Source organism: Oncorhynchus masou, chromosome 17, assembly GCF_036934945.1.
Source record: "Oncorhynchus masou masou isolate Uvic2021 chromosome 17, UVic_Omas_1.1, whole genome shotgun sequence".
In the NCBI taxonomy this organism is placed as follows: domain Eukaryota; kingdom Metazoa; phylum Chordata; class Actinopteri; order Salmoniformes; family Salmonidae; genus Oncorhynchus; species Oncorhynchus masou.
In genome coordinates, this window is record NC_088228.1 from 28359215 (window position 1) to 28431303 (window position 72089).

The following is a 72089-nucleotide window of genomic DNA, read 5'->3' on the forward strand; positions in this document are numbered from 1 at the left end:
GGCGTGATTCCAACGTCATCCTCCATATTGAAAAGGGAGGGCCTAGGAGTCCGAATTAAACAAATTTAGAGGAACGAAGCAACGGGTGAAATATATATATATATATCTTTTATATCAAAAGCCTTGCTTCAGAGACAGGTGACTTTCTAAAGCTCAGCTCCATCTCTCTCTCTCTTCATCCGTCTCTCTCCCTGAGATTGGAAGAGACCTCAGTAAATCACCTAGTGATGGGAGGTTCTCATCAGAGGAATTTGGCTAGTTATACAGGAATACATTAGGATGGATGTGGAGTCAGGTGCCTGCTGCACCCCCAGCTTAGTGGGCATCATCAGCCACAGCCTTATTTGCTATACGTTTGGCTCAGGATCCATACGAGAACGCTTCACCAATACCTTCTTACGCTCTTCATACAATCAGTGGCAGTCAGAAAGGCCCTAATATCCTTCGCTCTAACCGTGTTGTTCAAATAATCTCAATTCCTATTTCAATCATTCAGTCCCCAGGAGTCAGTCAGTTGTGAATGGAGTGCCTAGTGCACTAAAACACCATCTGCCAATAGATCTTGTTAAACTGTTAAATAATATTTGCTCTCTCTCTCTCACTCTTTCCTTCCCCCCTTTTCTGTCCTATTGTTTATCTTTCTCCTCCAGCTGAGTGTTGCTGTCTGTATCGGTTTCTTCACAGCGTGGAGCCCTTATGCTGTGGTGTCGATGTGGGCAGCGTTTGGACACATGGAGAACATCCCACCATTGGCGTTCGCCATACTTGCAATGTTTTCCAAGTCCTCCACCATATACAACCCCATCATCTACCTGCTGCTCAGGCCCAACTTCCGCAGGGTGATGTACCGGGCCCTGCTGAGCTTTCGCAGGGCCTGTCTGAAGGGCTGCCTGTGCTCCTGCTCCCAAGGCGCTGGGGGGAAGTGCCACTCCGGCTCTGTGGTCCAGGTTAGCCTCCGGTCACTCCGCAGACCACCAGGACACGACCAGTCCTGTTCCACCAACTCATCTGCCAACCAAGCCCTCGCCGGGTACAGAGGTTGTAGCAGCACCTGCGAGAAGTGCAGCGATGCCTTCGAGTGCTTCAGACACTACCCCAGAGATTGCCATGGTGGCACCAACCCCCCCAGCTCCTCAGTCAACACTAACGCACCTCAGGATCAGCTCTCAACAGAGCCCCAGCTGCAGCCACTGACACAGAAACCAACATGGAAGCAGAGGCAGAAGCATAAAAAACAGGAGGCCTGTCACAAGAAGTCCCTGCGAGCCACCATGAGCAGCAAAAGGACCTCGGAGATCGACAACCTTCAGATCAACTTGGAGATGGTGCCGGGACACGCAAAATTTGCCTGGCCCTAGAATGTGATATATGCGTCCTCTGGTTTTATACTTTTTACATCTCTGATATATATATATATTTCAGTTGATATTTAAAATGACTATTTATTTATCTGTCAAGATAGACAGTGACTTTGTTGAAATGCGCTTAGTAAAAACCTAGGTTGTCCTTCAGGGATTCATGTGGGCTGGAGGAGAACACAGTGGAACAAAATGGAACCCCATCATCCTCGGAAGGATCGGGACAGAAACCAAGGTACAATACTGTTTGCGGCAATAAACAGTTTGACACCTGGACGATGGAAAGCGAAACCCACTGACATCAGTTCCGCTTCCTCTACAATCCCATTTCCATCCGGTGTTTACAGTTGTCTAATACAGGAACATATACAGTAGGTGCTGGATTGTTTTATGTTGGTTCAGTACAGCATGGTTTAACTCAACATGAAACTGTTGACTTTATGTACAAAGGAGACCGATGGGAGAGACAGCGATAGAATCAACCAAAGTCATAATCAAAACAGGTGACGATACTGATATTCACTCAACAATAAGCACTCCAGTATACTGTGTATATAAGTGCAACAGGGAGAGGAGAAAGGGCGAGCAAGGCAAATAACCAAGTATAAATTGAGCGACTGTAGATAGTCAAAATTCAGAGAGTGAGAGAGAAGAAAAGGTTAAAAAAAACAAACGAGACAAAACAGATGTGTTGTGTGTGAAAACTGTGTAAACTATGCATGGCAGTCATCGGCATGGAATGTCCTCCGTTGCAAGGTTCAAAAAATGATTTGACCAAATCTACACAGTGGTGATTCCTTCCAATCATGTTACTAGCCATTAAATCTCCCCCCTGTTTTCCACAGCTGAACTAACAGTACTGTAGCACTTTGCCATGCACCTTCTCTCTCTGGGTAGCTGTATTGAAATCTGTTGATTTATTCATTAATTTAAATGCCAACTGCCTATATGAGAAACTAATGAGCAAAGATTTTTTTGTAGTCTTGGTTTAAGTAAATATTGGTACTTAATTAGATTTAATTATGGGGAGTCAATTGGGACAAAGTTAATTTAAATATCCACAAATCTGTTATAATGTAATTATTGTGTGGAAAACAGATTTATTCATTAATCATACATGCAGATACATTTTCTCCTGTTTGCGAAGCGGATTAACAGGCTCCAGCCTTGATAAGAATGTTAGTATCACGATGTGGGAAGGTTTACAAAAAACATGAATCAATGCCTTTCAAAAATGTCGAGCTTATCTCTTCTTCGTCCCTGATCCTTTTTAAAACATGCAATTAAAAAAACAGAGTTTCGCAGCAGCCAATCGGCCGTGTGGTAGACAGATAGAGATGGACCTCTGGGGTTGGATCTGGGGTTGGATGGGTCCACACTCCGAGGAGAAGCTTCCTAAATACAGTAGCTGATGTTATTCTAATCAAATGCATATAGGCTCTACCCAGTTTCCTGTTGTTGCCTGCTGCCTGGCCAAATGAAATCTGGGCACAAGCCAAATGAAATTGAATTGGTCATGTACACACACGCAGATGTTATTGTGGGTGTAGAAAAATGCTTATATTCCTAGCTCCAACAGTGCAGTAATACCTAAAAATAAGTCCCAAAAATAAATATAGAAATATTAGAACGACCAATGTCAGAGAATGGAATATATTGCTCATATATATATATATATATATATATATATATATATATATACAGTGCCTTGCGAAAGTATTCGGCCCCTTGAACTTTGCGACCTTTTGCCACATTTCAGGCTTCAAACATAAAGATATAAAACTGTATTTTTTTGTGAAGAATCAACAACAAGTGGGACACAATCATGAAGTGGAACGACATGTATTGGATATTTCAAACATTTTTAACAAATCAAAAACTGAAAAAATTGGGCGTGCAAAATTATTCAGCCCCTTTACTTTCAGTGCAGCAAACTCTCTCCAGAAGTTCAGTGAGGATCTCTGAATGATCCAATGTTGACCTAAATGACTAATGATGATAAATACAATCCACCTGTGTGTAATCAAGTCTCTGTATAAATACACCTGCACTGTGATAGTCTCAGAGGTCCGTTAAAAGCGCAGAGAGCATCATGAAGAACAAGGAACACACCAGGCAGGTCCAAGATACTGTTGTGAAGAAGTTTAAAGCCGGATTTGGATACAAAAAGATTTCCCAAGCTTTAAACATCCCAAGGAGCACTGTGCAAGCGATAATATTGAAATGGAAGGAGCATCAGACCACTGCAAATCTACCAAGACCTGGCCGTCGCTCGAAACTTTCAGCTCATACAAGGAGAAGACTGATCAGAGATGCAGCCAAGAGGCTCATGATCACTCTGGATGAACTGCAGAGATCTACAGCTGAGGTGGGAGACTCTGTCCATAGGACAACAATCAGTCGTATATTGCACAAATCTGGCCTTTATGGAAGAGTGGCAAGAAGAAATAATTTTCTTAAAGATATCCATAAAAAGTGTCGTTTAAAGTTTGCCACAAGCCACCTGGGAGACACACCAAACATGTGGAAGAAGGTGCTCTGGTCAGATGAAACCAAAATTGAACTTTTTGGCAACAATGCAAAACGTTATGTTTGGCGTAAAAGCAACACAGCTCATCACCCTGAACACTCCATACCCACTGTCAAACATGGTGGTTGCAGCATCATAGTTTGGGCCTGTTTTTCTTCAGCAGGGACAGGGAAGATGGTTAAAATTGATGGGAAGATGGATGGAGCCAAATACAGGACCATTCTGGAAGAAAACCTGATGGAGTCTGCAAAAGACCTGAGACTGGGACGGAGATTTGTCTTCCAACAAGACGATGATCCAAAACATAAAGCAAAATCTACAATGGAATGGTTAAAAAATAAACATATCCAGGTGTTAGAATGGCCAAGTCAAAGTCCAGACCTGAATCCAATTGAGAATCTGTGGAAAGAACTGAAAACTGCTGTTCACAAATGCTCTCCATCCAACCTCACTGAGCTCGAGCTGTTTTGCAAGGAGGAATGGGAAAAAGTTTCAGTCTCTCGATGTGTAAAACTGATACATACCCCAAGCGACTTACAGCTGTAATCGCAGCAGGTGGCGCTACAAAGTATTAACTTAAGGGGGCTGAATAATTTTGCACGCCCAATTTTTCAGTTTTTGATTTGTTAAAGTTTGAAATATCCAATAAATGTCGTTCCACTTCATGATTGTGTCCCACTTGTTGTTGATTCTTCACAAAAAAATACAGTTTTATATCTTCATGTTTGAAGCCTGAAATGTGGCAAAAGGTCGCAAAGTTCAAGGGGGCCGAATACTTTCGCAAGGCACTGTATATATATATATTTATATATATATTTATATATATATATATATATATATTTATATTTATATTTATATATATATATATATACACACAGTTGAGGTCGGAGGTTTACATACAGCTTTGCCAAATACATTTAAACTCAGTTTTTCACAATTCCTGACATGTAATCCTAGTAAACATTCCCTGTTTTAGCTCAGTTAGAATCAACACTTTATTTTAAGAATGTGAAATGTCAGAATAATAGAGAGAATGATTTCTTTCAGCTTTTATATCTTTCATCACATTCCCAGTGGGTTAGAAGTTTACACACACTCAATTAGTATTTGGAAGCATTGCCTTTAAATTGTTTAACTTGGGTCTGACGTTTCTGGTAGCCTTCCACAAGCTTCCCACAATAAGTTGGGTAAATGTTGACCCATTCCTCCTGACAGAGCTGGTTTAACTGAGTCAGGTTTGTAGGATCCTTGCTCGCACACGCTTTTTCAGTTCTGCCCACAAATGTTCTATAGGATTGAGGTCAGGGATTTGTGATGGCCACTCCAATACCTTGACTAGATAGTAGTGGGGTGAACAGGCTGTGGCTCGGGTGGCTGAGGTCCTCGATCTTCTTGGCCTTCCGGTAACACCGGGTGCAGTTGCCGTACCAGGCAGTGATACAGCCCGATTGGATGCTCACAATGGTGCATCTGTAGAAGTTTGTGAGAGTCTTAGGGGCCAAGCCACATTTCTTCCTCGGCCTGAGGTTGAAGAGGCGCTGTTGTGCTTTCTTCACCACAATGTCTGTGTGGATGGACAACTTGTCAGTGATGTACACACAAAGGAACTTGAAGCTTTTCATCCTCGTCACTGTGGCCCAGTCGATGGGAGTGTGCTCCCTCTCTCTCCGGAAGTCCAAGATCAGCTCCTTTGTTTTGTTGAGGGAGAGGTTATATTCCTGGCACCACTCCACCAGGGCCCTCACCTCCACACTTTTGCTGTCTCGTTGTTCTTGGTAATCAGGCCTACTACTGTTGTGTCATTTGCAAACTTTTATTTATTTACTTTTACCCCCTTTTCCATTGTATCCAATTGGTAGTTACAGTCTTGTCTCATCGCTGCAACTCCTGTACAAAACACGACCCAACCAAGCTGCACTGCTTCTTGACACAATGCCCACTTAACCTGGAAGCCAGCCACACCAATGTGTCGGAGGAAACACCATACACTTGGCGACCGTGTCAGGAATTGTTGCCTACCTTCACCACCTGGGGGCGGCCTGTCAGGAAGTCCAGGACCCAGTTGCATCGGCGGGGTTCAGACCCAGGGTCCCGGGTTTAGTGATGAGCAAGGAGGGCACTATGGTGTTGAAGGCTGAGCTGTAGTCAATGAACAGCATTCTTATATAGGTATTCTTCTTGTCCAGATGGGATAAGGCAGTGTGCAGTGTGATGGTGATTACGTCATCTGTGGATGTTGGGGCGGTATGCAAATTGTTGTAGGTCCAGGGTGTCAGGTAAGGTGGAGGTGATATGATCCTTAGCCTCTTAAAGCACTTCATGATGACAAGTGAGTACCCAAGTCCTGTTGATGCTGTCTGGGTACACGAGTACATCATCTGGGGCCGGGCCAGGAGTTTGTCCTGGGTCAGGAAAAACCATAGAATTGGAATTAAGAAAACTAATAATTAATTTAATAGGATCTCCTCTATGGGAACAACACTATTGGCCCCATGTAATGTTTCTTGGTGCTTCAACGGAGAATGGTATTATCCACATTCAGAAGATTTGTATGGACTAGAATCAATCCGATTGCCCCTTTTCGGCTATGCACCTAGCATGACTTAGTGAGTCATTGACTACAAACAATTAGATCGCTTCTCAACAATTATGACAAAAATTCACTTCTCTTGAAACAGACTTTATTTAAAAACACAGTGAAGTGACAACACCAGCTCTTTTTGAGATGCCTCTCTCACCCACATATGAGCATACACACACACACACATTTAAGAGTGCACACACACATGCACGCACACACACTACTAACTGCTACTGCCAAGCATCAAAATAACATACAAGCACGCACCAAAGCACATTCATTGACGTACAATCAGGGTCATGTCCAAGAGCAGACATTTTGGCGGAAAATAGACCTGCAGTGCATGACTGCTGTTTTGTATCACAAAACACTACAATAGTTCATTTAAACTAGCCTAGAGACAAGAGGTTTCAATATCAGCGGACCTTTAATCTGTCAAATAGGTAATTGCCTCAAACAAATTCATATGCATTCATGTTTCATTTTCCGTACACTGGGGTAACTAATTGTCATGCATGGAGGAGGAAATTCCTGCCTGGCAGCTGTATGGGATAAATAGTGTAAGGTTGGAGCCCTTCGATGAGGCTGGTTCCGCATGATTATGAGACAAACCTGACAAGGAATACATACATTCTGCTGCCCTCTAGCGGAGAGCAGGTGAGCAACGACGTCTATGCTGGTCAAGTCACATGTTTGTTGTCCACAGGAAACATGTATCTCTGTTCTGTTCTGTTCTTGGAAAGCTACTGTACATGGTGTGCTTTTGAACTACTGCTGACCTAAATAATCAAGGTCTCGAATGTTGATGATCAAATGATCGGTTGAATCAGGGTGTGTTGGTGCTGCACAGCCATAGAATTAGAATGAGTTCATTATATTTCTATATGCACTGACTGCACACCTTGTAGCTCGCCTAGACCGAGGTTCACTATACTGGAAGGATTATATTTTCTTTTTAAATGTTCACTTCCGTTTTTCTTTGGTGCTGATAAAAAATATTAAAATCAACTAAAATAAAATATGAATAAAAACATCTTTCTGATTGTGAGTGTACTGGATTTTTAGAATGTACTGTGACAGCAGATGTTTCCAGTCCAAAGGCTTGTTTTATCCAAGTGATTAACTTTTTGAAAGACTGACAGGTGGTGGAAGTAAAGAAGACGACACTGTTGGGAGTTTACGAGAGTGTCGAGACAGGTTTGGAATGGGTTCTTATGGATGTAAGGACTGACCATCCACAATATCAAAATTATAGTTTTAACCATGTTTGGAGGCTATATAGTGTTTGCTTACATTTACTTTGTTTACAAACATTGGAGTAAAACAAGCCAATATTCGGAGTTCGGAGTAGTAAATTACGACGCAAGCTAGACTTTTATAAAGCTAGCCAGCTTCAGTTAGCTCCACATTCCACCTCAGCCTTCATCTGTACTACGATGGTGGATTTTGCTTGTCTGCCTGCTGCTTAACTCCAGCAGACTTTAACTGCGTGTGCATGTCACACATGTCTAGTCAAAGGCCGAACTCTTCACTGAGACAATGCTGAAACATTCATCCATGCGAATCAGCGCCACATTTTTTTGTTGTTGTGTGGAAATCTAAATGAAAGAAAAGTTATTTAGCAAATGCAGCAGGCTATAGTGTGAAATGGGCTTTTAGAAGTGCAGTCTTTATTTGATTTATTATCGTTAATGCCGTCTTTTGTTTGCCTATCCAGGGGTAAAAAAAAAGAAGTATAAATTCCATGACTGAAACTTACGTCGATCTCAGATCGATTGTCTAACCTCTCCTTTCATGTAAGAAAGGCATGAGCTTCATGATTTTATGGAAAGGGGATGATTTGATACATTTAGTAAACTGCGAGTTTAACCAATTCCAGTCTCCTTGCTTAGGGGGTTCGGAGTCCTCCCTGGGATCATTTTTATGCAGAAGGAATGAAAAGCTCAGTTTTGGTAACTTTTTAAAAGGACATTTTACTCCAAAATGTACAAAAATAAAATTATGCTGCAACATCTAAAATATAATTTTCACCTTTAGAAACCGGCCAAATAACATATTGGTAAAAATGATTTTAACATAATGGACCATGCACATAGCCTATACATGGTCTATTTTATTAGATGTGCTATTAGCTAATACGCATAATCACCTGTAGCCTACTGTAACTGACACAGCATAGGGGCTATAAAATTATGTACTTATGACGCATACATCTGCATACCACATTGGAGACACAATCCTGATTGTTATTATAAATCATTATTTATTATAAATATGAATATAAACAGTGTATTCGGAAAGTATTCAGACCCCTTCCCTTTTTCCACATTTTGTTACGTTACAGCCTTCTTCTAAAATGTATCGAACACATTTTCTTCTCATTATACCCCATAATGACAAAGCGAAAATAGTTTAAAAAATATATTTTTGAAAATTTAATCAAAATAAAAAACAGAAATACCTTAATACCTTAAGTATTCAGACCTTTTGCTATGATACTCGACATTGAGCTCAGGTGCATCCTGTTTCCAATTATCATCCTTGAGATGTTTCTGCAACTTGATTGGAGTCCACCTGTGGTAAAATCAATTGGAAAGGCACATACCTGTCTATATAAGGTCCCACCGTTGACGGTTCAGGTCAGAGCAAAAACCAAGCCATGAGGTCAAAGGAATTGTCCGTACAGCTCCGAGACAAGATTGTGCCGAGGCACAGATCTGGGGAAGGCTACCAAAATATGTCTGCAGCATTGAAGGTCCCCAAGAACACAGTGACCTCCATCATTCTTAAATGGAAGAAGTTTGGAACCACCAAGACTCTTCCTAGAGCTGGCCGCCCGGCCAAACTGAGCAACAGGGGGAGAAGGACCTTGGTCAGGGAGGTGAACAAGAACCAGATTGTTGAGATGGGAGAACCAGAAGGACAATCATTCAGCATTCCACCAATCAGGCATTTATGGTAAGGTGGCCAGACGGAAGCCACTCCTCAGTAAAAGGCACACGACACCCCGCTTGAAATTTGCCAAAAGGCACCCAAAGGTTTTAGACCATGAGAAACAAGATTCTCTAGTCTGATGTAACCAATATTGAACTATTTGGCCTGAATGCCAAGCGTCACGTCTGGAGGAAACTTGGCACCATCCTTACTGTGAAGACAATGCAGGAGTGGCTTCGGGACAAGTCTCTGAATGTCCTTGAGTGGCCGAGCCAGAGCCCGGACTTGAACCCGATCAAACATCTCTGGAGAGACCTGAAAATAGCTGTGCAGGGACGCTACCCATCCAACCTGACAGAGCTTGAGAAGATCTGCAGAGAAGAATGGGAGAAATTCCCCAAATAGAGGTGTGCAAAGCTTGTAGTGTCATACCCGACAAGACTCAAGGCTGTAATCGCTGGTGAAGGTGATTCAACAAAATACTCAGTAAAGGGTCTGAATACTAATGTAAATGTGATGTGTAGATTGATGAGGATATATTTCTAGTTTAGAACAGTGGGGTAACTGCCTGTTCAGGGGCAGAACGACAGATTTGTACCTTGTCAGCTCGGGGGTTTGAACTTGCAACCTTCCGGTTACTAGTCCAATGCTCTAACCACTAGGCTACGTAACAAAATATAAACAAAGTCAAGGGTTCTGAATACTTTCCGAATGCACTGTATGTCTATGGTTGCGGCTGTTGCAAATGTGATAATACAATCACAAGTTTGCAAAGCGAATGCTATCATTTTTTATTTTATTTATTCATTTTACCTTTATCTAGGCAAGTCAGTTAAGAACAAATTCTTATTTTCAATGACGGCCTAGGAACAGTGGATTAACTGCCTGTTCAGGAGCAGAACGACAGCTTTGTACCTTGTTAACTCAGGGGTTTGAACTTGCAACCTTCCGGTTACTAGTTCAACACTCTAACCACTAGGCTACCCTGCCGACCCATTACAACTGTATGTGTAATATGAAGATTTTTTTTTTTTTTTTTTACACACAAAAACATTTGATTAATACAAACATTTAAATCAGTCGGCTTCCTCAAATGGAGGGGATGATGACAAGCTTTGCATGGAGGGTATCTGATTGAATTATTCCTCAACTTTTGGCTCAGACTCTTCATTCAGGATAAAAATTTGTTGCCGATTATCCCGAGGATTTGACCAAGGTTGCCTCGCCAACTCCTCAAACCTGATTTGTAGTATAGGGTTCTGATGTGGCACAAGAGTTGAACTAAACTCAGGAGGCATTTATAAGTTCTTCCTTCAATAATCAAATGGGTATATATTGTTAACTTAAGTCCAAAAATGGATGAAGCAACTGCAGATTTCCCAAAGATTGGAATGGTGTATTTGGGCTGCTACACTCATATCCATATCATATGGCAAGAAAATCACAGCCAGACTACCTTACAGTAAGTAAGTAAGTAGTTCAAAGTCAATACTAACAACTCAACTGACAATCATTACACGTTAGACTGGTTGGTAGGAATGTAAGGGTGAGGGTGGGGGGCTGGAGTCAATAGTAACCCCTCTGGTATAGGGGTAGGGGGAATTGAATACAGTTGATACAGGCTACTGTACCTACAGAGAACTGTTGGTCCTGCTGGAGTGCAGAAGCCTCTTCAACAGGTCCACTTTAACACAGTTCTCCAGGGCTCTGCAGAGCCGGCCCACGGTGCAGCCCACACAGCCCTCCTTCATCCTCCAGCGCTCCAGCATCTGGTGCACCTTTTCAGGCAGCCCGTCACGTTGGTAGTCATGGTCGATGGTCTCCACCTCCACCTCGCTCAGGCCCAGACGACGGGCGCAGCGCTTCCAATCCTTCCCGATGTTATCTCTCAGGAGATCCAGGTGCTCCTCCGTCACAGCCTGGTCCTCTGAACACAGGAAAGGACTCAACATAGCATATTGTATAACATGAACGATAAAGCCCTTTTCTGTGATATTAACAAGGGTTTTTGGTAATTTACTGTCAATTAATGATACATACCCATTGACTGTTGAATAATATTATTTATAAAGTCCCCATTGTCTTAGTTTAACTATCCAACCAAATTATAGCCCCAAATATATACTGAACAAAAATATAAACGGAACATGAAACAATTTCAAAGATTTTACTGAGTTACAGTTCATATGAGGAAATCAATCAATTTAAATAAATTCATTCGGCACGAATCTATGGATTTCACAACTGGGAAGACAGATATGCATCTGTTAGTCACAGATACCTTATAAAAATGGGCCTCTAATGGGCAACAGGATCTCATCACTGTATTTTTTTGCGCATTCAAATTGCCATTGATAAAATGCAATTGTGTTCGTTGTCCGTAGCTTAAGCCTGCCCATACTATAACCCCACCGCCACCATGGGGCACTCTATTCACAATGTTGACATTAGCAAACCACTCGACCACACGACCACACGACACCATGCACATGGTCTGCAGTTGTGAGGCCGGTTGGACATACGGCCAAATTCTCTAAAACAACGTTGGAGGCGGCTTATGGTTGAGAAATAAACATGACATTCTCTGGGAATAGTTCTGCTGGACATTCCTGCAGTCAACATGCCAATTGCACACTTCCTCAAAACTTGAGACATCTGTGGCATTGTGTTGTGTGACAAAACTGCACATTTTAGAGTGGCCTTTAATCGTGGCCAGCACAAGATGCACCTGTGTAATGATCATGCTGTTTAATCAGCTTCTTGATATGCCACACCTGTCAGGTGGGTGGATTATTTTGGCAAAGGAGAAATGCTCACTAACAGGGATGTAAACAAATTTGTGCACAACATTTGATAGAAATAAGCTTTTTGTGCGTATGGAACATTTCTGGGATCTTTTATTCAGCTCATGAAACATGGGACTCAGACTTTACATGTTGCGTTAATAATGTTGTTCAGTGTAAATTTGTAAACAAACAATGCATAGATGAATGGTTTTATGGTACATTTTGTGGTTCCTTTCCTGAACCAGATAGCATAGAACCCCTCTATTGTGGCCAAATGCAAAATCTGTGACTAGTAGAAAACATGACATAGACAAACAGGAAGCTGATGTCTATTTTCAGGAAGTAGGCTCCTCTTTGAAGGATGTAGTCTACTCTTACCGTACATCTGCAGGTTTTCTTTGAGCAGAGAGAGTGAGTTGGGCCCGTTGGAGAGAGAGCTGGCTGAGCTGCTGTATGACTCATGACCCCTGATGCTGAGTGTGTTGTTGCTGCCTATCTGGATCCCACTGGCGTTCTGGATAAATAGGCCTGCTGCAACACACACGCACATGTACACACAAATGCAACGTTTCTCATAAATGCCTTCCTGATTGAATTGCTAGATAGCTGTCATGTTGACTGTGGAATCTACATCGGCTGTAGACTAGCTGTAGTATTGGTGATACTGGTATCAAGCATTGTAATCTTTGTGCATCATCCTTACCTGGGTCTTGTGAAAGTCCAACCTTGGCACCTGAGTTCAGGCGCAGCCCTGCAGTGTGGTCTGGGGCAGCTGACTCTGGCACTGGGTAGGCTGGCCAGGACTGGAGGCGGTCATACTGGGCGTAGGGATATTGCTGCTGGGGGGAGTACTTGCCCTGGCTCAGAGATGGGCTGCTGGTGGACTCAGGGATGTGGCTTGACAGCTGGTGTCTTGGTGTGGTGGTACCGGAGGGGGCCGTAGCCTCGTACAGGTCAGAGAGATGGAGGAGGGGGTCCACCACCACGCTGCTGGGCTGGACGGCCTGGGTTTTGGTCCAAGACTGGACAGAGGACACTGGGGCCTGAGGGGGCCTGAGGTCTGGGAGGCCTCTGGTGGAAGTGAGGTCCTGTGAGGAGAGGCGCTGTGGGGTGGCAGGGTGAGGGTAGGGGCTGAAGTCCGGCTGGTCCATCCGGCAGTAGCTGCCGAATTTGTGGTACTCGTACTCCTGGGCTAATTTGACCTCCAGGTTTGACCTCGAACTGCTGACCAGTTTGAGCTCCATACCCGAGGGGGTGCTGATGGGGCCGAGGGCCTGGGCATCTGGCTGGATTAGGGAGGGCTCACAGGGAAGGAAGAGGTTCAGGTCCTCAATGCTGGCTTCCACTGGACCAGCTTCTATACGGACAGCCCCAGCACTGTCTGAGCTCAGCAAGGGAGCTGGCCGGTCTATAGTGAGAAGAGGTAGAGGGTTCATTTTTAAAAGATGAATTCTAAATTGAGATCCATGTGCATTACCTCTTAACGTCGTATAAATGGTTTATTGGTGAGAATGAGAGATTTGAACGAAAAAACTAAATACGGGCAAAGATCTCAAGTTCGGGTCTTAGTTAGGGCTGTTTCGGTGACCGCATTACCGCCACAGTGGCGGTCAAGAGTCATGAGTGCAGTCGAATTACATCTATATTTTTTTCTTCACATTTTCAAACAGTTCATTTAAATTTTCCAATGGGGCAATACATTTGGGTGAGGTTTTTTTCTCGCCTGAGTAGCCTTGTTTCACTGCTAAAAAATACAATTAAACCATCTAGTGTTCAGAGAAATAACAACACAATGTCTAATACAGGTAGCCTAGTCAAATAATTAACATCAATCCCATTAACCGTTACTCTCTCGTGGGAATTCCACTAACGGTCCGTATGTAGCCAAACATAGCTGCTGCTCATTCTGTTTGCTCGAAAATTGATAAATGGTTAAAAAAAGTAAGGCCCGCGTCCATAGAGACACATACCAGCTCTACTGGTAGTACTGCTACTACCAGCAGTACTACACCTGCACCTGACGATAACACAAGTTGTTCTGCTTCCATGAGCACATCCAATGCTAGCATCAGCAATTCTACATTTGTTGTTAGCCCAGCTAGCATGGACACTGACAGTTGTGAATCTGATGCAGCCGAAGAGCTACTGCCCCTTACCCAGGAAAGCACCAAAAAAAGACAGGGACGTTTAGAAACATTACATGCCAATTTGAAGAATAAGCCACGGGAGATTTTTGAGCGAGAATTAACATGACTTTTGGGTAGTTAGACATGCTTAAAAGCAACAGATACCATTAATAAGAAGGGGCTAGAAAAGTATTATATGGTGAGCTACGGAGTGGCTAGGACAGGCAAGCCCCATACTATTGTGGAGGACTTAATTATTCCTTCTGCCGTGGATATGTCTGGGCCAATGCTGGGGGGAAAGGCCAAAAAAACTATATAGACAATGCCTTCAACAAACAAAACTGTTTCACGATGCATCAGTGACATGGAAGGAGATGTTTTGAAACAATTACTGCTTTGCATACAAGCCAGTGAATTCTATGCGTTACAGCTGGGTGAGTCAACAAACGTGGCGGGCCTGGCACAGCTCCTGGTATATGTCCGTTACGTTTATGAGGGGGTCAATTAAAGAAGAAATCCTCTGCTGCAAACCACTGTAAACTTTGTTAAAGCAAGGTCCCTGAACTCGTGTACTTTCTGCACTATGCAACAATATGGGCAGTGACCATGTAACGCTTTTACAACATACAGAAGTGCACTGGTTATCAAGGGGCAAAGTATTGACACATTTTTTTTTAAATTGAGAGACGAGCTTAAAGTTCTCTTTACTGACCATAATTTTCACTTGTCTGACCGCTTGCATGATGACGAGTTCTCACACGACTGGCCTTTCTGGGTAATGTTTTTTTCTCACCTGAATGATCTGAATCTAGGATTACAGGGACTCTCCGCAACTACAGTGCCTTGCGAAAGTATTTGGCCCCCTTGAACTTTGCGACCTTTTGCCACATTTCAGGCTTCAAACATAAAGATATAAAAAATATATATATATTTTATTTTATATATATATTTTTTTTTTCTTCCCATTCCTCCTTGCAAAACAGCTCGAGCTCAGTGAGGTTGGATGGAGAGCATTTGTGAACAGCAGTTTTCAGTTCTTTCCACAGATTCTCGATTGGATTCAGGTCTGGACTTTGACTTTATGTTTTGGATCATTGTCTTGTTGGAAGACAAATCTCCATCCCAGTCTAAGGTCTTTTGCAGACTCCATCAGGTTTTCTTCCAGAATGGTCCTGTATTTGGCTCCATCCATCTTCCCATCAATTTTAACCATCTTCCCTGTCCCTGCTGAAGAAAAGCAGGCCCAAACCATGATGCTGCCACCACCATGTTTGACAGTGGGTATGGTGTGTTCAGGGTGATGAGCTGTGTTGCTTTTACGCCAAACATAACGTTTTGCATTGTTGCCAAAAAGTTCAATTTTGGTTTCATCTGACCAGAGCACCTTCTTCCACATGTTTGGTGTGTTTCCCAGGTGGCTTGTGGCAAACTTTAAACAACACTTTTTATGGAAATCTTTAAGAAATGGCTTTTTTCTTGCCACTCTTCCATAAAGGCCAGATTTGTGCAATATACGACTGATTGTTGTCCTATGGACAGAGTCTCCCACCTCAGCTGTAGATCTCTGCAGTTCATCCAGAGTGATCATGGGCCTCTTGGCTGCATCTCTGATCAGTCTTCTCCTTGTATGAGCTGAAAGTTTAGAGGGACGGCCAGATCTTGGTAGATTTGCAGTGGTCTGATACTCCTTCCATTTCAATATTATCGCTTGCACAGTGCTCCTTGGGATGTTTAAAGCTTGGGAAATCTTTTTGTATCCAAATCCGGCATTAAACTTCTTCACAACAGTATCTCGGACCTGCCTGGTGTATTCCTTGTTCTTCATGATGCTCTCTGCGCTTTTAACGGACCTCTGAGACTATCACAGTGCAGGCGCATTTATACGGAGACATGATTACACACAGGTGGATTGTATTTATCATCACTAGTCATTCAGGTCAACATTGGATCATTCAGAGATCCTCACTGAACTTCTGGAGAGAGTTTGCTGCACTGAAAGTAAAGGGGCTGAATAATTTTGCACGCCCAATTTTTCAGTTTTTGATTTGTTAAAAAAGTTTGAAATATCCAATAAATGTCGTTCCACTTCATGATTGTCCCACTTGTTGTTGATTCTTCACCAAAAAAATACAGTTTTATATCTTTATGTTTGAAGCCTGAAATGTGGCAAAAGGTCGCAAAGTTCAAGGGGGCCGAATACTTTCGCAAGGCACTGTATATTCAATGTGCTGGACAAAATTGAGGCTATGATTCAGAAGTTGGAGCGCTTCTCTGTCTGCATTAACAAGGACAACACACAGGTATTTCCATCATTGTATGATTTTTTTGTGTGCAAATGAACTCAAGTTTACGGACAATCACATTTCACATGTGATATAGCGAAGCACCTTAGTGAGTTGGGTGCGGAATAACACAGGTACATTCCCAAAACGGATGACACAAACAACTGGATTCATTATCCCTTTCATGCCCTGCCTACAGTCCACTTACCGATATTTGAACAAGAGAGCCTCATCGAGATTGTAACAAGCGGTTAAGTGAAAATGACATTTTATCAGAAGCCACTGACAGATATCTGGATTGGCCTGCGCTCAGAGTATCCTGCCTTGGCAAATCGTGCTGTTAAGACACCGATGCCCTTTGCAGCCACGTACCTATGTGAGAGTGGATTCTCGCCCCTCACTAGCATGAAAACTAAATACAGGCACAGACTGTGTGTGGAAAATGATTTAAGACAGACTCTCTCCTATACAACCCACCATAACAGAGTTATGTGCAAGCACACCCTTCTCATTAACCTGCGGTGAGTTATTCACAATTTTCGATGACCAAATGAAGTTTTATATGTAAGATAGCTAAATCAAAAGCAAAATTATGGATTATTATTATTTGTGCCCTGGTCCTATAAGAGCACTTTGTCACTTCCCACGAGCCGGGGTGTGACAAAAACTCACTCATTCTTTATGTTTAATAAATGTATCGTATAGTGTGTGTGTGTGTGGCAGGCTTACAATGATGGCAAAAAAAACAACATTTGAGAGTGCGCTGACCCTGGTGCTAGAGGGGATACGCAGCTGGAGGGTGAATTTTTTAAGGGGTACGGGACCACTGCTCTAAACAATCTGACATCAATGCAAATGTAATCCAAACACTTCATGAGAGCCCATGAGCTCATGTTGAGCAACATTTCTACAGGCTCTGCAATATGCTTGAGAAAAAGGAGTGATGGCCTCTATTAAAAAGAGGATGATCCCATCAGCTTTCTATAGGCTAGACCTACTATTTATTTCTATCAACATTGCTAATATTAAGCACATTGCTTCTCTTCACAACTGGAGTATAGCCTACCTGGCTGGCATGAAAATGAACCACGGGAAAAGTGTCTTCCAATCGCTATTTAAGTGCATAGATTACATGAATTTTTTCTGCTGCATGTTTCGAGACAGGTGCATGATAATGGTCCATTCTAAATCAAAACATATTCCATTCTAAATCAAAACAAATTTCACATATTATTTAGAATATGTAAAGTCAAGATTAAAAACAAGAATAGTGTGACAATATAAGTATGACATCATTCATCACACTTGTGAATGATGCCCAGCTTAAGGCAAGAAATCATAGTCGCACACCTCATGTAGCCTAGCCCATATGCCTATATGTTTTGATAATACTTGCATCAAAACTAAAGTGGCCAAATAACTTCTTAAAATGAAGCACATTAATCTACTTTACAACTGGTGTAAAGCCTAACTGGCATACACCGTGCGAGTTTCAAGTTTGAGGAAGATAATTTCACCTTTTATAATTAAAGCATAATCGCATTTGTGCTAATGGAACATTTGCGCTTATAGCCTACTGCCGTGTGCGCATTGCTACACTTATAATATGATGAAAGAGCATAATAGTTTATTCATATATTAAGCTGAACATACAGTTTTTTTTTATGCTATTGGTTGTATTAATTTGGGATCTATCGCATCCCACAACTGTCCCAAACTATGTTTGGAATATTTATTACTCACACAGAATAGAATAGGTAGACTTTTGTACTATGGGGGATAGTAAATAGACATAAACTAATGCTTTTGCTGTTCGTTAAGACTTCTCATCTTGGTGGCTGATGAAAAGTACTGTAAATGTGGACAGTTCTTCCAAAATCTTCAATATGTGCCTAGGAATTGGATAAGGATCCAGACCGTTGGGTCCCCGATGTGTCTGTCTTTGCTTGTAGCCTGTGAGAAAGACCCGATCATGTGACGGAGAGCCAAGTGAGTGAGAGGTGCTTCGGCACGTAGCTGGGAGAAGGGAATTATAATTATTATATTCAGCCCAAGGGCACAATGGCCACTGGCCGCAAAAGGCACGGATGTTTTTAGGGGCTATTACAGCCACACAAAGGGGATGCAGCTGGGAAATTCAAGGTATTATCAAATGCGTGTCAAATTGTGAATGAGAGACTGATGAAGTATGTACAGACTGCACAAAAATCAAAGCAGAGCTCATGCCTTTCATTCAACTTTTTTCAAATCATCATTAGTCACATCATGCAGCCTTAGACTGTATGAAAACATATTACCCAACATTTGTATCACAACTAAAGTTACATAAATAACTCTAAATGAAGGCATATAGGAGGACCTGTTTCTTTGTTAACCGCTCACCACAGAATAGTCATGTGTTCACTCCCTCAAATCGTTTGGAGAAAAAAATCCTTCTATTTCATTCAGCTTTGTTCAATAATGCCACAGACTTCTAAGCAAATATTGCCTGTTAAATTAACTAGTGTAGCCCACAGCCATATGGCATAGTCAGATCAGGGCCTAACATAAGGACAACTCAGAGTATGCTATTCTGTTCTTCTGAAAGAGACTACATTTTCTTCATATCATGTTTCTTTAGACCTGTCTAAAATAAATCATGGATTTATTGTGATGGTGTAGCCTATATTTCATGGATTTGACTTTTTAAAATGTAGATGTTCCAAAAGGTCTGCATCAGTGGCTTGTAGGCTATGCGTTTTATGTTAATTAACAGTCAATTACCATAAGACCGGCAGTTATTGGCTTGACAATCACCAGCTGACAAAATGTCATGACCGTCACAGCCCTAGTTTTAGTGTATCCTGTCTCGTAAGATTTTTTTTTTTTTATGTAAAAAAAAAAAATTCTGTCATGCCAAATAGTTCAGTGGACTTTGACCAAACTCTTGGATCAGTGAGCTTAGGCTGAGTATATTAAATATTAAACTTGACACAAGTCTACACCATGCTGAGACTGTAGACAGTGTGCGGTGTAGAGTTGTAAGACATAAGGCTGTGAGTGGTCTAGAGGTATACGGCCAGGGCATCAACTACTCTTCCTGAGGACGAACCACACCAAAGCAGCCACATTACATATAAAACAAAAGATAAAACAGTGAACTATGTTTGTACTAAATGAGCTAAAGAGAAAACAGTACATCATATAACATCCCTTCACCACCACATATTCACATCACAAAATATTCAATACCACCATACAACAATATCACTATGTGTCTGTACCTTTGTGCATCTCTTCATAGTCCCCTTTTTTCCATAAGGTGTATTTTTACCTGCTTTTTAAATCAGATTCTACTGCTTGCATCAGTTACCTGATGTGGAATAGAGTTCCATGTAGTCATGGCTCTATGAAGTACTGTGTGCCTCCCATAGTCTGTTCTGGACTTGGGGACTATGAAGAGACTTCTGGTGGCTTGTGGGGTATGTATGCATGGCTGTCTGAACTCTTTGTTAAGTGTTGCAGTTATTTAAATCGCTGTAGTATCTGACGTGTATAGTGTTGAGTCATCTGCATACATATACACACTGGCCTTACTCAAAACCAGTGGCATGTCATTAGTAAAGATTGAAAAAAGCAAGGGGCCTAAAAAGCTTCCCTGGGGAATTCCTGATTCTACCTGGATTATGTTTGAGAGGCTTCCATTAAAGATCACCCTCTGTGTTCTGTTAGACAAGTAACTATTTATCCACATTATAGCAGGGGGTGTAAAGCTATAACACTTATGTTTTTCCAGCAACAGACTATGATTGATAATGTCAAAAGCTGCACTGAAGTCTAACAAGTAAAAAGAGGAAGCGAGCAGTCTGGAGTTGTAAGGCGGAAAGCCATAAAGGGTCAGGGCCTTGAAGCCCGCCTCCCGTGGTGCTCAGACCACTCACCTGCTGTTAGGCTCTCAGGAGGCATCGATAAAGATTTCATCTTCTCCACCAGCTCCTCAGGCCCCTCGTACAAGTTCTACATGCCAATGAAACAGATCACAAGACGCATAACATAGTTTAAAATGTGTTATGGACCTTTTATGATAGATGAGGTAATATTGTGGTAATATAATGAGGTAATCACACACTCACAGAGGTGATAGTGTTTTCAAGAGTTAACAACAACTTAGTGAATCGCCACAAACAATGAACCCATCAATATCTTTCACTAAGTTACTGTATTTGTTTCGACAATGTTTTGTGAAACACTTGGTTAATTAAATTATGTACTCATGACAATGCTATCACCTTGTTCACGCAATCAACTTACTCTGAGACCAAGTGAGTCCCTTTCTACATCTGGCTCCAACTTCTCCCTGTAGACGGGCAGGAAGAAGTTGTAGCCCTCTTGTCGAGAAAAAGAGAGAGAAAGCAATTAGAGCAGTCATATTACTAACATAGCCACATAAGAGTGTGTATTAGACTTGTGAATACCAACGGATCACTTGAATGCCCCTGAACAGGCAGTTAACCCACTGTTCCTAGGCCGTCATTGAAAGTAAGAATTTGTTCTTAACTGACTTGCCTAGTTAAATAAAGGTAAAAAATTAAAATAAAAAAAAATAAAAAAATTGATGCTCATTGAAGTACTCATTTATCCATGATGACACAGCACATTGGTTAAATATTGCACTTGTTTAGAACTCGTGTTGGAATGTACAAGCTGCAAATGCTCTGTAATACACCTTTTAATACCACGTCTGTACACGTGTGTGTGTACGCACACACACACACACACACACACACACACACACACACACACACACACACACACACACACACACACACACACACACACACACACACACACACACACACACACACACACACACACACACACACACGTTCAAAAGTTTAGGGTCACTTAGAAATGTCCTTGTTTTTGAAAGAAGAGCTAATTGTTTGTCCATTAAAATAACATCAAATTGATCTTAAATACAGTGTAAACATTGGTAATGTTGTAAATTAATATTGTAGCTGGAATCAGCAGTGAAGAGGCGACTCCGGGTTGTTGGCCTTCTAGGCAGAGTTGCAAAGAAAAAGCCATATCTCAATAAAAATAAACAATTAAGATGCGCAAAAGAACACAGATACTGGACAGAGGAACATCCAGGAGTCGCCTCTTCACTGCTGATGTTGAGACGGGTGTTTTGCGGGTACTATTTAATGAAGCTGCCAGTTGAGGACTTGTGAGGAGTCTATTTCTCAAACTAGACACTAAAGTATTTGTCCTCTTGTTCAGTTGTGCACCGGGGCCTCCCACTCCTCTTTCTATTCTGGTTAGAGAAAGTTTGCGCTGTTCTGTGATGGGAGAAGTACACAGTGTTGTACGAGATCTTCAGTTTCTTTGGAAATTTCTTGCATGGAATAGCCTTCATTTCTCAGAACAAGAATAGGCTGACGAGGTTCAGAAGAAAGTTATTTGTTACTGGCCATTTTGAGCCTGTAATCGAACCCACAAATGCTGATGCTCCAGATACTCAACTTGTGTAAAGAAGGCCATTTTTATTGCTTCTTTAATTAGAACAACAGTTTTCAGCTGTGCTAATGTAGCCGGTGTGAAATTGCTAGCTAGTTAGCGGTGGTGCGCGCTAGTGGCGTTTCAATCGGTGACGTCACTTGCTCTGAGACCTTGAATTAGTGGTTTCCCTTGCTCTGCGGCTTTTGTGGAGCGATGGGTAATGATGTTTCGAGGGTGACTGTTGACGTGTGCAGAGCGTCCCTGGTTCGCGCCCAGGTTAGGACGAGGGGACGGACGGAAAGTCTATACTGTTACACTAGCATAACTGCAAAAGGGTTTTCTAATGATCAATTAGCCTTTAAAAAGTATAAACTTGGATTAGCTAACACAACGTGCCATTGGAACACAGGATTGATGGTTGCTGATAATGGGCCTCTGTATGCCTATGTAGATATTCCATTAAAAAAAATCTGCCGTTTCCAGCTACAATAGTCATTTACAAATGTCTACACTGTATTTCTGATCAATTTGATGTTACTTTAATGGACAAAATAATTGCTTTTCTTTCAAAAACAAGACCATTTCGAAGTGACCCCAAACTTTTGAACGGTAGTGTAAATCCAGTTAGTCACAGGTGTATGGGGACCCCTGAAGGGTTCCTGGTTCCTCTCATGGTTTATTCTTCACCCCCCTAAATAGTTATATCAAGCTCCTGTTGCCCTGAACTTGCTATTTAGATCTGGGTTTCGTGAATTGTGCTGTGATATTACTTTGTAAAAAGTGCTATACAAATCAAATTTGATTGATTGCCATTATGCGTATACTGTAATACATGATTTGAAATACCTGTACCTCAATCTCACCACACATATGCACACACACCTCTGAATGTTGGCCGCCATTGTGGATCCTGATGCCAGCAACTCTTCATTAGCTCTATGATCTCTACAGGAGTATCATCAGGGATGTGGTTTTCATTCGGACGATCGCCTTTACGGACACACTGGCAGATATGGTCCTCACTCCGAGCATCTGAAAATACAGTAGTCCAAAATGAATTCAGTGCATCTGTACAGGCATTTGAAAACTGAAAACATTCATAAAATGTTTACTATAAAATACAGTGGTCTCCAAAAGTATTGAGCCAGCGACAGTTTTTGTTGTTTTGGATCTGTACTCCAGCACTTTGGATTTGAAATGATAAAATGACTATGGGGTTAAAGTGCAAACTGTCAGCTTTAATTTGAGGGTATTTTCATCCATATCAGGTGAAATTACTGCACTTTTTGAACATATTCCCCCCATTTTAGGGGTCCAAAATTGGGGGAAATTAAGTTGTGTATTAAAGTAGTAAAAAGTTAAGTATTTGGTCCCATATTCATAGCACGCAATGAAAACATCAAGCTTGTGACTACAAATTTGTTGGATGCATGTGCTGTTTGTTTTGGTTGTGTTTCATATTATTTTGTGCCCAATAGAATGGTAAATAATGTATTGTGTAATTACTTATTGTAAATAAGAATATAATGTTTATAGAGTGAGAAAGTTACCGATGCACAAATATCAACCGCCCTAAAAACATTCTAACCTCCCGTTATTGTAATGGTAGAAGTTAGCATGTCTTGGTGGTATGATATCTGTGTGTCTCGAACTTTCTCACTCATCATTATTCACGGTCCATTCAGGATAATGCATTATTTACCATTCATTCCTATTTGGAACAAAATAATCTGAAACACAACCAAAACAAACAGAAAATGCATCCAGCAAAGTTGTAGTCACAAACTTTGTGTAGTCATTGCGTGCTATGAATATGGGACCAAGTACTTAACTCTCTACCACTTTAATACACATAAGTGAATTTGTCTCAATACTTTTGGTCCCCTAAAATGGGGGACTATGTACAAGAAGTGCTGTAATTTCTAAACGGTTCGCCCATGAGCGATTAGACAACATTTCAGTTATTTTTCCATTTTTAAACTAACTGACTGAAGTCGGTTCAATTATTTGAATTCCATTTCATTCAGTTTTTTCCTGTGAGTTCAATGCAGTTTCTCTAGAGATAAATCAGATTAAGTCTGAACTGTGAGATGTAGTAGGGAGATGTAGTTTCCAACAGACCAATATTCTTTTTGATGCATACAATGTGGTAATTAACTACAATGACCATAATCCATTCAGCATCTACTTGTTCGGTCTGTGTTTCTTTTACGCCTGCTACAGAAGAGAGAAGAATGCACGATCGTGAGGTGATATAGAGAGCAGCTGTTGCTTCAAGGTATCTCTACTTGAAAACACATGATCTAAGTGATTGATAGTTAGTATTCAGCAGTCACAAAAGAATGCCTCAATTTCACAACATAAACCAAACATACACAAATCTAAGGAAAGGAATGGCATTTAGAATATATCAATATATGGACGAGCAATGTCAGAGGAGCATAGACTAACATACAGTTGAATAGTATAAAATGCAGAATATACATATGAGATGAGTAATGCAAGATATGTAAACAATATTAAAGTGACATTATTAAAGTGACTAGTGTTCCATTTATTGAAGTGGGCAATGATTTCAAGTCTGTGTGTATAGGTAGCAGCCTCTCTGTGCTAGTGATGGCTATTTAACAGAACGATGGCCTTGAGATAGAAGCTGTTTTTCAGTTTCTTGGTCCCCGTTTTGATGCACCTGTACTGACCTTGCTTTCTGGATGATAGCGGCGTGTACAGGCAGTGGCTCGAATGGTTGTTGTCCTTGATGATCTTCTTGATATCGGGTGCTGTAGGTGTCCTGGAGGGCAGGTTGTTTTCCCTCCGGTTATGCGTTGCGCAGACCGCACCACCCTCTGGAGAGCCCTGCGGTTGCGGGCGGTGCAGTTGCCGTACCAGGCAGTGTTACACAGTAATGGGTGAACAATGAGTAGAGGAGGGGGCTGAGCACGCACCCTTGTGGGGCCCCAGTGTTGAGGATCAGCAAAGTAGAGGTGCTGTTTCCTACCTTTACCATCTGGAGGTGGCCCGTCAGGAAGTCCTGGACCCAATTGTACTGGGTGAGGTTCAGACCCAGGGCCTCAAGCTTAATGACAAGCTTGGAGGGTACTATGGTGTTGAATGCTGAGCTATAGTCAATGAACAGCATTCTTACATAGGTATACCTCTTGTCCAGATGGGATAGGGCAGTGTGATGGCGATAGCATCGTCTATGGCCCTATTGGGGCGTTAAGAAAATTGAAGCGGGTCTAGGGTGTCAGGTAAGGTGGGGGTGATACGATCCTGGAATAGTCTCTCAAAGCACTTCATGATGACAAAAGTGAGTGCAATGGGGCGATAGTCATTTAGTTCAGTTACCTTTATATTCTTGGGTACCGGAACAATGGTGGCCATCTTGAAGCATGTGGGGACAGCAGACTGGGATAGGGAGAGATTGAATATGTCCGTAAACACACCATCTAGCTGGTCTGCGCATTCTCTGAGGACGCAGCTAGGGATGGAGTCTGGGCTGGCAGCCTTGCGAGGGTTAACACGTTTAAATGTCTTACTCACGTCGGCCACGAAGAAGGAGAGCCCACAGTCCTTGGTAGCTGGCCGCGTCGGTGGCACTGTGTTATCCTCAAAGAGGTCAAAGAAGGTGTTTAGCTTATTCGGAAGCAAGATGTCGGTGTGACCGCGACGTGGCTGGTTTTCCTTTTGTAGTCTGTGATTGTCTAGACCCTGTCAACATATGTTTCGTGTCTAAGCCGTTGAATTGCAACTCCACCTTGTCTCTAATACTGAAGTTTTTCCTGTTTGATTACATTGTGGAGGGAATGACTACTCCGTTTGTATTCTGTCATATTCCCAGTCACCTTGCCATGGTTAAATGCGGTGGTTCGCGGTTTCAGTTATCTATACATGTTTTCTGGTTACGGTAGGTTTTAATAGTCACAATGGGTACAACATCTCCTGACACTTCCTGATAAACTCAGTCACCGTCTCAGTGTATTAGTCAAAATTATTATAGGAAGCTACCCGGAACATATCCCAGTCCGCGTGATCAAAACAATCTTAAAGTGCGGATTCCGATTGATCAGATCAGCGTTGCATAGTCCTTAGCACGGGTACTTCTTGTTTGAGTTTCTGCCTATAGGAAGGGAGGAGCAAAATGGAGTCGTGGTCAGATTTGCCAAAAGGAGGGAGAGGGAGGGCCTTGTATGCATCCCGGAAGTTGGAGTCACGGTGGTTGAGTGTTTTAGCAGCGTGAGTACTGCAGTCGATATGCTGATAGAATTATGCTGATAGAATTTTGGCAGCCTTTTCCTCAAATTTGCTTTGTTAAAATCCCCAGCTTGCAGCCTCAGGATATACAGTGGGGAGAACCAGTATTTGATACACTGCCGATTTTGCAGGTTTTCCTACTTACAAAGCATGTAGAGGTCTGTAATTTTTATCATAGGTACACTTCATCAGTGAGAGACGGAATCTGAAACAAAAATCCAGAAAATCACATTGTATGATTTCTAAGTAAATAATTTGCATTTTATTGCATGACAAGTATTTGATCACCTACCAACCAGTAAGAATTCCGTCTCTCACAGACCTGATTCTCTTTAAGAATCCCTCCTGTTCTCTACTCATTACCTGTATTAACTGCACCTGTTTGAACTCATTACCTGAACAAAAGACACCTGTCCACACACTCAATCAAACAGACTCCAACATCTCCACAATGGCCAAGACAAGACAGCAGTGTAAGGACACCAGGGATAAAATTGTAGACCTGCACAAGGCTGGGATGGACTACAGGACAGTTAATGCAGGCGAACGTGGACATTGAGCCTAAGGGAGAGTTGCGAGTAGTATGCACCAAATCTCCAGTGCTCACCCACAGCTCGGTTCAACCTGTGCCTGCACTCTGGATGGTCCGGGCTAAAGTGGTCATCCAGCCTGGAGGAGTGGTGCCAAGGCTGCGCACCAGAGCTCCCCCACAGACCGGTCCATCCAGTGCCTCCTCCACGTACCAGGCCTCCTGTAGGTCTCGCCAGCCTGGTGGGTCCTGTGGCAGCCCCACACAGTCTCTCCATCTCCTCCCTCCAGGTTCTCTCTCCAGGCCAGAGCCGCCCGTCTGTCCTGAGCTGCCAGAGCCGCCCGTCTGTCCTGAGCTGCCGGAACCGCCCGTCAGTCAGGAGCTGCCGGAGCCACCCGTCAGTCAGGAGCTGCCGGAGCCGCCCGTCTGTCCTGAGCTGCCGGAACCGCCCGTCAGTCAGGAGCCGCCCGTCAGTCAGGAGGTGCCGGAGCCGCCCATCACTCCGGCAAGGCCGGAGTCGCCCTTCACTACGGCGCGGCCGGAGTCGCCCTTCACTACGGCGCGGCCGGAGTCGCCCTTCACTACGGCGCGGCCAGAGTCTCCCATCTAGTCGGGCCCGCTGCAAGGGTCCCCAGTCTGAGGATGGCAGCGAGGGTCACCGCTCCAGAGGCGCCACTTAAACGGGCAAAGACTATGGTGGAGTGGGGTCCACGTCCCGCGCCAGAGCCGCCACCGAGAACAGACGCCCACCCAGACCCTCCCCTATAGGTTCAGGTTTTGCGGCCGGTGTCCGCACCTTTGGGGGGGGGGGGGGGTGGTACTGTCACGTTCTGACCTTAGTTCCTTTTTTATGTCTTTGTGTTAGGTTGGTCAGGGCGTGAGTTGGGGTGGGTAATCTATGTTATTTTTTCTAGGTTATATTTCTATGTGTTTGGCCTAGTATTTTTTTTAATCAGACGCAGGTGTCGTTCGTTGTCTCTGATTGAGAATCATACTTAGGTAGCCTGTTTTCCCCATTTTGGTTGTGGGTGTTTAATTTCTGTTTAGTGTTTGTTCACCTAGCAGAACTGTTTCATTTTCTCTTCGTTATTATTTTGTGTAGTGTTCAGTTTGTTCAATTAAAAAATGACGAACACTTACTACGCTGCATTTTGGTCCTCCTCTCCTTCCACCAACGAGAAGCGTTACAATATGGATGAAAATACCCTCAAATTAAAGCTGACAGTCTGCACTTTAACCTCATAGTCATTGTATCACTTCAAATCCAAAGTGCTGGAGAAGAGCCGAAACAACAACAAAATTGTCACTGTCCCAACACTTTTGGAACTCACTGTATATGGCTGAAATCACATCCGATTACTATAACCCCAACAGGCCTCTGTAGACTGAATGAGCAACACTCACTTTCAAAGGGCTCCCTGGCAGTGAGGATGACCCAGATGACAATAGCGAAGCTATAGATGTCAGACTTCTCAGAGGAGAGTGTATGGATGCTGTCAAGGTGCTCAGGAGCCATGTAGCACAGAGTACCAGCTGCCCTGGCCCCCCCTCCTCCAGCCCCCATACGTCCTAGCCGGCTCTGCCTGCGAGACTCCTCCTTAGTCAGTCTGCTCCACGTCTGACAGGTGGCCAGGCCCAGGTCTGCAATCTGGAGCACATTTACAGACATGCATATTCATACATGAATGCGTGTGCGTAATGCATGTAAATGGATTTCACACACACACATCCATACTCATACACATACACTACCATTCAAAAGTTTGGAGTCACCTAGAAATGCCCTTGTTTCTTAAAGAAAAGCGTATTTTTTGTCCATTAAAAGAACATCAAATTGATCAGAAATACAATGTAGACATTCTTAACGTTGTTAATGGATTATCTACATAGAGTTGAAGTCGGAAGTTTACTTACACCTTAGCCAAATACAATAGAACTCAGTGTTTCACAATTCCTGACATTTAATCCTAGTAGAAATTCCCTGTCTTAGGTCAATTAGGATCACCACTTTATTTTAAGAATGTGAAATGTCAGAATATTAGTAGAGAGAATGATTTATTTCAGCTTTTACTTCTTCCATCACTTTCCCATTGGGTCAGAAGTTTACATACACTGAATTAGTATTTGGTAGCATTGCCTTTAAATTGTTTCACTTGGGTCAAACGTCTTGGGTAGCCTTCCACAAGCTTCCCACAATAAATTGCGTGAATTTTGGCCCATTCCTCCTGACAGAGCTGGTGTAACTGAGTCAGAAATGTAGGCCTCATTGCTCGCACACGTTTTTTAATTTCAGCCCACATATTTTCTATAGGCTTGAGGTCAGGGCTTTGTGACGGCCACTCTAATACCTTGACTTTGTTGTCTTTAAGCCATTTTGACACAACTTTGGAAGTATGCTTGGGGTCATTGCCCATTTGGAAGACCCATTTACGACCAAGGTTTAACTTCTTGGCTGATGTCTTGAGATGTTGCTTCACATCATTTTCTTCCCTCATGACGCCATCTATTTTGTGAAGTGCACCAGTCCCTCCTGCTGCAAAGCACCCCCACAACATGATGATGCCACCCCCGTGCTTCACGGTTGGGATGGGGTCCTTCGGCTTGCAAGCCTCCCCCAAACACATATGATGGACATTATGGCCAAACAGATCTATTTTTGTTTCATCAGACCAGAGGACATTTCTCCAAAAAGTACAATCTTTGTCCCCACGTGAAGTTGCAAACCGTAGTCTGTTTTTTATGGGGGTTTTGGAGCAGTGGCTTCCTTGCTGAGCGGCCTTTCAGGTTATGTCGATATAGGACTCGTTTTACTGTGGATATAGATAATTTTGTACCGGTTTCCTCTAGCATCTTCACAAGGTCCTTTGCTGTTGTTCTGGGATTGATTTGCACTTCTTGCACCAAAGTATGTTCATCTCTAGGAGACAGAACGCGTCTCCTTCCTGAGCAGTATGACGGCTGTGTGGTCCCATGGTGTTTATACTTGCGTACTATTGTTTGAGGTCTAAAAAAAATGGCCTTGGCTGATTTCTTTTGATTTTCCCATGATGTCAAGCAAAGAGGCACTGAGTTTGAAGGTAGGCCTTGAAATACATCCACAGGTACACCTCCGATTGACTCAAATGATATCAATTAGCCTATCTGAAGCTTCTAAAGCCATGACATCATTTTCTGGAATTTTCCAAGTTATTTAAAGGCACAGTCAACTTAGTGTATGTAAACTTTAGACCCACTGGAAATGTGATACAGTGAATTATAAGTAAAATAATCTGCCTGTAAACAATCGTTGGAAAAATTACTTGTGTCATGTACAAAGTAGATGTCCTAACCGTTGTGTTAGCTAATCCAAGTTCATACTTTTAAAAGGCTAATGATCGTTAGAAAACCCTTTTGCAATTATGTTAGCACAGCTGAAAACTGTTGTTCTGATTAAAGAAGCAATAAAACTGGCCTTCTTTAGACTAGTTGAGTATCTGGAGCATCAGCATTTGTGGGTTCGATTACAGGCTCAAAATGTCCAGAAACAAATAACTTTCTTCTGAAACTCGTCAGTCTATTCTTGTTCTGAGAAACAAAGGCTATTCCATGCAAGAAATTGCCAAGAAACTGAAGAACTAGTATGACGCTTTGTACTACTCTCTTCACAGAACAGCACAAACTAAAAAGAGGAGTGGGAGGCCCCGGTGCACAACTGAGCAAGAGGACAAGTACATAGAGTGTCTAGTTTGAGAAACAGTCACCTCACAAGTCCTCAACTGGCAGCTTATCTTCAAAAGAAGCATCTTCAAGAGCGAATGGAAGGAAAATCAACTGCTCGGGACTACATGACAAGTCACCGGATACGGGACAACTACAAAGAAGGACAACAGTAGAAGAGTTGTTGGAACCATTTCGGACAATCAGCGTCCCGAGAAAAGGCCCAACCCCCTTTCCAAGGCTGCCCCGTTCACCGAAAGATCCCCGGCAAACCCAGGCATTTCACGTAAATGCAATCCTGATTTCTTGCTCAAAGCGGGCAGCGGTTCTTGTGCAAAGTATATGGTTAATGTAGGTGAGGTTAGTTTCTGAATGTAGCAATGTTAAGTGTCTCTGTCCCTCTCCCTCTCTTTTTTAACCAGCATCCATGTTGTTGTCATTCCGCTAGGGATACGTTTTCAGCGTATTACGTCTCCAGTCAATAACCGGTGCAGTGTGTGTATGTTTATTCTATGTTCCCACTAAATTAGCAAGTAAATAAATAATTAAACCAATGTGTGTAGTATTGAATCATAATTAAGACTCCAGTTTTCGCAGATGCAAGGAGGTTACGACTGTTCAGAATGATGATATGATACAAGGTTATGATTAATACGTTGACAGTTTATCGATGTGATAGGGAAAGACCTTTTAGAGTTTAACTTCTTCGATATAGGGGGCGCTCTTTTAATTTTTGGATAAAAAAAACTTCCTGTTTTAAAAAAGATATTTTGTCACGAAAAGATGCTCGACTATGCATATAATTGACAGCTTTGGAAAGAAAACACTCTTGACGTTTCCAAAACTGCAAAGATATTGTCTGTGAGTGCCCCAGAACTAATGCTACAGGCGAAACCAAGATGAAATTTCATACAGGAAATGCCCCAGATTTTGAATGTGCTGTGTTCCAATGTCTCCTTATATGGCTGTGAATGCGCAGGAATGAACCTACACTTACTGTCGTTTCCCCAAGGTGTCTGCAGCATTGTGACGTATTTGTAGGCATATCATTGGAAGATTGACCATAAGCGACTACATTTACCAGGTGTCCGCTTGGGGTCCTCCGTCGAAATTATTTGCGCAATCTCCAGCTGCGTCCACTTTTCCATTAGATTCAGAGGAGAAAGGCAACTGCCACGAATTATTTATCATCGAATAGATATGTGAAAAACACCTTGAGGATTGATTCTAAACAACGTTTGCCATGTTTCTGTCGATATTATGGAGTTAATTTGGAAAAAAGTATGGCGTTGTAATGACTGAATTTTCTGGGGTTTTTCTTAGCCAAACGTGATGAATAAAACGGAGCGATTTCTCCTACACAAATAATATTTTAGGAAAAGCTGATCATTTGCTATCTAACTGAGAGTCTCCTCATTGAAAACATCCGAAGTTCTTCAAAGATAAATGATTTAATTTGAATGTTTTTCTTGTTTTTGTGAAAATGTTGCCTGCTGATTGCTAGGCTTAATGCTATGCTAGAACTCAATACTCTTACACAAATGCTTGTGTAGCTATGGTTGAAAAGCATATTTTGAAAATCTGAGATGACAGTGTTGTTAACAAAAGGCTAAGCTTGTGAACCAATATACAGTGCCTTGCGAAAGTATTCGGCCCCCTTGAACTTTGCGACCTTTTGCCACATTTCAGGCTTCAAACATAAAGATATAAAACTGTATTTTTTTGTGAAGAATCAACAACAAGTGGGACACAATCATGAAGTGGAACGACATTTATTGGATATTTCAAACTTTTTTAACAAATCAAAAACTGAAAAATTGGGCGTGCAAAATTATTCAGCCCCTTTACTTTCAGTGCAGCAAACTCTCTCCAGAAATTCAGTGAGGATCTCTGAATGATCCAATGTTGACCTAAATGACTAATGATGATAAATACAATCCACCTGTGTGTAATCAAGTCTCCGTATAAATGCACCTGCACTGTGATAGTCTCAGAGGTCCGTTAAAAGCGCAGAGAGCATCATGAAGAACAAGGAATACACCAGGCAGGTCTGAGATACTGTTGTGAAGAAGTTTAAAGCCGGATTTGGATACAAAAAGATTTCCCAAGCTTTAAACATCCCAAGGAGCACTGTGCAAGCGATAATATTGAAATGGAAGGAGTATCAGACCACTGCAAATCTACCAAGACCTGGCCGTCCCTCTAAACTTTCAGCTCATACAAGGAGAAGACTGATCAGAGATGCAGCCAAGAGGCCCATGATCACTCTGGATGAACTGCAGAGATCTACAGCTGAGGTGGGAGACTCTGTCCATAGGACAACAATCAGTCGTATATTGCACAAATCTGGCCTTTATGGAAGAGTGGCAAGAAGAAAGCCATTTCTTAAAGATATCCATAAAAAGTGTTGTTTAAAGTTTACCACAAGCCACCTGGGAGACACACCAAACATGTGGAAGAAGGTGCTCTGGTCAGATGAAACCAAAATTGAACTTTTTGGCAACAATGCAAAACGTTATGTTTGGTGTAAAAGCAACACAGCTCATCACCCTGAACACACCATCTCCACTGTCAAACATGGTGGTGGCAGCATCATGGTTTGGGCCTGCTTTTCTTCAGCAGGATAGGGAAGATGGTTAAAATTGATGGGAAGATGGATGGAGCCAAATACAGGACCATTCTGGAAGAAAACCTGATGGAGTCTGCAAAAGACCTGAGACTGGGACGGAGATTTGTCTTCCAACAAGACAATGATCCAAAACATAAAGCAAAATCTACAATGGAATGGTTCAAAAATAAACATATCCAGGTGTTAGAATGGCCAAGTCAAAGTCCAGACCTGAATCCAATTGAGAATCTGTGGAAAGAACTGAAAACTGCTGTTCACAAATGCTCTCCATCCAACCTCACTGAGCTCGAGCTGTTTTGCAAGGAGGAATGGGAAAAAATTTCAGTCTCTCGATGTGCAAAACTGATAGAGACATACCCCAAGCGACTTACAGCTGTAATCGCAGCAAAAGGTGGGGCTACAAAGTATTAACTTAAGGGGGCTGAATAATTTTGCACGCCCAATTTTTCAGTTTTTGATTTGTTAATTTTTTTTGAAAAATCCAATAAATGTCGTTCCACTTCATGATTGTGTCCCACTTGTTGTTGATTCTTCACAAGAAAATACAGTTTTATTTCTTTATGTTTGAAGCCTGAAATGTGGCAAAAGTTCGCAAAGTTCAAGGGGGCTGAATACTTTCGCAAGGCACTGTATTTATTTCATTTGCGATTTTCATGAATAGTTAACGTTGCGTTATGCTAATGAGCTTGAGGCTATGATTACGCTCCCGGATTTGGGATTGCCCGACGCTAGAGGTAAATTCGGGAGATAGTAACTCTTTAAAGAACCGCTCTCGTGGTGCCCTAGATTCTAATGAGTTAGTTACATGATTAATTTAAATCAGGTAACAATTAAACATAGTTAATTAGATAACAGTCTTCAAATTAATGTTAAAGTCTAGTCACGACATATATTATACAGTGTGTGCTGTACCTTAATATGAAAATCGTTGTCCACCAGTATGTTTTCTGGTTTGAGATCCTTGTGTATGACACGGTTCTTCATCAGGTACACCATCCCCTCCAGAATCTCCAATATGATCCTGCCCTTGATAGATATCGGCACAGAAACCTGGAGAAAAGACAGGAATATATGAAAGTTGTTATCCCAAAGAGAAAACAGCTCGTTGATATTACACAGACCAAAGTGTGATGCAGAGACCTCCCACCTCTGCAGCGAGGAAGGAGGCTAGCAGGTGAGTTCAGAAACTAACCTATAGTGACACTGTAGACTAAGTTAGATATTGTTGTTAATGTAGTTGTCATTGTTTTTGTTGTGATCTCCTCTCACCTGGTCCAGCATGGCCAGCAGGTTGCCTTTAGGGAGGAGCTCCATGACCAGAGAGTAGTCCCCATCCTCCAGGATCACCCCCAGCAGCCTGACCACCCGCTCATGGTTCAGTCTGGTCATCAGGCTGCCCTCTTCTAGCAGGGACTGCTTATTGCCCCTGGGGAAGACAGGGAGGAAGGCTTGGTCAAGATTACCAGTTTGAAAAATGTGTTAATTTGGAGATGTATTACTATGTAATAACTAAGCTAACTGTAGGCTACTTGAGCACTATACACACTACAGACACCCATTTTCTCTGTTTTTATCATCATTTGTGTCACAGGAATAGAGAAGTGTAGCCTACCCATTGGACTGGTTCTTTTTCTGTGTGAACTCATAAAACATTATCTAAAACAGTGGTTACCAAACTGTGGGGCACGCCCGTTCGTTTTTAAAGGAACTCAGTCCGACTTTAAACTTACTCTTGAAAGTTGTAATAGTAGAATGCACAGGGTGCAATTTCGAAATTGGGTAGGGCATCATCAGTTCCTCTTGTCATGTTAGTCATTACATACCTTAAGAGAGCTATTTATAACTATCCCAACACAAATATATATTAGACATGGCAAAATGTATAGATTTGCAAGACAATTAGCTTTAACACTGCAACATTTTCTTTGCACCACATAACAAAATGTGTAGAATTGCAGGAAATAAGCTTGAAACCTGCACAATTCTCTCCACCAACAAGAGGTGTGTGAACAGCTTGTGTCATGAACAATGCTGGGCGCATAGAAATAGACGTGGCGCGGGATGTTCCCAAATGCTGGAAGGGGAATCCCTGATCTAAAAGTTATGTTAAACCATGAAAGTAAGTAGCATACCATTCAAACATATATATATCGTTTTATTTAAGTAAAAATAAAATATTATGAAACAAACTTTACTTCATGGATCACATAGAAAATAAAGTTGCTTCTTTAAATTAGAAAACAATATGAAACTTTTGGAGCGTGACAGTCACAACACTGGTCATGGACTCTGGGGAATCCCCACCATGGCCCTCTACTCACTCATTGCGCGGTGGCCCGGTGTAGACGCTCTTCAGAACCACCTGACCGAGGGTTTTGTGATAGCAAAGGTACACGGTACCGAAGCCGCCGTAGTCCAGAGGCTCCTTTTTGATAAGGTCAGAGGATTTCATGTAGATAGAGTCATGCACTGCAGCCATGGTGGCTGTCTACCTGGTCCGACCTCGGTATGTCCCTCTAGCATTGAGATTAGACCAGCGCAAACATTGTTAATAATAAAGCGCAATATCTCATTATGTAAAAGTATCAATAGTTGATTTCAGAACGAAATGAGCAGTAGGCTAATGAGATTAAGCGGCGTTGAATCGAATTACAGAACTGAATCTGGAAGTGAAACGTTACGTTAGTCAGAAATCCACGACTGTAACGTTAACTTCAACACATTTAACGACAATGTTGTCAATTTCTAAAGTACACAAAATGAAGCCCGCATACCGTTTAACATTCGATGTAAATAGGTTATGCCTATGTATGCACTATGATTTAAAAAAAGTTGGACAAAACTGTAAATTATAGAGAAATATCCTACTTTCACACTCCACGGATAGTTCCGGGATTTGTCAAACTCGCTTTTTCTTCTTCGACGGGGTTTAAGGGCGGTTGGCATTCAATGTTGTTGGTGCATTACCGCCACCAACTAGAAAGGATAGTGAACGAGAAAAAAAAATCCATTGCGGGGAAAAGGTGGAAAACGACATACAAAAATAGACACATTCATAAACAAAACACATCCCAACCCTTCAGTCATAACAAATATTGTAAATTAAATTGACCGCTCTAACAATGGAAATACATGTCCTCCGAAATGGAAGGCAGGTGGGAGGTGAGATGTGTAACCATTCTAGCCATTGTGAGGGCAGATACACATGTGAACAACAGGCCATTGAGATAGTTAGAGAATGTATCGTTGTATCTGTGCCATTTTAGAGTCTGCGACAGAATAGGCAGTGCCATTGAGGCTTTCTCCATTTTAAAGTAGTCAATTTTCTTCATTGTCTGATTGCTCCCATTCATAGGAATCCCCACCCAGTTGACTACCTTAAAATGGTGGACGCCCTCAATGGCAAGGTCCATGCTAAAACGTTACATAGTAACAATAATATGCCAACTACTGTCTAATAATAACAATGAAATAATAGTAATTTAAAAAAAAAAGTACATTAACAGCATTAAAAAGCATTAAAAAACTACTAATAGGCTTACGACGAATGAAACCTACTGCTACAACTAATAAAACGAAGTATCAATAATATATACATATTATACTATGTAAAGTAGTTTTGTCAAAGATGCCTAAATGCCACGTTCGTCCACTTATATCAGTGCATTCATGACAACTTAACCAACTTCTAAACTTCTATTCGATCAAATAAGACTCATGTAGCAAATTAGCAATTACATTTTTTTGTTGACCAAATTCGACACCCTCTCATTGCCCTCCGTACAAAAATTCCACACTTTGTGTGCTTATTTTTGTGGACAGATTTTGGGCAGAGTATACAGTACAGTAGATCTCACTTAGACTCTTCTTCCCTGGTCACAGACCAATCCAAAACACATCCCTACACAGGCTCGGCTATAGAGTACCACAGTATGATTCTTAACACTTATGTTTCTTTGTTTTTCTTAATAACGTCTTAATACATAGTTGGATAAGCACTTGTAAGTAAGCATTTCACTGTAAGGTGTACCTGTTGTATTCTACACCTGTTGTATTCGGCACATGTGACAAATAAAATTTGATTTGATTTGAGTCATAATACCTATAAATTATAGCGGTCAAACACGGAAATGGTTCCAATCCCCCCCCCCCAAAAAAAAAACATTTAATTTTTCCCATAGCGAATTTTAGAAACACTTCAAATAAGGGCTGTATTTTGTGTAGGCTTACCCTGGCGTGACTTTTTGATAACCATGTAAATCTTTCTCGGACAAGGTCACTTTTATCAATATAGTCGCCTTACCCCCCCCCAAAATGAAATACTAATTGCCTGCTAATGTAATTTTCATAAAGAACTAAAAATGCCTGTCTCAACACTGTAAAAAGTGATTAGTTGAATCAACTTAATTTAATTACTTCAACTGGTAACAAGCAAACTAGTTGAATTTTTTCAGGTCAAATAAACACTTTAGATTAAATGTAATTATTAGGTCAATGACACTTGTATTATTTGATTACAATCACAATTTGCCTCTGTAAAACTTAAATGTTCATTTTTTTCAAACTTGTTTATTTGATTTACTGAAAACTAAAATACTATGCAAAAACAACCTCAAATACAACAAATGATGCAATCTCTATTGCACACCACACTGCCCTTTCCCACCAGGACAAAAGGAACACTTATGTGAGAATGCTATTCATTGACTACAGCTCAACGTACAACACCATAGTACCCTCAAAGCTCATCACTAAGCTTAGGATCCTGGGACTAAACACCTCCCTATGCAACTGGATCCTGGACTTCCTGACGGGCCGCCCTCAGGTGGTGAGGGTAGGTAGCAACACATCTGCCACGCTGATCCTCAACACTGGAGCCCCCCAGGGGTGCATGTTCCAGTCCCCTCCTGTTCACCCACGACTGCCTGACCAGGCACGAATCCAACACCATCATTAAGTTTGCAGACGACACAACAGTGGTAGGCCTGATCACGGACAACGACGAGACAGCCTATAGGGAGGAGGTCAACACCTGGCCAGTTGGTGCCAGAATAACAACCTGTGCCTCAACATAACCAAGACTAAGGAGATGATTGTGGACTACAGGAAAAGGAGGACCGAGTATGCACCCATTCTCATTGACGGGGCTGTAGTGGAGCAGGTTGAGAGCTTCAAGTTCCTTGGTGTCCACATCACCAACAAACTAGAATGGTCCGAACGCACCAAGACAGTCGTGAAGAGGGCACGACTAAGCCTATCCCCCCTCAGGACACTAAAAAGATTTGTCATGGGTCTTGAGATCCTCAAAAGGTTCTACAGCTGCACCATCGAGAGCATCCTGACTGGTTGCATCACTGCCTGGTACGGCAATTGCTCATCCTCCGACCGCAAGGCACTACAGAGGGTTGTGCGTACGGCCCAGTACATCACTGGGGCTAAGCTGCCTGCCATCCAGGACCTCTACACCAAGCGGTGTCAGAGGAAGGCCCTAACAATTATCAAAGACCCCAGCCACCCCAGTCATAGTTCTCTCTACTACCGCATGGCAAGCGGTACCGGAGTGCCAAGTCTAGGTCCAAGAGGCTTCTAAACAGCTTCTACCCCCAAGCTACTCTATGTTCATCATATATGCATAGTCACTTTAACCATATCTACATGTACATACTACCTCAATCAGCCTGACTAACCGGTGCCTATATGTAGCCTTGCTACTTTTATAGCCTAGCTACTGTATATAGCCTCGATACAGCATTTCATCGTCTTTTTACTGTTGTTTTTAATAATTTACTTAACTATTACTTAACTATCACCTAATACCTTTTTTGCACTATTGGTTAGAGCCTGTAAGTAAGCATTTATTCGGCACACGTGACAAAAAATAAAAATGATAATTAGGCTTCAAGAAAAACAAACTCTTGGATTGGAGTGGGGGGGAGATAGAGATTAAAGGGAGAGAGAGGAGATGTGTTTTACAGAGGTAAAAGCTATAACCCATTAAAACAAAATCACCTTAAATCCTAAAATAAACAAAAATATTTGGACCAATCAGCACTGAGGTGCAATAGTGTTGGGCACAAATCCACCGTTGCTGGACCAGAAAGGACTGGCAAAAAGTTCTCTTCACTGATGAGTCGCGGTTTTGTCTCACCAGGGGTGATGGTCGGATTTGCGTTTATCGTCGAAGGAATGAGCGTTACACCGAGGCCTGTACTCTGGAGCGGGATCAATTTGGAGGTGGATGGTCCGTCAAGGTCTGGGGCGGTGTGTCACAGCATCATTGGACTGAGCTCGTTGTCGTTGCAGGAAATCTCAATGCTGTGCGTTACATAGAAGACATCTTCCTCCCTCATGTGGTACCCTTCCTGCAGGCTCATCCTGACATGACCCTCCAGCATGACAATGCTAGCAACCATACTGCTCATTCTGTGCATCATTTCCTGCAAGACAGGAATGTCAGTGTTCTGCCATGGCCAGCGAAGAGCTCGGATCTCAATCCCATTGAGCACGTCTGGGACCTGTTGGATCGGAGGGCTAGGGCTAGGACCATTCCCCCCAGAAATGTCCAGGGAACTTGCAGGTGTCTTGGTGGAGGAGTGTGGTAACATCTCACAGCAAGCACTGGCAAATCTGGTGCAGTCCATGAGGAGGAAATGCACTGCAGTACTTAATGCAGCTGGTCGCCACACCAGATACTGACTGTTACTTTTGATGTTGACCCCCCTTTGTTCAGGGACACATAATTCCATTTCTGTTATTGACATGTCTGTGGAACTTGTTCAGTTTATGTCTCAGTTGTTGAATCTTGTTTATGTTCATACAAATATTTGCACATGTTAAGTTTGCTGAAAATAAACGCAGTTGACACTGAGAGGACATTTCTTTTTTTGCTGTGTTAATATATTTTAAAGTTTGTGAAGGTTTTAGATGCCAAGCCAAATTTCTTCAGCCTCCTGAGATTGAAGAAGCGCTGTTGCACCTTCTTCACCACTGTCTGTGTGGGTGGACAATTTCAGTTTGTCAGTGATGTGTATTCCAAGGAACTTGAAGCTTCCCACCTTCTCCACTGCGGTCACGTCAATGTGGATAGGGGGGATGTCCCTTTACAATTTCCTAAAGTCCACGATCAGCTCCTTTATTTGGTTGACGTTGAGTAAGATGTTATTTTCCTGGCACCACACTCCCAGGGCCCTCACCTCCTCCTTGTCGGCTGTCTCATCATTGTTGGTAACCAGGCCTACTACTGTTGTGTATTCTGCAAACGGGATGATTGAGTTGGAGCTGTGCGTGGCCATGCAGTCATGGGTGAACAGGGAGCACAGGAGGGGGCTGAGCACACACCCTTGTGGGGCCCTATTGTTGAGGATCAGTGAAATGGAGGTGTTGTTTCCTACCTTCACCACCAGGAAGTCCAGATGGCACCAACAGATAGGGCAGCCGTGATTCTAGTTCCTAGGCAACTTTGCAGTATTTTGTTTTGATCTGTTATTTCTTAATTATTAGCTCAAATTTTTTTGGGTGTAATTACATACAGCCGGGAATAACTTTTAGATATCAGAGCAGAGGTAACTCACCAGCATTACAACCAGGAATACGACTTTCCTGAATCGGATCCTTTGTTTGTACCACTCAGGGAAATGTAACTGATTCGAGAGGCTAATCTAAAATACTGGCAGCGGAGAAAAGGTATTCGGAGTGGACTTCTTATCCACCGCTTCCAAGTATATTACTCACTAATGTTCCGTCTCTGGATAATAAAGTTGATGAGCTCAGGGCAAGGATCTCCTTCCAGAGAGACATCAGGGATTGTAACATACTCTGTTTCACGGAAACATGGCTCTCTCAGGATATACTCTCTGAGTCCGTAGAGCCAGTTGGGTTCTCAGTTCATCACACAGACAGAAATAAATATCTCTCTGGGAAGAAGAAGGGCAGGGGTGTATGTTTCATGATTAACGACTCATGGTGTGATTGTGATAACATACAGGAACTCAAGTCCTTTTGTTCACCCAACCTAAAATACCTCACAATCAAATGCCGACCGTATTACCTACCAAGAGAATTCTCTTCGGTTAAAGTCACAGCCATGTATATTCCCCCTCAAGCCAGTTGGACAACGGCTCTCAAAAGAACTTCACTGGACTTCATACAAACTGGAAACCACATATCCTGAGGCCGCATTTATTGTAGCTGGGGATTTTAACAAAACAGATTTTAGGAAAACGCTACCGAAGTTCTATCAACACATTGACTGTAGTACTCGTGCTGATGAAACACTCAACCACTGCTACTCCAACTTCCGGGATGCCTTCAAGGCCCTCCCCTGCCCTCCCTCCGGCAAATCTGATCATGACTCCATTTTGCTCCTCCCTTCCTATAGGCAGAAACTCAAACAGGAAGTACCCATGCTAAGGACTATTCAATGCTGGACTGACCAATTGGAATCCACACTTCCAGATTGTTTTGATCACTCAGACTTGGATATGTTCCGGGTAGCCTCTGAGAATAACATTTACGAATACACTGATACGGTGGTGACTGAGTTTATCAGGAAGTGTATAAGAAATGTTGTACCCACTGACTATTAAAACCTACCCTAACCAGATTTCGTGGATAGATGTTAGTATTTGTTTAAAACTGAAAGTGCGAACCATTTCCTTTAACCATGGCAAGGTGACTGGGAATATGCGCAAATAAAAGCAGTGTAGTTAATTCCCTCCATAAGGCAATCAAACAGGCAAAATGGCAGTACCGAGTCGCAATTTAACGGCTCAGACACAAGACGTATGTAGGCAGGGTCTACAGACAATCACGGACTACAAAAAGAAAACCAGCCACGTCTTCCTTCCTGGACAAGCTAAACACCTTCTTTGCCCGCTTTGAGGATAAGACAGTGCCATGCTTTGAGGATAACACAATGACACAGCCCGCTACCAAGGACTGTGGCTCTCCTTCTCCGTGGCCAACGTAAGTAAGACATTGAAGCAGGTTAACCCTCCTCAGGCTGCCTGGCCAGATGGCATCCCTAGCCGCGTCCCCAGAGCATGTGCAGACCAGCTGGCTGGAGTGTTTACGGACATATTCAATCTCTCCCTATTCCAGTCTGCTGTCCCCACATGCTTCAAGATGTCCACCATTGTTCCTGTACCTTAGAAAGCAAAGGTAACAGAACTAAATGACTATCGCCCTGTATCTCTCACTTCTGTCATCATGAAGTGCTTTGAGAGACTAGTCAAGGATCATATCTTTTCTACCTTACCTTACCTGACACCCTAGACCCACTTCAATTTGCTTACTGCCCCAATAGATCCACAGACGATGCAATCGCCATCGCACTGCACACTCCCCTGTCCCATCTGGACAAGAGGAATACCTATGTAAGAATGCTGTTCATTGACTATAGCTCCGCATTCAATGCCATAGTACCCTCCAAGCTCATCGTTAAGCTCGAGAACCTGGTTCTGAACTCCGCCCTGTGCAACTGGGACCGGGACTTCCTGACGAGATGCTTAATCGAGATTTTTATCTTATCTTATATATAGGATATGTTTCTTCATTTATAACACTGTGTCGTGATTTCCATGTATTCATGTTACAGAGATCAGCACATCAATAACCTTCCATGTAAGACATCCTATAATCAATTAGGCTACACATTGTGTGTGTGGGTGTGGGTGTCCATGTCCTGTTTTGGACAATAAATATAAAATGTACATGTTATCTGACAGAGTTGATAATGTTGTGGGGCTTTTGTTCTGTAATAATATGTGTATTTGGGGGGGTTACCTACTTTTCTTTATCAACTTTTTTTTACCGACCTCAAGACTCCATGTGTCTATTGAACTACATTGATTGGTTGGGGTATATCTGTGGCCCTGATAAGGGCCTACTTTTCTTACATAGGCAATGGACAATATCATTGAGGAGTTGTAATCATCGCCAAAGGTGATTCTAACATGTACTGACTCAGGGGTGTGAATATTCATGTAAATGAGATAGTTCTGTGTTTCAGTTTCAATACATTTGCAAACATTTCCATGTTTTCACTTTTTCATTATGGGTTATTGTGTGTAGGGTGAAGTGGGGGGGGGGGGGAAGAAAATGTAATCCATTCAGAATTCAGTCTGTAACACAGCAAAATGTGGAATAAGTGAAGGGGCATGAATACTTTCTGAAGGCACTGTAGCTAGCAAATCTTTCCTTGACGTTCTTCTCCCCAGAACCACTTTACTCACAAAAGTAAAACTAGAATGCAGGAAAACCACGGACTACCACTTAGCAGTACGTTTTGTGTACATTTTTTAAAGCTTTTTTAAGCTGTGTTGTTGTGTATCCTACAGGGCGCTCTATCCCAACTGCTGTATGGTCAACCTGCTGTATGGAATGTTGACGATGTGCTTGAGCAAGCAGGCTGCCTGCGTGCAGAGAACTATTACTGTGCAGCAGGTAAATATTCCAATCCAAGTTTTATCTGGAACTGATATGCCTACCTCCTATTTAGCTATTGAAATTAGAATAAAATTACCGCATGCATTATGTTAATTGCTTAAAAGCTACAAGGGAAAAAATAATAGTCATGATAGTTATTTAGTCAAATTCAGGGGTAAAAAAAAAGGGTTGTGTAAATTCTGGTGGTTTGTTGTAGGATATTGAAATAAAAGACAGAGGCCTACATGTTATTTGTTAAATTCTGAAAACAAATTGAGTTAATCATAATAGAACTTCAAAACAGCATTCATTGGAACAGAAGACAATTGGCAGCACAATAAACAGTACAATTAGCTAACACACATAAAAGATGACCATCAGAAGCCAACATCAAGCGATCCGATGTCACTAATTAAACAAGCATTATTTAATTGTACTGCAGTTTTACTGTATTTTAAAATGGCAGTGAATTTTTTGTAAATGTATCCTGTATTATTGTGCATGTTTATCTTACATGTTGGTAGCCTAGAACAAATGTTATGGAAGTGAGTGTGCCCTTTTCAATTGGCTGGACTGCAACTACGAAAAACACTGGCATAGCCTGTAGCAAAAGCAAAAGTATTTATAGCATGAGAGATTCTCTAAATTAGGGACCATCTCTGATAGCTATATCGCATTTCTTTGTTTAAAACAAATTGGTATTTCAACACCTGCCGAATAAAAGCCTAAAATGGCCCTACTCCTGAAAAATATGATTCTGCCGGACCTTGGAAGAGCTTGGTCCGCATGAAGCACCCCGAGTCCCCCAAGTCTCGGATTTATCCCATTGTGTTGACTGGGTACGTTATGCCACGATACCCTAATCTGCTTTTGTTGCACTCTGCCAACTGATGTTTGCCAAGTGCTGAATCATACAAACCCTGCTGAAAAATAACTTTAATAATTGTAATGTTTCGAGTGTCTTACATGCAATGGGTGTATGGCCCACCAACAATATGCCCGTGTTTATATAGATTAATGTCTATTAATTGAACAGCATTTACATAACTGGTCAGTTGTTCAATCAGATTTCAACCAGAAACCAGATATCAACCAAAAATACGTCTTGATCTGTTTGTGATCTGCTTATAGGACTTCCAGGCCAGATTTCAACCATTTATTTTGGGTGGTTTATGTTAAAGTGTGAATGCAGCTGAACATTTTGGTTAAAGACAGACTCTTAGCCTGTGCCGTAGGCCAGGTTACACACAATGATGTCACAGTTAAGACAACTTTTTTTTGTTACAAATTAATTCACATGATCATGGAATTACTTAACTATGGATGTTCTTGCATATGTTGAGTCTTGACAGTGTTTGCAACATATGTAACAAATGTTGTTACAATCCGAATATCTGTGACTGATTTATATGCATTAATGTGCATCATCCACGTGTATATTTATTGATCAATAGCTGCCATGTTGTTTTAGGTACTAGTCTGGGAAATATTGCTTTGAGAGAGATGTGTCCTTAAATGACACATATCAATTGTCGTGCAAAGCCGTCATTCAGTGCCAGAGGAGTATCGTTTTAAGTGTTTTTCACAAAATAAAAAATTGCGGAACATCCATCATCGCGGACCAGAGGCAAATATGTTCCTTGTGAGGAGAGGGATTTGTGTACTCTGTGTCCTAACCTTAGATCAGATGGGGTGAGGGGAGTTATAGTGCCCCTATCTGGCCAGTCAGTGTAAATTTTGTAAATGCCAGATCTCTATGACAGGCTTTTGTCTAAATCGGGACAGTGCTGTCTGAGCTATTGTGTCATCCACAGTCTCCTTCCCGATTTGATTGTGGGGGACAATAAAGATAGCCCAGTAAAAATAGACCACTATCACCACCTACTGGTGGAATACATTTTCTCACAATTAATCTACCAAAGAGAATATAACGTCTTACTACATAGGCCTATGCACAACCACACACCTCCTGACTATTGGGAGTTGCACATTATAGGGTGATTGTCATTCTAAAGATCTATCTTTTTCTAAGTATCACAGCATACTGCTTCAAGTCACCTCTCCAGCCTACAGTATAACAGAGAGTGTTGTGTGTCACTTCCTGTTGCTGCAACATCATATTGTTAGGGAGCTTAGAAGACCTGTTGGCCCTGACCGCAATTATATTTAGAGAGAGAGAGAGAGAGAGAGAGAGAGAGAGAGAGAGAGAGAGAGAGAGAGAGAGAGAGCATGCATACACATACAGTGCATTCGGAAAGTATTCAGACCCTATACCTTTTTCCACATTTTGTTGCAATACAGCCTTGTTCTAAAAAGATTTCCCATCATCAATCTACACACAATACTCCATAATGACAAAGCAAAAACAGTTTTTTAGAAATGTTAGCAAATGTATAACAAATAAGAAACAGAAATACCTTACTTAAGTATTCAGACCCTTTGTTATGAGACTTGAAACGATGGTCACTCTGACAGAGCTCCAGAGTTCCTCTGTGGAGATGGGAGAACCTTCCAGAAGTACAAACATCTCTGTAGCACTCTACCAATCAGGCCTTTATGGTAGTGGCTAGGCGGAAGCCACTCCTTAGTGAAAGGCACATGACAGCCCACTTGAAGTTTGCCAAAAGGAACCTAAAGGACTCTCAGACCATGAGAAACAAGATTCTCTGGTCTGATGAAACCAAGATTGAACTCTTTGGCCTGAATGCCAAGCGTCACGTCTAGAGGAAACCTGGCACCATCCCTACAGTAAAGCCTTGTGGTGGCAGCATCATGCTGTGGGGATGTTTTTCAGCGGCAGGGACTGGGAGACTAGTCAGAATCGAGGCAAAGAATAACGGAGCAAATAAAGAGAGATCCTTGATGAAAAGCTGCTCCAGAGCACTCAGGACCTCAGACTTTCAGTATGTATTTATTTTCAGAAATTTGCTAAGATTAAAAAATATATATATATTTAAAAATGTTTTTTTGCTTTGTCATTGTGGGGTATTGTGTGTAGATTGATGATGATTCTTATTTTTTTTAAATCCATTTTAGAATAAGGCTGTAATGTAACAAAATGTGGGAAAAGTCAAGGGGTCTGAATACTTTCCAAATGCACTGTAGAGGAAATATTGATTGTGTGTATGTGTCTGTCTGTGAGACAGTAGGCTAGCCTAATACTTGAAACGTGTACCATCCAATATGGATGTGAAGATTTTCTTGATTGCTCAGAGAGAGAGAGGGTCATGGTCATCTGAATCATGTAGGCCACTTTACCACAGCCTGGCTGTTCCTGGAAGTCAATGACCATTGATAGATAATGGGTCATGCTGCGCAAGCATACATCAGCCATGGCATTGTGAAAGACAGACTGCACAAGATTGTTTTTTATAAGGATCGTTACCAGAAGGTTTTGTTTTTGGACACGGTCTCAGTTTGACTTTTTTATGACTACTTTAACCTTTTCGACCTATCAAGTAGTGACATACAGTATATCGACAACACTTATGACAGTGAAACACACAGGCAGCAAATGTCATATAATAATACAACCTACAAATAGCAACCCCTAAAATAACCAGAATGTTTTAAATAATCTATTTCAGAGTACTTTACAGACAGTAAGAAATACACGACAAGACACTTTCACTTACCGTCAAAATGACTCAACACAGCCAAATTACACTGAATTTTAAAAAAAAACGCAGTTGCAAAACAAGAGAGATTATGATCCCATTGATAAAATAAGATTTTCTCTGAAACCAGGATGGGAAACCACCTGAATTGTAGCCCATCTGACTGTGTGGGTGAAATGTGACTCGACTGAAACATGTGGAGTTAGACCTAGGCCTCGATCTGGAGTATGATGTACGCTGTAAACGCCCCCGACCTCAGCTTCATTCTCTTTCTGTCCCCACACACTAAAGCCACAACAAAGTATTTCACATCATCATTTGCTATGGCTCTGGGTTCTCTTTCATGAGTCATGGTCATTACGGTAACCCTGACGTTCCACTGTTTTACTGGATCTTATCATCTGCCATATGTAACAGAGTTAATCAATTTGGTTTAAAGATGCACAATGCAGAAATCGCTCTGCCATTTCCTGGTTGCTAAAATTCTAATAGATCGCCCAATATCAGTTCATGTGACAAACAAGCAAGTATAGTGTAGAGAATCCTTGTACTTTCTAAACTGATGTGAAATATATTTTCCATAAACAAAAATCTTGTATTTTCAGCTGTTTGAAGCTGGTGTATAAAACAGAAAGTAAAAGACGCACAAATTAATCTTAAGAACAGGCAGCATAGAAATAGTGCACATAGAACAAATCTAACGCTTCTTAGACTTGCTTTCAATGAGAATGACAGATACAGTATATAACACACATTTCTAGGTGAATTTGTTTGGGTTGCTCAAAAAGTTACATATTGCAGCTTTAATCAATACAATGCCTTCAGGAAGTATTCTAGCCCCTTTACGTATTTCACATTTTGTTGGTCTGGTCTCTGTGGTTGAACCTTTGTTTGAAATGTGTGGGGTACAGAGATGAGGTAGTCATTCAAAAATCATGCAAAACACTATTATTGCACACAGTGAGTCCTTATAACTTATTATGTGACTTGTTAAGACATTTTTTACTCCTGAACTTATTTAGGCTTGCCATAACACAGGGGTTGAATACTTCGTGACTCAAGACATTTCAGTTTTTATTAATTTTACATTATGGGGTATTGTGTGTAGGCTAGTGACACAACATCTCAATTGAATCCATTTTAAATGTAGGCTGTAACACAACAAAATATGAACAAAGTGAAGGGGTGTGAATACTTTCTGAAGGCACTTTAAATGTATGGGTGTAGTCAATGCATCACTGTCTATCTAAATGTCTACTTTGTATAAGTCAGCATTGTAACCACTTCGGCCCACAGCAAAGCTCTTAATACGTTTGGTAAGCATTTGATTCAAAGCAAATAACCCTCAATATGTTTTTAAGCTTCTGGTCATGATGTCATTACAATTATCACACAATATATACACAGAGTACAAAACATTAGGAACACCTGCTCTTTCCATGACATAGACTGACCAGGTGAATCCAGGTGAAAGCTTTATTCCCTTATTGATGTCACTTGGTAAATTCACAATCAGTGTAGATGAAGGGGAAGAGACAGGTTAAAGAAGGATTTTTAAGACTTAAGACAATTGAGACCTGGATTGTGTATGTGTGCCATTCAGAGGGTGAATGGGCAAGACAAAATATTTAATGGCCTTTGAACGGGGTATGGCAGTATGTGCCAGGCGCACCGGTTTAAGTATGTCAAGAACTGCATCGCTGCTGGGTTGTTCATTCTCATCAGTTTCCCGTGTGTATCAATAATGGTCCACCACCTAAAAGACATCCAGCCAACTTGACACAACTGTGGGAAGCATTGGAGTCAACATGGGCCAGAATCCCTGTGGAATGCTTTCGAAACCTTGTAGAGTCCACGCCCTGATTAATTGAGGCTTTTCTGAAGGCAAAAACGGGGGCAACTCCATATTAGGAAGGTGTTCCTAATGTTTTTTACACTCCGTGTCCATTAGTTGTCTCATATTAAGACAGAGAAAGACATTGGCAGCATCTCACTACTTTCCACATCTCCAAAATAATAAGTAATTTAATTAAGAGTGATAAACACATACATAGAGTTAGTGGCTTTTAACAAAAATGCATTTGTATGTTGTGAAATTAGAATACTTTTGTTTTGACACTGTGTTGACACGTTCATTCATTGGTTGAGAGATCTTTGACTGTATAGGTATAGCCTACCCATAGTCTATGGCATAGACGGTAAACAAAAAGTGAGTAAGAGTACCATCCTTAATTTGCAGAGCGCAGACCTCTCTAGATAAGAAAACACTACATATTCCAGGAAGCATTGGAAAGATCTGGAGCTTTGGCACTGGTGATGGGCATTCCGGCTCCCAAACTGCTCTTTCAACAAAATATGTTTTTTTTATTTTTTCAAGTCAAACAGTTTGCGATAGTTTGTCTATGATTGATGTTAAAGCAATTCTAATTAAATTATTAAATGAAATCATACTCTACCTTAACCACAATGTATTTAAAAATGCATGGTTTGTTATGAAAAAGAATGCTATTAAACATTTGCATTTAAAGTTGAACTTTTTAATGTATATAAACAAAGTGCATATAAATCTGACCATTCAAAACTAATACAATCTGAACAGCATAATAGAATATTGCACCATATCAAAGAAAAATAAATAACAATGTGCAAAACTGCAGCATCCCACTTAAAACATTAAACTGGTCCCTCTTTTCTCTCTCTTCTTTATTGCCATGTTATAACCAGCAGCACACAGCAATGCTGACCATACTTAGCTTTCATGAGAGATTTGCATTCAGAAATGCAAGCTGCCTCACTTTCGAGGGGCTGATGCGGTTTCTTCTCTCTGTAATTATTTGTCCCGTTTTCGAGAAGACCCTCTCAGAGGGAACGGATGTGGCCACTATGCAGAGTCTTTCTGTCCTGACTATAGTAACCCATGGGTAGACAGAGGCTTTGCTCTTCCATCAGCTCAGAGGATCTGCAGATCTTGGAGGGGTTCCTCCAAATAGGATCGCACCTCCATTATGGCATCTGCTGAGGGATTCCTTCATGCTGCATCCCCAGTTGCTCTCTCGTCAAACAGCATCCAAACAGAAGACGTTTGTGGCACTACTGCTGGTGCTTCTGCTCCATCTGATCCCTCTTCTTCCTGTTGCCCTGGTGCCTGAGCCAACTGACTGCTGGGACTTTCCCTCCCTGCTGCTGAGGTTATTCTTTGAAGAGCCTCATCAATCGCTCTGGCATCACTGAAGGCTAACTTCTTACACCTGGGGTCAAGTGCAGCGGTTTCTGATTGCATGTGATTATATTCCATTCTGTACAACTTTCTGTCTACTGATGGACATAGGGTGTCCATCAACTCTGTCACATGTCCTGTGGTTACATTTGCTTCTCTCTGGCAGCTGGCTGTGATTCGCCGCAGACCCTTACACAGGAGTATCAATTTTGAGGCTGTCACATAGCTGAAAAGAGACAACAGTAACTTATTAGTTCATGTTTTGTCTACTGATACTATATTCTCATCTACTGCTCATATACAGTGGGGAGAACAAGTATTTGAAACACTGACGATTTTGCAGGTTTTCCTACTTACAAAGCATGTAGAGGTCTGTAATTTTTATCATAGGTACACTTCAACTGTGAGAGACGGAATCTAAAACAAAAATCCAGAAAATCACATTGTATGATTTTTAAGTAACTCATTTGCATTACAAGTCAGCCTTGACTGAGTGGATACATCTCTACCTGCGGAGGTGCTGGCTCCACCACTATCACTAGCAGGCCCGCTAGTTTCTCGAAGCTACAGCAAGCTTCACAGTTGGGTGCACAGTTCGCATATGCCGGTGTAGGTTGTGCGTCGAAACAGCTTTATATGAGATTTTGTTTTGACAAATTCTACACTTTGCTCTAACATTGTCTACATTATTAAAATGCATCGATGTTGTTTTCACAGCTGTCCTTTCTCTCTCTCCTCGGCTGCTAAGTGTGTGACTGTGAGTGACTTGGCTCCGCCCTCCCTCACGCATCTTTGGTTCATTGGTTGACACTGCGTGTCTGATTGACAGGAACAACAGGTGAGGCTGTTAGTCTGAGCAGACAGTCAGAAAGTATGTGTGTGCGCATGAGTATTTAGGCCTATATTATTATTATTTTTTTTTCGATCTTTGAGTTAGTTAATTCTATTCATTTAAATATTTTGAATATTCATATTTTTTTAAATATATATTTTTAGAAATAGATTCGGCTCTTCTGATATGCGAGCCAGCTTCCAACGTTCACCTACAATAGCCGGCTTTTAGAAACGTTCGTTCGTGAAAGACGCATCACTATTTGGCACCACCACGCTGTTGCGGACTGTGTGAGGTCCTCGCTCGCAATTTGGGGAGCTTTTGGGAAAGCCTTTGGAGGACTACTTCTCGAGACAAGAGTGCAACAACATTTTACGTAATTTTCCTTCCATTCGTTGGTTTTACAGACGTATTTGATTTCAATGGGTAATGGGCTCAATAAGGTATGTTATTTGTTGAAATATAGCCTATGTGCATGCGCTCATATATACTCGGTTGACCGCAGGTTTCAATTAATTATACGATATCAATCAAGAACGCGTAGTCAGCTGTGATTAATGTGTGCGTACTATTGATGCAGTAAAAACACATTACGCCTAATGTATTATATTGAATCAGGTATACATTTGCGTAATATCATTTCCACTTTATGCCATAAGATTGTCACTTTGCTGCTCTACGTACTGTACACTGTACACTTGAATTAATCTAGGTGTCTTTCAAAGCAGCTTTCACACACACCCGGTCTGTAGGCGTTGTGCTTTTATATTCCAACTCCTTGGCTACACAGTGGACAAATTCCATCGAAAACAAACCACATGGTTTGGTGATATTACTTGTTCTGGGTGTAATGCATTGCTGTGTGTTATCACATACTGTAGGCTACATGTCATAAATACTTTAGCGATTGACCTTTTCAAATGTTGGCTTGGTACTTGTTGTACACAACAGGCGTCATCAACTCATTTCAATTGGAAAATATTTCTGCAACCCTCATCAGTGTTATTCCAGCTGCGGGATGAGAGATAAAGACTTTTACCACGCACACACACACACACGCACGCGCACGCGCACGCGCACACACACACACACACACACACACACACACACACACACACACACACACACACACACACACACACACACACACACACATATCCCCATTAACATTTCTTATTATCACCATTATTTTGTGCGAAGTCAGAGTGACACGTATCATTTGTCTGAGCTCACTCTCCTCTGGTATTCGGTGTCAAACTAAATATACCGTCCCTGCACCTCCACATTGTCTTTCCTTGAGTACACAGGCTATATCTTTGAGTTTCTTCTTTGCTGTCAGTAATGGTAGAATAAGCCAGGGGGCTTGTATTTTGACTAGTAATATGGTTACCTAGCCTAGCTATTTGGGTAATGATTTTAATGCGTGTTGTAATTATGTTAGGTTTATGTACACCAGTGAATGAATGTAAACAAGAGGTCACACATTAATATTCTATGCTTACCTTCCCATAGGTCCTGCCTGACTTGTACTTGGGAAACTTCAAAGGTATGTGTTTCTTCCCCCCACTCTACTGGTCAAAGGCTTGAGCTAAGGACAAGACAAGCGTCCTCTGTCACTGTTTTCCCCTTCCAGTACATTTCAGTGGCACATTCATTTTGAGAACATTCTACGAATATTTCAAGATTCTAACGAATATTTCTAGTTTGTCATTCGATTCCTTTTTTTCCTCTCTCACAGATGCGAGGGACAGGGAACAGTTAACGAGGAACAACATCACACACATCCTCTCCATCCATGACAGTGCAGCCCCTATCCTGCCGGTAAGAAAACACTTCCCAGGGCGCCATTTACTAGAACAAAGCTAAATACCACCTCAGAAATGTTTTACGCATGAGGCTATTATATGAATGAATGTACACATGATGTAATGATAGCCAACGCATACATTTACACACGTTCATGCACGCTTATCCCGTATCATGCACGCTTACAATCCAGTTTCGAAAAAAATCCAATTTAGATGGATGTCAAACATATCAATCATGTTTATACCATCGAAATATGCGCGCACAGTTTGTTTAAGGAAATGAATTGCACGTATGACAGTCATGGGGAAGAGTATGGTGCGTGTTTGCCCCTGGACCTGTCTGTCAGGTAATTCCGGACTGCAGTATGAGAGTAGGGCTCAGCGTGTAGCATTAGACTGTGCCCCATCCCAAACCAACCAGGTTCCCATGACTTCAATAGAAATCATCTGTTGGAGCCTGTATGAGCTCTGTGGGAGAGTGTAGGCGGGGGGATGAGGCAGAGAGGAGTTTCATTTGAGTTTCTGACCCGGTGCTCTGGCTCGATACTCCCTCTAGCAACTAGCAAGGTCTGTCCCCTTCCATCAATTCCTCACTACAGCTGCAATCACACCTTCACAAACACAGCCTACAGGCAAGGCCCTTGTGTGTAAGCTTACATAATGGTTCTTGCTGTTTGCAGAAACACTTGTAAGACTGAGGATTCAGCATGGATGTAATAGTGTGTAGTGAGTGGTGTTTCCAACGATGCTGTTGTCCGACTTTGCCTATTAGATTGTGATTGTGTTAGACCGTTTAACAGTTGGCCGTTGTCCTGCAGGGGATGACTTATCTGTGCATCTCAGCAGCAGACCTGCCCACACAAAACCTGTAAGTACCCAAATACACAGCACCACACAGTGCTCAAGGCTACCAGGTACAGAACAGAACAGCACAGGACTGAAGCGAGGTAGACCATTCATATCCATTCTATCAGGCAGATACACTCTGTGTGGGCGTCTCTAGTTCATGTTCTATTGGTATGAAAATGATGTGCTTCACATTCTCACCATTTAGCTGTGAATCAAAGCACTGAATAAATTACTAGATGACAAGGTGATTCAGCTTCTTATTTCTTATTGAGAAGATTAAGATTAAGACACAAACATATACAGAGATGTACTGAGCACTCATACCAACATATATTATACATACATACATAGATAGGTGGACAGATAATGCTGAAACACACACACACACACGCACACACACATTTACTCTGGTTAAGTGCGTAGAATGCAGGAGGTCTGGTCCTCTGATATGCAGGAAGGAACAGGAAGTCTATGGTTCTGTACTGCAGTGTTGCCTCGTCCATCTGCACTGTGCCTCTATTTTTATAACGCACGCACACACACACACACACACACACACACACACACACACACACACACACACACACACACACACACACACACAGATGTCGCTGTCATTAACCCCTGTTACCCCCACTCCTCTGCTCCAGCGCGGTGTGAAACCTGCAGGCGAAATATGAAACTGGCCCTGACTAACCAGAGATGGAGACAGACAACAGTTTCTCATCCTGGTCCTGTCAGGAGGATAGATGGATGGTCCTAGAGCCTAGTAGAACACACCCATCCTCACCCCTATGGCCCTCTCATCACGCATACCTCACCGCTCGCACACCCTTAACCACTCATCACACCAGTTTTTATGACTAGGGAGGGGGCATGTTTTTTGGCGACTTAAGTGTTACTTGTCCTATGTGCTTTCTTTTCCACAACTGATACAATTGTGTTACCATTATGGGAATGGCAACTGGTTTGTAACTTTTTTATGACCTGCTTATGACCTTACATAACCTGTATTTGTGTCATTCTCAGGAGAATGCACTTTAAACAGAGCATCATGTTCATTCACGAGTCACGTCTCAAAGGAGAGGGTTGTCTGGTCCACTGGTGAGAAACTTTATCAAATACAAAACAACTTTATTTGTCCAACTGCTACTGTATCTCTGGGTTTAACTGAGTGCTCACAAGTGAACCCATGTGTGACGATGGTTAAGCAGAAGACAGATAGATAACGCAGAATGCTATTCTTGAACTTCCCCAAACAACAATCTTGATTTGAATGGATGGTGTTTGTTAAACTGAGGTATATCTGGTGAGGTTGAGGGTCTTCTGAGAAATACAGAGGAAAACCTTCCTTGATATTCAATCTCTAATGTTGCCTCCACAGCATACCCTCCTTTGTTTGACTTCCAATTCAATGTATTGTCTTTTAATATGGCCTTCTGCTGATGTCCTTTTATCTCTATCATGGCCATACCCACTTCTATCCATCTCTCCTTCACCATCCATCCCTCTCTCCATGGAGTCTGGCGGGTGTCTCTCGGAGTGTCACCCTGGTGGTGGCCTACATCATGACGGTGACAGGGCTGGGCTGGCAGGAGGCTCTGGCTGCTGTGAGGGTGGCTCGGCCCTGTGCTGGGCCCAACCTGGGCTTCCAGCGCCAGCTCCAGGAGTTTGAGACCAATCACGCTGACCAGGTCAATACAGAGGGGGATAGAGGAAGGATAGATGGGAAAATGTCATTCTTGGAGGAAAATGGAAGTTCTATAAAAAGTGACTTATCATTAAAAAGGAATGTGTTAAACTTCCAATGCAGCCGTTTTTATCTCAATATCAAATCATTTGCGGGTAACAAGTTGTTTCCGGGTAACAGTTAAGTACCTTACTGTGATTGTTTTCAATTAAAATGGTCAAAAAATAACAAGAGAAGCAATTCTACACATTTTGCTATCACATGCAGTCCGGGTGTCCGTTTGGTAATCTGGCCATGTTTCAAACACTCTTTCTTATTTGTCTATTAACTCATTTACTGCCTGGTGATGTCATCAAAACTCCATCCCACCAAAATAGGCTGAAAATTCAGGCGGTCTTTTCAAACCGCTCTTACACTAAAAGGGCATTATCATCATTTTCACAATTTCACAGTATTATTCCAGCCTCATAATGTGGAATAAAAAACACAGGAACATTCCCATTTTTGACTGCACTGGGCCTTTAAGCATTAAAGCCTTCAGAGCGAGGAGTCAGACTATGCTGTAGTTACTTAAAGAGAATACACCTGCCTCAATAGACAATAATATTGACATACTGTATTTTGTTGTATGTCTCTGCAGTTCAGGGAGTGGCTTTGGCAATTATACAAAGAGAGGCCCTTCAACGACGAGGATGACATTCGCATCCTGTTGGCCAAGAGTTTCAAACCCAATGGGGTGGGGGTGGAGGTGAATGTTGAGCCGTCCACCCCTCCAGGATTGCAGGGTACCTGAGATCCCTTATCCAGGTCTGAAGGCTTACACTGTGGGATGATACCACTCTGGACCCTAGAGGGTGGGTGGGGGGTTCTTTCTCTGTCAGTACGCTGTTAGACCAGTCTCTCTCTCTGTTGTCCCTCTACTGGAGAAGACTGGGGGAGGATGGGTCGATGGATGCACCATTTTGAGAATGTTTATTGATGTTTTATTATGGCTAATACCACTGGTTTTATTAGCCCTAATTTATGTACAATGTTTAGTTATATATGGCACTTTCAGTATTTGTACTTGTTTTTCTAAATCTCGAATGTATGATATTGTTGTCATGTCGTTTGTTCCTACTTGAAGCCACGTCAGCTTTTTGTGCATTAATAAAAGGATTAAAGATGAAATTATGACTGAGATGAAATGGTTATTAACTACCGGTAGGTCTGCTATGCTGTCAGATACAATGTGATGACAGACAGACATTCTCTGCTCTGTTTACCTCTGTTTCTGGGTCTATTTCCTGTTTGTGTGTTAATGCAAAGGAAGCCTTGTATGACAGCAGTAAAAACAACATTTTCAGCCCCCTCTGTCAGCATTGGAGGGATACAGAGAGCTGGGCATGAGTGCCACTGGCTCTGAAAAGGGAAGCATTTGAATGTGTCTGTTGCCTACCTACCCACGCACCTACATATAATGTAGCCCTTCTCCAATAGATATAGCATACAGCCTATGAATTAGACCCAGTTGATATTAAAGGTTATGTGCCTGACACAACCACTGGAGGGCAGCAGTATAACCACAGTAAAACAAATTGAGGCTATATTGTATTTGTGAATGAAATGAAAAGACACTCCACTAAAATTTCCCATATTTTCATCAATGTCATAGGCTACTGTAATTAAGTTGCAGGAGGATTGAGTACATTTTAATTGCCATATAACTACATTATGAAAACAACAGCACAAGAACAATTCTATTTTAGGACTTTATATAACAGTATTTAAAGCATAAACATATAATGGTAATGGAATCTATTGACATAATTACGATTTTAGGGAGTTTCTTTTTTGATATTGACACAGGTAATTGTTCCATTCCATGGTGACGTTTGCTTCCTGTGTTTGCCACTCGAGAGGGATTCCCCATCCACCGACTGTAGGTTGTTCTAGATAAGCTTCAGAGAACTGCAGCTCCTCCCAGTCGCGGCACTGACACATCAAGATGTGACTGACTATATGAATAGGGCACCCGATGCTCTCACTTGAGAACAGTGTCAGTGAAATCGATTTCATCACTTGTCAGAGAAGCTCACATGGTTAGAGGTAAGGAGTTTATTCTCACTCACAGTAGGCTATAGGAAACATAAGGGAGGGGTACGTTCTGAAGTTGATGCAGTGATGTTGATGCACTTAAAGACTATTATGTTATTTATTTTATGCATGTGATTATAACACTGTTTTTACTGATTTTACTTATGAGCCTACAAAATATGAATTCCATTGTCTTTTGAATCAAAATAACCCAAGACATCCAGAAGGGTTTCATTCTTAAATTAAGGCCTACCTATTTTGTATGTGCTTTATTTCATGCAATTCAAAAATAAATCATAATAAATGTTTTAGTGCATATTTAATCAACAAATATATACTATCAAATACGTTGTGATATTATAACTTAATTTCATGAAAGCATGGCATTTTTTTATTTTATAACATGTGACTTCCCTGATAACATTAACCTTCATTGTTTTGCATTGCATGATAACGGACTTATTGCAACGCACATTACCTACCTTATTGCAACGCACATGCCCATCCGTCTATTGCATGTGCTTTTTGACAGAGATGAACTTAGAGGGGGACAGCGGTCTGTCAGTGAGCTGCGGCAACGGGAAACTTAGACAGTGGCTGATCGATCAGATTAACAGCAGTAGCTATCCAGGACTGGTTTGGGAGAATGGCGAGAAAAGCATTTTCAGGATCCCGTGGAAACATGCGGGCAAACAGGACTACAATCGAGACGAGGATGCTGCACTCTTCAAGGTGCGTTTGGACCCACACACTCACTTCTGTACAGTTTTTTTCTTCTACTTTTTAGTTACTATATACAACGGGTGAATATTGAATATAGTGTGCAGGTACCCCATGAAGTATTGCTAACTCAATCATATTCAGTCACTCAATTCACTCGCCAGACCCAGTCTACTTGGGCAGGTGTAATTTACATTATTTTCTATAGACTACCTGTTGTTGTTTTTTTGTACAGTATAACAAGTGATCATCTTTGTTCAAGGCAATGGATATTTGTTCAAGACAAAGACCAATGCATGTTGATTTTGATGCAGGCCTACTAATGCCTTACTTATTGCCAGATACATTTAAATTGAATGCAGAGAGAAAGTATAAATCAAGTCAATTTATTATGCTGTTGATTATTGCAGGCTTGGGCATTGTTCAAAGGGAAACACAGGGAAGGAGTGGACAAACCAGACCCCCCCACGTGGAAGACTAGACTGCGATGTGCTCTTAACAAAAGTAATGACTTTGACGAGCTGGTGGAGAGAAGCCAACTTGATATATCAGACCCTTACAAAGTCTACAGAATCATACCAGAGGGAGCTAAGAGAGGCAAGTTTTGTTCATCTAATTGCTGTATTTCCAAAGTCCATGTCACAAGTGTAATCTACTGTAAGAAATGTCTACTGTACCATAATTAATTTATATAGGCTACTGGCAGGTGATGTCACAGATTTCATATGTCAAAGGTAATGAAAACACTGTCTAACTCTTAACATACCCGAGCAGACACACATACAGCCAGCAATGTTTCATTTTGCCACCATCGTCTAATGAGGCAGGAAGCCGAGAGGAAGCCGATGCATCGACCAAAAAGGCCTCTGAGCTTTTTTTAGAGGGCTTCGGTTTACCCGTGCAGAATGCACAACATACACACTTAACCTTGCATAACGAAGGCTGAAGGCAAGACAGAAGACCTCTTTGTTACTCTCATATGGAAGTCTCAGGAGTGACTCTTAGAGACCAAACCTGCAACCTGTGGGTTCACTTGAATCAAAAGTTGTTATCGCAAGCTTGTATAGTTGTTGTGTTCAACTGTTTGAAGGGGCTGAATAGCATGTGAGCTCTGTTGAAACAGCTCTAATAATGTTGACTATAGTGACATGTTTTTTATTGAGGATTACACACATTTCTGAGGGACCTCCACATCATTTTGCATTGTGCATTGTAGATTGGAATATAGAGAGTCCTATGTGTGATGTCTAGTGTTACATTTCCGTTATGTAGGGATCAAGATGGCAGAGACAACGTTACATATGAGCTCAGAGAGCAACTACCCCATGCACTCTCTGTACCCAACTCTACACAGCCAGGTAACGTCATTTGTTTACCCCTGCAACATGTACCTTCAAAGGTCTTCAGATCTTCAAAGTTCTTCACAGCTCTCTCTTCCTGCTGTGTGTGGATCAGGAACCCACCGCTATCTGACTAACAGCTGTCTCCTCTCCCCCTGGCTTGTCCCAAGGTGTCTGGCAGCTACATAGTTCCCCAGGAGAGGAAGGAGTGGAAGGAGTACAGCCACACACAGGACCACCAGCAGCAACCTCAGCCTCAGCACCACCAGCCACCCCACGTTGAGCTGCAGTATAGCCAGTGCCACTACCCATCGCCACTCAGCCGACTGTGGCACACCGGGCCACACACAGATAACGGTGAGACATGGCATAGCATGGCCATGGTTATGGGTTGGGCACTGATTATAGGAAAGAACAGATAATGGAGAGAAGAATACACAGTATATTTATTTGTATTTATTCATTTAACCTTCATATAAACGCAACAAGGAAAAACGTCAACGATTTTACTGAGTTCCAGTTCATATAAGTAAATCAGTCAATTGAAATAAATTCATTAAACCCTAATCTATGGATTTCACATGACTGGGAAAACAGATATACATCTGTTGGTCACAGATACCTTAAAACAAGGTAGGGTGGTGGATCAGAAAACCTGTCAGTATCTGGGGTGACCACCATTTGCCTCATGCAGCGCCACACATCTCCTTCGTATAGATTTGAGCAGGCTGTTGATTGTGGCCTGTGGAATGTTTTCTCACTCCTTTTCAATGGCAGTGCGAAGTAGCTTTATATTGGCGAGAAGAGAAATACGCTGTCGTACATGTCGATCCAGCCCAGAGCATCCCAAACAAGCTCAGTGGGTGTCATGCCTGGTGTGTATGCAGGCCATGGAAGAACTGGGACATTTTCAGCTTCCAGGAAATGTGTTCAGATCCATGCGACTTGGGGCCGTGCATTATCATACTGAAACATGAAGTGATGGCTGCAGATGAATGGCACAACAATGGCCTCAAGATCTCGTCACGGTATCTCTGTGCATTAAAATTGCCATCGATAAAATGAAATTGTGTTTGTTGTCCATAGTTTATTCCTGCCCATATCATAACCCCACTGCCACCATAGGGCATTTGAAGAATCCGGATGTAGAGATCCTGGGCTGGCATGATTACACAGGGTTTGCGGTTGTGAGACTGGTTGGACGTACTGCCAAATTATCTAAAACATTACATTTTCTGGCAAGAGCTCTGGTGGGCCTTCCTGCAGTCAGCATGACAATTGTACGCTTCCTCAAAACTTGAAACATCTGTGGCTTTTTGTTGTGTGACAAAACTGTCCATATTAGTTAGAGTGGCCTTTCATTGTCCCCAGCTCAAGGTGCACCTGTATAATGATCATGCTGTTTAATCAGCTTCTTGATATGCTACACCTGTCAGGTGAATGGATTATCTTCGCAAAGGATGAATCCTCACTAACAGGGATGTAAGCAAATTTTTGCATACAGAACATTTCTGGGATCTTTTATTTCAGCACATGAAACATGGGACAAACACTTTAATGCTGCATTTTATATACTTTTTTCAGTGTACTGTGTACATATATTTATAAACTAGGTGTTTCAAGCCCTGAATGCTGATTGGCTGACCACGGGCATGACAAAACATTTCTTGTTAATGCTCTAATTACTTTGGAAACCAGTTTATAATAGCAATAATGCACCTTGGGGGTCTGTGGGATGTGGCCAATATTCCAAGGCTAAGGGCTGTATCCAGGCGCTCCGCATTGCGTCGTGCATCAGAACAGCCCTTAGCCGTGGGATATTGGCCATATACCACACCCCCCCTGGCCTTGCTGGATTGAATCCCCAAGCTGACAAGGTACAAATCTGTCTTTCTGCCCCTGAGCACTCCTGAGTCCTGAGCACTCTGGAGCAGGTTTTCATCAAGGATCTCTCTGTACTGTGCTCTGTTCATCTTTCCCTCAATCCTGACTAGTCTCCCAGTTCTTGCTGCTGAAGAACATCCCCACAGCATGATGCTGCCACCACCATGCTTCACCATAGGGATGGTAACAGGTTTCCTCCAGACGTGATGCTTGAAAATTCAGGCCAAAGAGTTCAATCTTGGTTTCATCAGACCAGATAATCTTGTTTCTCATGGTCTGAGAGTCCCTTAGGTGTTTTCTGGCAAACTCCAAGCAGGTTGTCATGTGCCTTTTACTGAGGATTGGATTCTTTCTGGACAGTCTACCATAAAGGCCTGATGGGTGGAGGGCTGCAGGGATGGTTGTCCTTCTGGAAGTTTCTCCCATCACAGAGGAACTCTGGAGCTCTGTCAGAGTGACCATCAGGTTCTTGGTCACCTCCCTGACCAAGGCCCTTCTCTTCCGATTGCTCAGTTTGGCCGGGTGGCCAGCTCTAGGAAGAATCTTGGTGGTTCCAAATGTCTTCCATTTAAGAATGATGGAATGATGGTTAGTGTGTTCTTGGGGACCTTCAATGCTGCAGAAATGTGTTGGTACCCTTCCCCAGATCTGTGCCTCGACACAATCCTGTCTCTGAGATCTATGGACAATTCCTTCGAACTCATGGCTTGGTTTTTGCTCTGTCATGCACTGTCAACTGTTGGACAGTACATAGACAGGTGTGTGCCTTTCCAAATCATGTCCAATCAATTGAATTACCACAGGTGGACCCCAATAAAGTTGTAGAAACATCTCAAGAATGATCAATGGAAACAGGATGCACCTGAGTTCATTTTCGAATCTCATAGAAAAGAGTCTGAATACTTATGTAAATAAGCTATTTCTGTTTTTTATTTGCAAACTTTACTGAAAACCTCTTTTCGCTCTGTTATTATCGGTTATTGTCCGTAGATTGATGAGGAAATAGTTAATTTAATCCTTTAGAATACGTCACAAAATGTGGAAAAAGGGGTCTGAAAAAGTCTCAAAAGCTCTCATCTCAATTGGGTTGAGGTTGGGTGATTGTGTAGGCCAGGTCATTTGATGCAGTACTCCATCACTCTCCTTCTTGGTCATTTAGCTCTTACACAGGCTGGAGGTGTGTTGGGTCATTGTCTTGTTGAAAAACAAATGATAGTCCCACTAAGCGCAAACCAGAAGATAGGGCATATCGCTGCCGAATGCTGTGGTAGCCATGCTGGTTAAGTGTGCCTTGAATTCGAAATAAATCACAGACATTGTCACCAGCAAAGCACCTCCACACCATCACACCTCTTCCTCCATGCGTCACGGCGAGAACCACACATGTGGAGATCATCCGTTCACCTACTCTGCTTCTCACAAAGACACGGTGGTTGTAACCAAACATCTCAAATTTGGACTCATCAGACCAAAGGGCAGATTTACATCGGTCTAATGTCCATTGCTCATGTTTCTTGGCCCAAGCAAGTCTCTTCTTTTTATTGGTGTCCTTTTGTCGTGGTTTCTTTGCAGCAATTCAACCATGGAGGCCTGATTCACGCAGTCTCCTCTGAACAGTTGATGTTGTTACTTGAACTCTGTGAAGCATTTATTTGGGCTGCAATTTCTGAGCCTGGTAACTCTAATGAACGTATCCTCTGCAGCAGAGGTAACTCGGGGTCTTCCTTTCCTGTGGCGGTCCTCATGAGAGCCAGTTTCATCATAGCGCTTGATGGTTTTTGAGACTGCAAAAAACGTTCAAAGTTCTTGAAATGTTCATGATTGACTGACCTTCCTGTCTTAAAGTAACAATGGACTGTTGTTTCTCTTTCCTTATTTGAGCTGTTCTTGCCAAAATATGGACTTGGTCTTTTACCAAATAGGGCTATATTCTGTATACCACCCCTACCTTGTCACAACACATCTGATTGGCTCAATCGCATTAAGGAAGGAAAGAAGGAAAGGAAGGAGATTCCACAAATGATCTTGTAAGAAGGCACACCTGTTAATTGAAATGCATTCCAGGTGACTGACTACTTCATGAAGCTGGTTGAGAGAATGCCAAGAGTGTGCAAAACCGTTATCAAGGCACCGGGTGGCTACTTTGAAGAATCTCAAATATAACATATATTTGAATGTGTATGTGTGTCCAAACGTTTGACTGGTATATATATATATATATATATATATATATATATATATATATATATATATATAAAAGACAGTGCACTATTGTATAGGCTAAGGTCATTGTATGACAAACACACATGTTGTAAAAAAAGCTTTTGGTTGACACTGAAGGCTTTGGTGGCTGCCACTTCTACAAAATATTGAGGGCTTTATTTGACATGCTCTCGTCAGGTTCCTCCTGAGATAAAATCATGACAACAAGGTGTAGTGCATTATCCGCGATGAAATATACTCTGTAAACACTTATTCATCGGTTAACAACAATACTCCTTTCATCTTTTCCTCCCAGGTTATCAGTTCACTGGCTCCTTCTATTCATACTCCTCCTCAGAGTCCCACCCCACAGCATTTACAATGGACCACAACATGGCCACCCTTTCTGGTAAAGACAAATGTATTCTATTACTACTACATTACTTAGGTACTACTGCTGCTGCTGCTGAAGCTGCTGCTACTGCTACACCACCGAACAGTGCAATGACAGCTGGACACAAAGGGCAGGAGGAGTAAGATGTAGTGGAGTGTACTGAATTGTTATTTCTTGTTACCAACCACTAGAAACTAGAAGCTATTTATAGGACAATTACTTCCCTAATCTGGGTTTTAATAAGGTTAGTTGTTTGTTCTCATATTAAGTGTATTCTATGAGTATACTGTTGATGTTTTAGATGGGTAACTACAGTTAAAGTAGCCTGATTATGAAAGTCATAAAGTTCAGTCGTTTGCTAACTTCCCACAGTCACTTTCTTTCTACATACACTGTTTATACATTTGTTTTCAGATAGCTGTCCGTCTTGTTTTATTTGGAATACTTCTACTCACTTGTTTATTCTCTAACAACCTCCCCCCTCTCTCCTCCAGACTTCCGACTGCATGTGTCCCTGTTCTACCGTGAGGCTTTGGTCAAGAAGGTAACCACCTCTGGTCCTGAAGGCTGCCAGATCACCTCGTCTTCCTCCTCCTCTTCCTCGTCTTCCTCTCCGTCCTCCCCCTGCCCTGGGGACAAGCTGTACAGCGGTGCAGAAGTGGTGCTGTTCCCGTCCCCTTACCCCGAGTCACAGAGGAGGGGGTCGGAGAAGCTACCCAACGTCCTGGAGAGGGGCGTGCTCCTGTGGATGGCGTCAGATGGGCTCTATGCCAAGCGGCTTTGCCAGAGCCGAGTGTACTGGGAGGGCCCGCTGGCCCCGTACACGGACAAACCCAACAAACTGGAGAAAGAACAGACCTGCAAGCTGTTTGACACTCAGCAGTTCCTCACTGGTGAGAAACAGTATTTTGATTGTGATGCTTATGATGACGCTGATTATGATGATAATAATGGGGGTGATGATGATGATGAAGATGATCGGAGGAGACGTACTGTAGAATGTAAAGTCCCTCTCCATACTGTGGTATCAGTGGGTAAGAGACTTGTCACGTTCTTAGCGGCGGCCTATCCGTGGTGTCTCTCCATGAAACACCCCCAGTTTTCAGGTTTATCACTCATTTTTCACACCCAAGGACTTCCTTACAAATGACTGGAAAAATGTTTCACTACCTCCTCTTTCTGATTCTGTGAACCTTATTCTCTCAGCATAGCATATTCCTTGCAGTGCTACTGTATCACAATACCCAATTCTTCAGCTGAAGGTGCGTCCTTCATGAGCAAAAAGCTGTTTTCAGCTGTTAGAGGGCAAACTGATGATTTGGGGTGAAATAAAGTGAGAAACTCATTGTACACTCTCTCCCTCATTCCAGAGCTGCAGGGGTATGCCCAACATGGCCGTCCCATGCCCAGGCACCAGGTGGTGCTGTGTTTCGGTGACGAGTACCCAGATCCCCAACGCCAGACCAAGATGATCACAGCACAGGTACAGTACACTACATACTTCCACTGTTTTAATGCATTTCAATAACAGTTCAACATGAGAAAGGTTTAAACTAAATTTACATCTCTATAGCCTGCCTAGCCTTGTTAGTCATGATGTGAAAGAAAGGACTCTATCAACCGGTTCCAAATCGCTCCCTCCCCCCAACTCATCAATGTTTGTAGATCTGCAGGGTCCGGATTGATATAAACAGTGCAGTGCATATTGCTTACACCTTACAGATTTGCAGAAACTAGAGGGAGAGGTAGGGAGAGATTTGGTAAATGTGAGCCATCTTTATTCATTGTCATTCATCATTCATAGTGTGACCTCTGTATGTGTTGCAGGTGGAGCCAATGTTTGCCAGGGAACTGTTGTACATCACCCAGCAGAACAGCAGTCACTACCTTAGGGACTACGAGCTCCAGGGACACACAGAGAGCTCCCCTCCAGCTCCAGGAGACTACCAGAGGACCCTCCAACACATGCAGGAGTAACACATACATACATGCCTCAGGAGCCATGGACATGCATGTAGATAGACCAATGAGCTTAACTACTGTAATGTATATGGTATACTCAGGTCTTGGACTAAAATGCCTCACTGTGATTTCAATGTAAGATTGGACTGTGCCTCCATCATCAGTGTCAACAGTTTGAGGCAAAGATGATCAAAGATGAAAGTATCTACCCTAGTTTGTACAGCCTTACAATTATGTTTCTAATCATCATTTATTTTTTTATTTTTTAAAAAATATGAAAAACTGATGAGGTATTTTTGATTTGATCTGTTGTAATAGTTTTGTTTCAATATCACATCTGGATGCCAGTGTCTAGGTGAATGTGTTTGATTGATTGGTTGATTTTGCAAAACCTGCTCAAGGTAGCTGTAGATAATTGAAGTGATTGGTTTTAGGCCCTAGCATTGGTTCCCACTTGATCCTTGATACATTATAGCTACAAAGTGTGTGGTGTGTAGGCTTATCACAAGAGATAGTGTGTTTTCCGGTGACATCTGTAGGAAACCCACAACACCCCTGACCTGTGGTAGTGGTGTAGTGGGCGGAGGTAGCCTGCCCCTGTCTCTCTCTCCCCATCTCGCTCTCTTTCTTTGTCTCCTTCTACATTTTCTCTCTTGCTAACACTTGCTTTCAACGAGAGAGGGATGCATGTGTTTGTGTATGTTTGTGTGTATGTGTGTGTGTGCGGGCGTGCATGTATGTGTCTGCATGTGAGATTGTAACAGTGTATAGGATGCGGTTTGAGGGGACGAGGACCAATGTGAAGCAGAGGGCGACTGACAGAAGCAGGAAGCACCAGTCACAGGTGCACAGGAAGTGGAGTAGCCCTCAGGAGAAAGGGAGAAGAGGCTTAACGTGACCCATTTCCAGAAGCTAGGCATATGTTGAACGTCACTACTTCACAGGAGAGGCATTTTAAGGAAAAACATTTTTTTTTTATATCAAAATGCTTTTTGTTGCAGAAATGCATTTTGGAGCATATGAACTTTCATGTGCCTTAATAACAAACTTGTATGCCATCTGTAAATACAAAATAAAATGGTTAAATTACGAGCCTAGTTGGTTTAGCCACGAAAAAAAGACAGGAACCTTCCGATAGCCATGATTGGCTGAGATATGCCGAGAGATGAGTTCGGATTGATCTGCCATGAAGCACGCTACTGTACATAACATAAGCTGCTCAGTATGTGTTGATAATCCATGCTACGGCGGCCTTTTTGAAATAGATAATATTGGCCATGGAGAACTGCAAAAGGGTTGCTACTGTTCTCAACAACATTGTTGCCCTGAATTTAGCAGGCACTATAGACAAGATCTGTGGGAAAAAGTTGTGATGGACTACTTTCTGCACACGGTCAGTGTGAACCAGAGTGACATGACACAACAAGCCAAATAAGCTGTAGCTAGCTACAAATAAAATGGAAAAGACACAGGATGTCTTAGTTAGTTAAAGTGGTTCCAGTCTGGAGTGAAGCGTTCATCCATGTATACGATAAGTTGTCTAGCTACATTTTTCAGGTATTTTACTTTTCAAACTTTTCATTGCAAGTTAAAGCTTATTTTTTGCTAGCTAGCAAACATTAGCTTACTGGCTCGCTACCTAATGTTACGTGTATGATCTGTATAGTAATATTATTTGTATCTCAGAAATCCATTTGCATTGCTAGTTATAGCTTAATGTTAACTAGCTAGCTAATGTTGAACATAGTTGGTTAGCTTTAGCTACCTGGAGATTCTTACTACAGTCACAGACAGACCAATGAGACAGATATTTCACCAGGATGTATAACTGTGAAGCATCCGGTTGGCGTTTCCACTGTCTACCAAATATGTGACCCGTTTCAGGAAACTAGGCATATGTCGCGGGTCACTACTTCACACGAGAGCCATTTGAATGTAATCTTTTTTTATTTTTATCGAAATGCATATTTTGGCAGAAATGCCTTCTGGAGCTTGTGAACTTTCATGTGCCTTAATAACAAACATGTATGCCATCTGTAAATACGAATAAAATTGTTAAATTACAAGCCTAGTTGGTTTAGCCAAAGAAAAGACAGCAACCTTCCCGCTACCAATGTTTGGCTGAGATAATGAGTGTGCTGGACATGCTGAGAGATGAGTTCGGATTGGTCTGCCATAGACCACCCTTCTGTCTATTTGAGCTAGTTAGTATGTGTAGGTAATCTTGTCTAACGCAGATTTATAAACAAATATATTGCTTAGTAGTACTGCATAAGTGTTGCTCACCACTTTCTGGAGGACCGAGTTTAGAAATCAGTGGAATTAGAGTATGATAGCTAAGGAGATGGATAAAACACAAATCTCTGGATTACGTCTGCAAACCATGGGCAACCATGGCATCTGTGACAGGGAGAAGCGTTCAACCATGGTGTATACGGGTAAGATATTCTAGCTAGCTACATTTCCAGATATTACAGGTTTCACATTTTTAAATTTCAAGTTATTAAAGTGTACTCTTAGCTAGCTAGCTAACGTTAGCTGGCTGGCTGGCTAGCTAACATTACGTGTATGATCTTATTATTATTAAGCCATTTGTTTGGCTATTTATAGCCTTATGTTAGCTAGCTAACATTGAACCTGGTTAGTTAGCTACCTGCAGATTTATGTAGAGTAGTAACATCATGAGTTGAGATTATGGTTCATTGTTGCGCTAGCTAGCTACATGTCTTAACGAAAGACTCCATTATGCAAGTATCCATTTTAATAGAATGTTATTGAGACAACTATTGACAACAGTAGGCTGGACAATAGAATGAGTCAAAATTCACCCGAGGCTGAAAAACGGCTAAAGAACGTTGGCTGAGCTGGAACACTAGCGTGAGGCCATAGCAAATGAATTGAAAAAAACCTTTGCAGATCCTCTTCTGACTGCTGATGCTTAGAATTCCACTTCCCATAAATGGCACCAAAAATGTATCCCTTTTTATTTTACCACTACAATCTGTTCTAAATAAATAAATAAATAAACTAAACATCCGCACCTCGATGGTATAGTAGGGAAAAAATTAAAACTTCGGACTATTTCTGGTCAAGTGATCGATGACAACCGAGCATACTGCCCTGACTTACATAATTACCTTTTGAGGAGATTCTTCTGATTAAAATGGTGTAAAAAGCTCTCCCTCGCCCTCCATTTTGAAAATCTGACCATAATTCTATTCTCCTGATTCCTGCTTACAAGCAAAAATTAAAACAGGAAGCACCAATGACTTTATCAATAAAAAACTGGTCAGATGAAGCAGATGCTAAGCTACAGGACTGTTTTGCTAGCACAGACTGGAATATGTTCCAGGATTCCTGAGAAGGCATTGATACACCACATCAGTCATTGGCTTCATCAATAAGTGCATAGTGAACGTACGTACATACCCCAACCAGGACATGTACTGCGAGCATGCGCTGACCAAGTGAAGACATTTTCAACTTCTCCATGGCCGAGTCTGTAATACCAAAATGTTTTAAGCAAACCACCATAGTCCCTATGCCCAAGAACACTAAGGTACCATGCCTAAGTGACTACCAACCCATAGCACTCACGTCTGTAGCCATGAAGTGCTTTAAAAGGCTGGTCATGGCTCACATCAACGCTATTATCCCAGAAGCACTAGGCCCACTCCAATTTGCATACCGCCCCAACAGATCCACAGATGATGCAATCTCTATTGCACTCCACACTGCCCTTTCCCACATGGACCAAAGGAAAACCTATGTGAGAATGCTATTCATTGACTACAGCTCAGTGTTCAACACCATAGTGCCCTCAAAGCTCATATATAGTAAACAAACATTCCCCATTCCGCAGGTTCAGAGTTAAAGGGTGGGATAATACATGGTATTCTTCTGAGCTGTCTTTTGTTATTCATAAACGTAATCTAGCCTGGGCTAAAGCAAGGAAATCATGTTCTGATGCTGATTTGCTTCTTTTTAGGCAGTTCTTCTTTTCTCAGGAAGGCCAAGTCTGAATATTGTATGTCTGTCACAACTACTGATAACCTGAATGACCCTAGAAGGTTTTGGAAGGCTAATAAGTCTATGTCTGGAAACAGTAATGTTAACGAATTACCGTCATGTGTATTGAAGGACTCTGTTGCTGTATATGACAAAACTGAAATGCTGAATTGTTTCAATGAGCACATTGTATCATCTGGTAGGCTGTTGGATTCAGTGTCCTCTGTCTCTGTACAACCCTGTGTGGATGAACCAGCGAGAGCTGGTCAAACTTTAGATTTTTGCCATTCTCAGTGCAGGAGGTACATAGAGCCCTGAAATCCTTAGATCACAGAAAGCCTGCAGGTCCTGAACTTCTTGATCCCTGCTTTTTAAAACAGGCAGCTGATTTCATAGCTGAACCACTTACATATCTGTTCAATCTAACCCTGGAATGTAATGAAATTCCAAAGATCTGGAAATCAGCATTTGTCCTACCACTTTTGAAAGGGGGAGATCCAACTTTTAAAAATAATTATAAGACAATCTCAAAGCTGTCACCCCTGGAGAAAATACTTGAAACCCTTGTTAGTGAACAGATAAAATAGCTTTTATATACTATCTCTATTTTAGCAATGTACCAATCGGGCTTCAGGAAGAAGCATAGCACAATTACAGCAGCCGTTAAGGTTTTAAATGATATCACTGAAGCTCTTGACAAAAAACAGCATTGTGTCTCACTTTTTATTGATCTCTTTAAGGCTTTTGATACAGTTGATTATGCTATACCGAGGCAGAGATTGTCGATGGTAGGTCTTTCGGAGCTTGCAGTTGCATCTGTTTGATAGAACAATTTGATGGGCTCATGTCTGTTAAATTGTCTGTTTGTAAGGGTGTGACCCAGGGCTCTGTACTTGGTCCCCTCTTAGACCTCTGAACCTTTCACCTAATACTACCTTTCAGGGCAATGAGAAACTGTAACCTCATACAAATATCTTGGAATTTTAATTGATGACGGCCTCTCCTTTAAATTGCAGATTCAACAACTTACAAAAATATTTAAGCTGAAGTTGGGATTTTATTTTAGGAGCCAGAAGGAGGCAAGGATCAGCTACCTTTATGCCTTTACTAGACTATGGGGATATGTTATATATGAATGCTTCCTCTCTGTGTTTGAGATCAACGTCCATGATGGCGTAGCAGTTCAGACGTCTTTGTCTTGTTGTGTCCAGTGTATATATATATATTTTTTCCTTCATATATATTTCGTATGTATTATTTTATATGTTTAACCTCAGTTTCAACATACTCTCCTCTGCAACCCGCCTCACCCAATGTGGTATGGATCTGCTATTTTCTATACTTTAGAACCGGAACCCCCAACAGAATCTTGCCAGCTAACTAGTTAGTAGTCAGTTAGCCACTATTAGCGGTCATCAGCGCGATTCAACCCATAGCATACCGGACTGCGTTTTCTCCACATCTCCGGTTTCCTACCGCAAGCTCAGAACTTTTTCACCTGGGTCATCGCAGCTAGCTATCTGCTATCCGTCTATGGCTAACGTCTCTGTCCCGAAGCAAGCACCAGTGAGCTGGAACTACCCTCGTGCTAGGCCCATCTCCCGGCTAGCTTAAGAGGTCCATCATACACTCCTTGGGCTACAATACATATTTTGCCAATTGGCCTGGACCCCTTTTACTGCCGACACAGAGCCCTGCCAATTAAATCACAACTGGTCTACTGACGTTATCCACCCGAGGGGTTTCAACAGGCTCCTCCGTCGTGATGTCCCCTGAAGGCCCATTCGCTAGCCTGCTAACCGTGGCCCGCTAGCTGTCTAGTGCATATCGAAATGTTAGATGAAGAGGACCATCAGCCAATTTCTTGGGCTACAATACC

At 42.0% G+C, this 72089-nt stretch overlaps 4 protein-coding genes across 8 annotated transcripts in view; 3 read left to right on the forward strand and 1 right to left on the reverse strand.

Moving 5' to 3' along the window:
• The window catches only part of LOC135558191 (opsin-5-like), a 19916-nt gene extending 18558 nt beyond the window's left edge, over positions 1-1358 (forward strand). Inside the window, exon 5 of the mRNA XM_064991922.1 lies at positions 651-1358. Within this exon, the coding sequence (XP_064847994.1) occupies positions 651-1358 (708 nt within the window). The remainder of the gene's footprint in view (positions 1-650) is intronic.
• A 5194-nt stretch (positions 1359-6552) lies between these two features.
• LOC135558799 (receptor-interacting serine/threonine-protein kinase 1-like) lies at positions 6553-36116 on the reverse strand. 4 transcript variants are annotated; one of them, XM_064992936.1, is made up of 11 exons: positions 36055-36116; positions 35508-35702; positions 34456-34612; positions 34099-34236; positions 28266-28509; positions 22961-23110; positions 20888-20964; positions 20518-20593; positions 12893-13597; positions 12568-12720; positions 6553-11330 (listed from the first exon to the last, which is right to left on the reverse strand). In XM_064992936.1, exons 2-11 carry the CDS (start codon positions 35663-35665, stop codon positions 11035-11037), a joined length of 2154 nt encoding a protein of 717 aa, XP_064849008.1. In that variant the 5' UTR covers positions 35666-35702; positions 36055-36116; the 3' UTR covers positions 6553-11034. The 4 variants fall into 4 exon arrangements, with proteins under 4 accessions (XP_064849008.1, XP_064849007.1, XP_064849009.1 ...); XM_064992935.1 differs by having other exon boundaries at positions 35961-36107; XM_064992937.1 differs by having other exon boundaries at positions 12568-12717; positions 35508-36107.
• A 15163-nt stretch (positions 36117-51279) lies between these two features.
• LOC135558800 (dual specificity protein phosphatase 22-B-like) lies at positions 51280-56794 on the forward strand. The gene is made up of 7 exons (XM_064992938.1): positions 51280-51720; positions 52790-52823; positions 53016-53098; positions 53904-53953; positions 54964-55038; positions 55457-55628; positions 56265-56794. The coding sequence occupies exons 1-7, from the start codon at positions 51700-51702 to the stop codon at positions 56415-56417; spliced, it is 588 nt and encodes a 195-aa protein (XP_064849010.1). The 5' UTR covers positions 51280-51699; the 3' UTR covers positions 56418-56794.
• Positions 56795-57602: 808 nt separating this feature from the next.
• Positions 57603-68261, forward strand: LOC135558802 (interferon regulatory factor 4-like). Of its 2 annotated transcripts, XM_064992940.1 has the most exons (9): positions 57603-57712; positions 58233-58432; positions 58831-59017; positions 59693-59778; positions 59931-60117; positions 64163-64255; positions 64735-65133; positions 65611-65723; positions 66068-68261. In XM_064992940.1, exons 1-9 carry the CDS (start codon positions 57703-57705, stop codon positions 66215-66217), a joined length of 1425 nt encoding a protein of 474 aa, XP_064849012.1. In that variant the 5' UTR covers positions 57603-57702; the 3' UTR covers positions 66218-68261. The 2 variants fall into 2 exon arrangements, with proteins under 2 accessions (XP_064849012.1, XP_064849011.1); XM_064992939.1 differs by lacking the exon at positions 57603-57712 and having other exon boundaries at positions 58217-58432.
• The last annotated feature ends 3828 nt before the right edge of the window (positions 68262-72089 follow it).

What these genes read in the sequence shown, in the direction of transcription:
- LOC135558799 (XM_064992936.1), bottom strand. Translation starts at nt 35,665, where the DNA reads ATGGCTGCAGTGCATGACTCTATCTACATGAAATCCTCTGACCTTATC. An exon ending in ACAACGATTTTCATATTAAG is followed by an intron (nt 28,510 to 34,098) that starts GTACAGCACACA and finishes AATGTGCTCCAG; the next exon opens with ATTGCAGACCTGGGCCTGGC. An exon ending in TGCCAGGGAGCCCTTTGAAA is followed by an intron (nt 23,111 to 28,265) that starts GTGAGTGTTGCT and finishes CTGTATTTTCAG; the next exon opens with ATGCTCGGAGTGAGGACCAT.
- LOC135558800 (XM_064992938.1), top strand. Translation starts at nt 51,700, where the DNA reads ATGGGTAATGGGCTCAATAAG. An exon ending in GTGCAGCCCCTATCCTGCCG is followed by an intron (nt 53,099 to 53,903) that starts GTAAGAAAACAC and finishes GTTGTCCTGCAG; the next exon opens with GGGATGACTTATCTGTGCAT. An exon ending in GAGGGTTGTCTGGTCCACTG is followed by an intron (nt 55,039 to 55,456) that starts GTGAGAAACTTT and finishes CTCTCCATGGAG; the next exon opens with TCTGGCGGGTGTCTCTCGGA.
- LOC135558802 (XM_064992939.1), top strand. Translation starts at nt 58,217, where the DNA reads ATGTGCTTTTTGACAGAGATGAACTTAGAGGGGGACAGCGGTCTGTCA. An exon ending in CGGGCCACACACAGATAACG is followed by an intron (nt 60,118 to 64,162) that starts GTGAGACATGGC and finishes TTTTCCTCCCAG; the next exon opens with GTTATCAGTTCACTGGCTCC. An exon ending in CAACATGGCCACCCTTTCTG is followed by an intron (nt 64,256 to 64,734) that starts GTAAAGACAAAT and finishes TCTCTCCTCCAG; the next exon opens with ACTTCCGACTGCATGTGTCC.